The following is a 72,089-nucleotide window of genomic DNA, read 5'->3' as shown; positions in this document are numbered from 1 at the left end:
AACAACCAAAAACTGGCAGCAATTGGCAAAACTGCCAGCACAATGTTTTTGTACCTTACAAGAGAAAGTAAAAACTCCACTTTAAAACAAAAATGTGTCATGAGACGAATACGCAGCATAACGAAGTAACTAACGAATTAACTGACGAATTAACTCCATGACAACAGGGGTTTCCCCTTTATATAAGTGTTGGGAACATGTCCTCACATGACCTCACACCGGCGGGAAAATTACATCATGTGACCTCACACTAGTGGGAAAATTACATCAACCTTCCATCACAAGACCATTATTACATCATGCTCACAAGATACTCAGTTACATCATGGTCATAAGACAGTCACAAGATACCCACGAGGTATGTAACAGCACAAACAGAGATGGAGAACCTTCATTGCTGCACTAAACACCAGGGGCGTGACATGCAAATGTGAGGAGGGAAAGCTATGGGGATTTTGCTTTCTTCTAAAGCTTACTCTGTATGGATTAAGAATTTTTTTTCCTGGATGTTGTGGAATAAGTGCCGTGTTGGCAGTGGGTGGGTGACTCCGTGTAGCTGGCAGAGGCAGCAATTTCTGTTATCGTACTGCAGCATTGGAATATGACTAGTAAGACAAAGTAAATGTGATGTAATGTGGAATACCCAATTTCAGCTGCAATGTCCAAAGGGTCAAGAGGGTAATTCTTGGCTCTCGGAAACCACTCTTTGATCCAGCTCGGTGACTCAGCGATAGATGGGGTAGTAGACTGGTACAAATTAAAAGCGTTGTAAGTACTGACTGGACACTGGCCAGCAATACTATCCAGGATATCTAAACTGTGGCTTCATGCCAGCTGTACATGGAGTGAGAAGCGAGTACAGTCAATGACACCCTGCGCAATCAGTTAGTGCAAAATCCTGAAAAGTTAATTTGTTCCTACTTCCTCACATGGGGGAAAGGGTCAACATAAGAGCAGATGGGGCTCACTTCAAGCAGGAGAGATTCATGAATGTAAACATTAATGGTCACATTTACAGCTAGTTCTGGTCCTGTTCTGTGGCTGCAGCATGTTGTTGCAAGAGGTGTGATACCTCGATCAACATCTTGATGAATTGGTGTTTCCTGAAATGCTCTTTTGTAAGCTGCATTGCGATAAATTCATTGCTTCCTAAGCTCCTGCTGATGAATGGTCCTCCATCACCTTCTGCTCCTCTTACCCTGTTCTGGATATCTCCGCATTTTCCTTTTACATTGTAGTAGTAGGCAGCCATCGATCCCAGGAGATCACGGGTTTGCGCCCCTGGTGGACTGCGTCCTCTCCAGGGCGCAAGCCTGGGCCGGAAGATTTGAAGAACGGGCTGTTGCCCATGCAGCGGGTTCACCGTCTCCACAACATTGATGTAGGGCAAGCACTGATACAGCTTGGCACCTGTGTCGTCACAGAGTGAAGTTGTAAACAACATCAAACTGCCTTAGGGACCCCAGCTCCGGATTTCTTCCTTGGGGTTTTCTCCTGAAGCTTTCCCATGGGAGTGTATGACTGTGAGGCAGCAGAGGTTTAAAATCAGAGTTTTCATTACATTATAATGCTGCAGTAATCATCACCAAAGCACAAATGCGTGGAGACAATCACTTCCATCAGTATTGCACATTTCTTTTTAAAAAAGTGGCCACCCAAGCCACCCCCTGGGGAAAAGGCTAATTCTCAATGTACTCAACTCACTAAAAAAAAACTTGCAGGTAATTGATGGGATGGAGGTTTGGTGTTCTACTTTCCACTAAACACTGGTCTTTCTGTATCAAATGAATGTACACATTGTTTAAGTATAACTTGAATCAAGTCAGCACCATGCACTTATTGTACTAACATGGGTACTTGCCCCTCTGCACAATTCCAGTGTGGAAAGATATTGTATGCAGAAATGCTTGTCCTTATATTATGGAAGGCATGACCCACTCTACAAAACATCTTGCTATGCCACATGGTAAATTGGGGGAAAAATCTGGCACTGAAACATCCAAAGAGTAGGGATTGTCTGCTGGACTTATGGTCCCAAAGTCTTAAATAAAATGATCAAAATGCTAAAGCAACCAAACTGCCTCTTCCTATGGTTTTAAGTGTGCAACCTTGCACATTTGAGTTAACTAAGGAACTCAGCAGATTACAGAGGAGAAGCCATATTTAATGGAATTATTTTGTCCATCGGCTCTCAAGATTCCAGATGATAAGTTTTGTCAAATCTGGATAGATGGTGACCAGCTTGAGTATCATACCTTGAATGACTGCATACTGGGGACACTGATGATTAAGGCTTAAACAAGAATATCTTAGGGGAGTTAACACATCTAATACTGATTTTCATGGTACTTCCAATCACTTAAGTTGAGTATGATGTTCTCCTAAGCGGTTGTCTATAGGTAGGTCTTCAGGTGGCTCCAGAGTCCAGTCTAGGATATACATATTCTGGTGCAGTGTGCGGATGAGTAAGTGGTAGCTGTGGTTAGTGGTTGGGTCTTTTCATTGTTCAGTCTCTCCTTCTGCAGCTGCCGCTTCTTCTCTGTGGGGGAATGGAGGTTGTTCTCATGTAGCAAAGCTCTGTCTTGAACAGAGTCCCCCAGGTGAACCTATTAAGTGCAATGTCTTCCCAGTTTTTAGATGCTATGTTGTACTTCTTCAGGCTGATTTTTATGTAATCTTTGAAGAGTTTCCTTTGCCCACCAGGGGCTCAATGACCTTCCTTCAACTGAGAGTAAAGAATCCCTTTGGGGAGACATGAGTTAGGCATCCAAAAGATGTGAGCTATCCAGCAGAGTTGATATTGCTTTACATTTTGGAGATGTTGCTTATGCTGGCCACTTCCAGTACGCTGGTGTTGTGATGGATATTTACTCTCCAGAGCTGTGATAAGGGCCTTTTCACCAAACTAAGCTTTCTAACACAATAGCTGACATTTCTGGAGATCAAAGTGTTATTTCTGAGGAAGTTAAAATCCCAACCAATATTATTTGTTCAGCTTCTTGTCATAAATGGGAGCTAGTTTTCAGTTCTTAATGTAAATGACAAGCAATAATCAGTCTGAAGTTAAAAGGACAGCTTTGCAAACAGACAGCACTCTCTAAAGAGGACAGACTGCTGGCCCACAGCATGGGGTGTACTGCTAAAGAGATGCACTGAAAGACAATGGGGTTATGTGAATTGTGCCTGAATCAAAACAGACAATACAGGCTAAGCTATCTAGTTCAAGGAAACTTGTAGACCAAAATAATACTATCACTGAGCACATCAAGAGCATAAGATATAGGAGCAGAATTAGGCCATTTGGCCCATTGACTCAGCTCCACCATTTCATCATGACTGATGCAATTTTCCTCTTAGCCCCAATCATTTGCCTTCTCCTCGTATCCCTTCATGCCCTGACCAATCAAGAATCTATCAACCTCTGCCTTAAATATACATAAAGACTTGGCTCCCAGTAAAGAATTCAACAGATTCAGCCAGAGCAGCAGCCTGTAGTAAAGAATTCCACAGATTTACCACTTGCTGGCTAAAGTAATTCAATAGGTTGCACAAAGTCACCCCTCATTCTTCTGAATTCTAGTGAATACAGGCCCAGAGCTATCAAACACTCTTCATATGACAAGACAGTCAATCATTTTCGTGAATCTCCTTTGAAACCTCTCCAGTTTCAGTACATCTGTCATGGTCCCATCTGGCAATCCCCCAATTTGCCATTTGCCTCAAGATTTTAGCCTCCATCACCTCATTTAGATTCCAATCATTCCCAGGTATCACTAACTACACACACCTGCTTCCCATCAAACGGCAGGATTAAAACCCTGTGCCCACAGCAAGAAGCCGCCAGTTTGTTGGTCGACTCTTGTGAGACTCTGGTTTCCTATTCCTGAGAACTGTTAGTTCTAGTTTCGCATCGTCTCCTGGATATCCGCTCCCCGTTCGCGGAGGTGCTACGCCTAACGACGCTGCCTCAGCATCTGCGTCCTGCACTTGGGTTCGTCCCCAGCCACGTCCTTGCAACAGAACGAGCTGGCCAGCATGAACCCAGCGGACACGAGTCCTCTGCAACAAGCCCTCGCCAGCCAGGGCTCCCTATTGGGCTTGCACGATCAGCTGTTCCGGGAAGTCATGGAAAACCTCCGTTGCCTGTCAGTAGACGTAGGAAAGGTCATTGAACAGGTCGACCGGGTATCCACCCATCTTACTCCGTCGACTCCGGGAACACCGTCTGACCAGCCCAGACAGTCTGTGGTGGCGAAGCCCGAGGTGTCAAAAACATGTCCACTAAGGGAGCCGTGCATCCCGGAACCAGAACCCCACGCCGGAGATCTGGGGAAGTGCCGGGTTTTCCTGCTACGATGTTCCCTAGTGTTCAAGCAACAGCCATCCATGTACGCCACGGACAGATCTAAAATAACTTACATTATGGGGTTGTTACGAGGAAATGCCTTAGCGTGGGCCACTGCGGTTTGGGATAGTCAGCCAGAGACCTGCTCTTCCTTCCCCACCTTCATCTCAGAAATAAGGAAGGTTTTTGACCATCCTGTCTGCGGTAAAGATGCCCCTAAACGGCTACTCACCCTCTATCAAGGCTCACGTAGTGTTGCTGAATACGCCGTGGAGTTCCGGACGCTAGCGGCTGACTCGGGCTGGAATGATGAGGCACTCCAGGAGGTATTCCGGCAAGGCCTCTGTGACAAGGTAAAGGACGAGTTGGCGGCTAGGGATGACACTAACAGCCTGGATTCATTGATCTCCCTAGCCACCAGGCTGGACAACCAATGCCAAGAACGACAGAGGGAGAAAACCGGTCGTCCTTTGGCCACCCCATGGCATGCTTTACCATCTACTCCCAGCCCTGACCTCCCTCCTCCTCCCACTCCTAGAATAGCATCCGGCCCGGCCGTTTCCACCACCCTAGGAGAGGAACCAATGCAGCTGGGACGGAGCTGTCTTTCTCCCTCCGAGCGGCTCTGGAGATTAAGAGCCGGGGAGCGCTTCTACTGCGGTCAGTCTGGCCATTTTCCTGACACCTGTTCCCTTCGGCGAAAAGGGGAGGGTCATCAGTAGAAAGGGAGACCCTGGTGAGCCAGACCACATTCCCTTCTGTCCCCCAATCCCGGATGCAAGTCCAAGCCACTGTAAGCTACAACCAACAGTCCCTGTCCTTGTCTGCCTTGATAGACTCCGGTGCTGGGGGGAATCTGTTGGATGAAGATATAGCAACCCAGGCCGGAATTCCTCGAGAGCCGTTGACCACCCCTCTGGAAGCTCGGGCACTGGACGGAAGACCTCTGGCCCGAATCACTCACTGTACCCCACCACTGTCTTTGATTCTCTTGGGGAACCACCAGGAACAGGTACAATTTAACTTGATCTCCTCCCCTCAAGCCCCAATAGTTCTGGGGTACCCATGGTTGAGCCGCCACAACCCTAGCATTGATTGGTCCACCGGGAGGATAGCCAGCTGGAGTCCGTTTTGTCACGCCACCTGTCGGCAGTCAGCCCTTTCCCCTGTGAAAACCACCTCGACCTCACCTGCAGTTGAACCCCCTGACTTGTCCAGGGTTCCAGCGGAGTATCACGACCTGGGACACGTGTTTAGTAAACAACGCGCCCTTTCCCTGCCTCCACACCGACCATACGATTGTGCTATCAACCTTCTCCCCGGAGCTCCTCTGCCCACCAGTCGGCTGTATAACTTGTCCCGGCCAGAGAGGGAAGAGGTTACATCAGTGAATCTCTCGCGGCGGGCATCATCCAACCCTCATCCTCCCCGGTTGGCGCAGGGTTCTTCTTCATGGGAAAGAAGGATGGTTCCCTACGTCCCTGCATCGACTACCGAGGCCTAAATCATGTAACCATAAAGAACAAGTACCCACTGCCTCTGATAAGTTCTGCGTTCGAACCTCTCCACGGAGCCACCATCTTCTCGAAGCTGGACCTATGAAGCGTCTGCCGTCTGGTCCGAATAAGGGAGGGGGACGAGTGGAAGACGGCATTCAATACCCCTTTAGGCCGCTTCGAGTTCTTGGTCATGCCTTTTGGCCTCACCAACGCCTCTGCAGTCTTCCAAGCCTTGATTCACGATGTACTACGAGACTTTATTAACCGCTTTGTGTTTGTCTATCTGGATGACATCCTAATCTTTTCCAGCAGTCCCCAGCAACACGTTCTTCATGTCCGTCAAGTCCTGCAGAGACTGGGGGAGAATAAGTTATTCGTAGAGGCGGAGAAATGCGAATTCCACGTAACCCTCGGTCAGCTTCTTAGGTTATATCATCAAGAGCGGACAGGTGAGAGCTGATCCCGAGAAGATCCAGGCTGTGACGGAGTGGCCCAAACCCAGGGACCGCAAGCAATTCCAACGGTTCCTGGGGTTTGCGAACTTCTATCGCCGGTTCATCAGAAACTGCAGTCAGGTGGCGGCTCCCCTGACCCGACTTACCTCACCTGCCACACCTTTCCTTTGGAACTCCGAGGCGGACTCAGCATTCGCGGAACTAAAGAGGCACTTCACGTCTGCTCCCGTTCTGATTCAACCGGCCCCCTCCTGTCAATTCATTGTGGAGGTTAACGCCTCCGACTTCAGGGTGGGAGCGGTACTATCCCAACATTCGGGCCTGGATCAGAAACTACATCCCTGTGCCTTCTTCTCTCGCCGACTGTCTCCCGCTAAGCGAAATTACGACGTGGGGAACCGGGAGCTACTGGCGGTCAAGCTGGCGTTGGAAGAATGGAGACACTGGTTGGAGGGGCTGAGCACCCGTTCATCATCTGGACAGACCATAAGAACCTTGAATATATCCAGACCACCAAACGCCTGAATTCTCATCAGGCCTGTTGGGCATTATTCTTTGGCCGGTTCAGGTTTACCCTCACGTACCGTCCAGGATCCAAGAACGGGAAGCCGGATGCACTGTCCCGCCAGCATGACTCCAAGGATGACATCTCCAATCCCGAGACTATCCTCCCACCTTCCTGCGTGGTTGCCACCCTCACTTGGGAGATGGAGGCTAAAGTAAAGGAAGCCTAGCGGGACGACCCCGACCCGGGAAATGGACCTGGCGATTGCCTATACGTGCCAGCCTCCGTCAGGTCCCAGGTTCTCCAATGGGGGCACACATCCCGGTTCGCCTGCCACCTCGGGAGTGATTGGACCCTGGCTCTCTTGAGGAAGCACTTTTGGTGGCCGTCCATGGAGGGAGACACCTGTTCTTATGTCTCAGCTTGCTCCATCTGTGCCTGGGGAAAAGTCTCTCATCGACCATCTGTGGGGCTACTTCGTCCTCTACCTGTCCCTGGTCGCACCTGGTCACACATCGCCTTAGACTTCGTCACCGGTCTACCCCCTTCCCGCGGAAACACCACAGTCCTCACCATGGTAGACCGGTTCTCTAAGGCGGTGCACTTTGTGGCCCTCCCTAAACCTCCTTCCTCTCAGAAAACCGCAGATCTTCTCGTCTGCCACGTCTTCCGCCTCCATGGAATCCCCTAGGACATCGTCTCCGATCGAGGTCCCCAGTTTGTCTCGCAAGTATGGAAGGCCTTCTGCCAAGCCTCGGGCACATCGGTCAGCCTGTCTTCTGGCTTCCACCCCCAGGCAAACGGGCAAATCAAGACCTGGAGGCGACGCTACGTTGTGTAACAGCAAACAACCCATCGACCTGGAGCGACCACCTCCTGTGGGTTGAGTATGCCCACAGCTCTCTGGTCAGCTCTGCCATTGGGAGGTCTCCGTTCGAGTGCTCCCTTGGGTACCAACCCCCGCTGTTTCCCGTGCAAGAAGAAGAGATTGCAGTACTGTCAGTTCAGGACCATATTAATCGGTGCCTTAAGATTTGGGAGGAGACGCGCACGGCCCTACCCAAATCAACAAATTGAAATAAGGAGACAGCCGACCGACACCACATCCCGGCACAGGAGTACCACCCTGGGCAGATGGTGTGGCTGGCCTCCAAGGACATCCCTCTCAAGAACGAACATAGAAAACTCGCCCCTTGCTTCCTGGGACCATTCAAGGTTGAGAGGGTAATCAATCCCACAGTGGTCTGCCTAAAGCTGCCTAGATCCATGCACATCCACCCAACCTTTCATGTGTCTTAGTTAAAGCCAGTTTCCATCAGCCCGCTGTGTCCCCCTGCCGGGACTCCCCCACTTGCCCGTATCATCGACAACCATCCGGCATACACCGTCTGATGACCGTCGGGGCAGGGGTCTCCAATATCTGGTGGACTGCGAAGGGTGTGGTCCAGAAGAGCGTTCCTGGGTCCCCTGCTCCTTCATCCTAGACCCTTCCCTCGTCCAGGATTTTCATCGGGACCATCCGGACATACCTGGAGGATCACCTGGAGGCTCCCATTGATGGGGGGGGTGATACTGTCATGGTCCCATCAAGCAATCCCCCACCTTGCCATTTGCCCCAAGATTTGGGCCTCGATCACCTCATTTAGATTCCAATCATTCCCAAGTACCACTAACTACACGCACCTACTTCCCATCAAATGGCAGGATAAAAACCCTGTGACCACAGCAGTAAGCCGCCAGTTCATTGGTTGACTCTTGTGAGAGTAAACCTTCTTTCCTATTCCTGACAACTGTTAGTTCTAGCTTCGCATCGTCTCCTGGATATCGGCTCCCCGTTCGCGGAGGTGCTATGCCTAATGACTCTGCCTCAGCATCTGTGTCCTGCACTTGGGTTCATCCCCAGCCACGTCCTTGCAACAACATCCTTTCTAAAATAAGGGGCCTAAACCTGCTCACAATATTCCAAGTGAAGCCTCACCAGTGCTTTATAAAGTTTCAACAATACATCCTTGCTTTTAGATTCTAATCCTCTTGAAATGAATGCATTTGCCTCACCACAGACACATCCTGCAAATGAAACTTTAGGGAGTTCTGCACAAGAACTCCCAAGTCTCTTTGCACCACATCTTTTTGTATTTTCTCTCCATTTAGAAAATAGTCAACCCTTCCATTTCTTCTAATAAAGTGCATGACCACACACTTCCTGATACAATATTCTATCTGCGATTTCTTTGTCCATTCTCCTAATCAGTCTAAATCCTCTTGTAGGCTTTCTACTTCCTCAAAACTACCTGTCCCTCCATCTATCTGCACATCATCTGCAAACTTTGCACAATACGATCAGTTCCATCATTCAAATCATTGATGTATAATGTAAAAGGAATCGGTCCCAACACAGACCCCTGTTGTACACCACTAGTCACCAGCAGCCAGCCAGAAAGGCTCCATTTATTCCCACTCTGCCTACTGCCAAACAGCCACTGCTTTTTCCTTGCAAAAATCTTTCCTGTAATACCATGGGTTCATAGCAGCTTCATGTGTGTCACCTTGTCAAAGGTCTTCTGAAAATCCTAGTTCACAATGCCAACTGATTCTCCTTTGTCTATCCTGCTTGCTATTTCTTCAAACATTTGCAACAGATTCGTCAGTTAATAACTTCCCTTGAGAAAACCTTGCTGACTATGGCCTATTTTATCATGTGACTTCAAGTACCCTGAGACCTCATTCTTAATAATTGACTCCAAAAGCTTCCCAGCCACTGAGATCAGACCAACTGGCCTATAGCTTCCTTTCTTCTGTCTCTTTCCCCTCTTGAAAAGTGGAGTGACATTTTCAATGTTCCAGTTGTCTGAAACCATTCCAGAATCTAATGATTCTTGAAAGATCATTATTAAAGCCTCCACGATCTCTTCAGTCACCTCTTTCAGAACTCTGAGGTGTACACCATCTGGTCCAGGTGACTTATTTACCTTCAGACCTGTCAGTTTCCCAAGAACCTTCTCTCTAGTTATGGTAAATTCGCACACTTCATGACCTTTTACACCTGGGACTTCCACCATACTGCTAGTGTCTTCCACATTGAAGACTGATGTAAAATATTTATTCGGTTCGACCGCCATTTGGTTGTCCCCAATTACTAGCTCTCCAACATAGCTTTCCAGCAGTCCGATATTCACTCTTGCCTTTCTTTTACACTTTATCTATCAGAAGAAACTTTTGGTATCCTCTTTAATATTATTGGCTTGCTTACTTTTGTATTCCATCTTTACCTTCTTAATGACATTTTTAGTTACCTTTTGATGATATTTGAAAGTTTCCAATCCTCTAATTTATGCTCTATTATATGTCCTCTCTTTGGCTTCTAAGTGGGCTTCGACTTCTCATGTTAGCCATGGTTGTGTCATCTTTCCTTGAGAATTATTCTTCCTCTTTGAGATGTATATATACTGTGCTTTCTGAATTGCTTCCAGAAATTCCAGCCATTGCTACTCTGGATTCATCCCTACCAGTGCCCCTTTCCAATCAATTCTGACCAACTCCTCTCTCATGCCTCTGCAATTCCCTTTACTCCACTGTAATACTGATACATCTGATTTCAGCTTCCCCTTCTCAAATTTCAGGGTGAATTTGATCATATTTGATCATACAAAGAGTTCTTTTACCTTAACCTCTTTCATCAATTCTGGTTCATTGCACAACACCCAATCCAGAATAGCTGATCCTCAAGTGGGTTCAACCATAAGCTGCTCTAAAAAGCCTTCTAGGCACTCCAGAACTTCTCCCTCCTGCAATCCAGCACCAATCTACACACATATTGAAGTTCCCAATGTTACTATTGTAACATTGCCCTTTTGGCATGCATTTTCTATCTGTTGTTGTAATTTGTAGGCAACATCCTTACTACTGTTTGGGGGTCTGTATACAACTTCCATCTGGGTCTTTTTACCCTTCCAGTTCCTTAGCTCTATCCACAATGATTCAACACCTTGCAACTCTATGTCACCTCTCTGTCATGATTTGATTTCATATTTCACCAACAGAGCAACGTCACCCCCTCTGTCTTCCTGCCTGTCCTTTTGATACAATGTGCATCCTTGGACATTAAGTTCCCAGCTGTAATCTTTCAGCCATGATTCAGTGATGCCTACAACATCATACCTGTTAATCTGCAACTGTGCTGCAAGTTCATCTACCTTATTCTGTATACTGCGTGCATTCAGATACAACACCTTTGGTCCTGTATTCACCTTTTTCGATTTGTCCACCTTTTATGTTGCAACTCACCCTGTTGACTGCTATTTTGCCCAATTAATAGCCTCTCCTCGTGATACATGGCCTCTGTAAACCAGCTGCCTCATCTTCAGCACTATCATCGGCCTTTCCTACGATACTTCTTGCATTGAAATATATGCAGCTCAGGACACTAGTCTCTCTGTGCTCAACCTTTTGATTCCTAACTTTGTCTGCGGTCTTATCAACATCTTCCTCCACAATCTCTCTACTAACTGTTCTGGCACTCTGATACCCATCCCCCTGCAACTCCAATTTAAACACCACCATGCAGCATTAGCAAACCTTCCTGCCAGGATCTTAGATGCCCTCCAGTTCAAGTGCAACCTATCCCTTCTGACAGGTCCCACCTTCCCTGGAAGAGAGACAAATGATCCAAAAATTGTATTCCCTCCCTCCTACACCCACTCCTTTGCCATGTATTAAATTGTATAATCTTCCTAGTTCTAGCTTCAGTAGCAATCCTGAGATCATAACCCTGGAGTTCCTGCCCTTTAACTTAGCACCTTGTTCCCTAGTCCCCTGTGCAGGATCTCATCACTTGTCTTACCCCTGTCATTGGTACCAACATGGACTGCGACTTCTGGTTGTTCACCCTCCCACTTAAGAATGCTGAGCACTCAATCCAAGATATTCCCCACCCTGGTACTGAGAGGCAATATACCATCCGGGTGCCTCGTTCTCTCCCACAGAACCTTCTGTCCATTCCCCTAACTAACGAATCCACTATCACCACAGTGTGCTTTTTCTCTCTCCTTTCTTTCTGAATCTCAGAGGCAGACTCAATGCCAGAGACCCGACCACTGTGCAACTTTCCTCTGTCTGATTATCTCCCCTGAAAGCATCCAAAGTAATATAGCTGTTGTTGTGGGGGATTGCCACAGGTGTACTCTACACTGGCTCGTTAACCACTTTCCCCTTCCTGACTGTCACCCAGTTTTCTGTGTCCTGCACCTTGGGTGTAACTACCTCTCCATATGTCCTATCTGTCACCCCTTCAGCCTCCTGATTGATCCGGATTTCAACCAGTTCCAGCTCTAACTCCTTAACATGGAGTGTTGGAAGCTGCAGCTGGATGCACTTCGTGCAGGTGAAGTCATTAGGGACACTGGAGATCTCCTTGCCTTCCCACATCCTGGAATAGGAGCATTCAACTATTCTGCCTGGCATCCCTGCTCCTCTAGTATACAATTATAAAGAAGGAAACAATAGATAAACTGAAAAAATATATACCTATTACTTTTTTCCTTCTCTACTTGCCGAAGCCTCAAAGAGTTAAAGCCTCAAATCCTCACACTAGTGTCCATTCCAACAATGGCCACTCCATTTACAATGCTTTATTTTTATTTGTCCTTGCTGATGAATTCCAATTTCCGACTGACCGCTGTTCAAATGATGAATATCCTGCAATGTGCTGTTTTTCAATACACATTCGCCAACCTGTGTGAGTCACCTATTCTCTCACTCACTATCTCTGAGTGGTCGCTGTTCAAAATTCCTTCTCATCTCTGTTCTAAATAGATGTTCCTCTATTCTGAGGCTGCTCCGAGACTCACCCACTATAGGAAACATCCTCTTCACATCCACTCTATTTCAACCTTTCAGTATTTGATTTCAATGAGATTCTCCCTCATTCTTCTAAACTCCAGTGAATACAGGCCCAGAGAAATCAAATGCTTCTTACATATTTAACCTTTCATTCCCCGATTCATTCTCTAGGACCTCCTTTGGATCCTTTCCAATGTCAGCACAACTTTTCTTAGTTAAGGGGCCCAAAACTGCTCATAATCCAATGCTAACATTGCATTTACCTTCTTTACCACTGACTCAACATGCAAGTTAACCTATAGAGAATCCTGCGCAAGCACTCCCAAATCCCTCTAAGTTTTGAATTTTCACCCCATTTAGAAAATAGTTAATGTTTTAATTTCTTCTACCAGAGTGCACAACCAAACATTTCCCCATACTATATAGCATCTGCCACTTCTTTTGCCCATTCTCCCAATCTCTCAAACTCCTTCTGCAGACACCCTGCTTCCTCAACACTACCTACCCTTCTGTCTGTCTTTGCATCATCTGAAAACTTGGCCACAAAGCTGTCAATTGCGTCATTCAAATCATTGATACATAACACAAAAAGAAGCAATTCCAGTACCAACCCCTGTAGAACCTGCAGCCAAGCAGAATAGGCCCCTTTTATTCTGATTGTTTATCTCCTGCCAATTAGCCAATCTCCTATCCATGCTTGTGTTTTTCCTGTAATACCATGGGCTCTAATCTTGTTAAGCAGCCTCATGTACAGCACCTTGTCAAAGACCTTCTGAAAATCCAAGAAAACAACATCCATGAGGCTGCTTAACAAGATTGTCCATTCTGCCTGTTGTTTCCTCAAATAATTCCAACAGATTTGTAAGGCAAGATTTCCCTTTAAGGGACTCCTGCTGATTTTGGCCTACTTTATCAAGTATCCCAAAACATTATCCTTAGTAATGGAATTCATCAGCTTCCCAACCATTGAAGTCTGGCTAACTAGCCTATGATTTCTTTCCTTCTGCCTCCCTCCATTCTGAAGAGTGGGGCAACATTTGCAATTTTTCATTCTTCTGGAACCATTCCAGTATCTTGTGCATCCATAATTTCTTCAGCTACCTCTTTTAGAACCCTGGGGTCTAGTCTGTCTGGTCCAGGTGGCTTATCCACCTTCAAACCTTTTAGCTTTCCAAGCACCTCCTCCTTAGTAACAGCATATACACGCACCCTTCCCCCTGACACTCTTGAATTTCTGGCATACAGCATTTGGGATCCTCTTTGATATTATCGGCTAGCTTACCTGCATATTTCTCTCTTTCAAGATTTTTTAGTTGCCTTCTGTTGGTTTTTAAAAGCTTCCCAATCCTTTAACTTCCCACTTATTTTTGTTCTTTTATATGCTCTCTCTTTTCCTTTTATGCTTTATTTGTCTTCCCTTGTCAGCGACAGTTGCCTCATCCTCCCTTTATAAAACTTCTTCATCTTTGGGATGTATCTACCCTGCATTTTCTGAATTGCCCAGGAAACTCCAGCCATTGCTGTTCTTCTGCCATCCTTGCTAGTGTCCCATACCAAACAAATTTATCCAGCTTCTCTCTCATGCCTCTGTAATTCACTTTAGTCCACTGTAATACCGATATATCTGACTTTATCTTCTTGCTCTCAAACTGTAGGGTGAGTTCCATCATATTATAGTCTCTGTCTCCGAAGGTTTCCTTTACCTTAAACTCCTTAATCAAATCTACTCTGTTATCTTGAAGTATCTGCTCCTTGGTAGGGAAAGTGGACCCACCATTCAAATAGTGGCTATTGGCAGATAAACTCACCATGGATGATAAACAGGGACGTAATCTAGCCTTTGAATAATAGATGGCTACAGTATAACCTCCCTTTAGTAAGGGTACCCATAACAATCTATATATACCAGATAGGGCTTAGGGTCTTTGTTTGAGTTTAGAACTTCGCAGTCTGCAAACATAATACCATTGCAGTGTTAGTATCAGATGCACTATTGATATGTATCCCAGCGAGAAGCCAGCATCTTCAAAAGAAGGTAGGATGTGACATGGTCGTAATATCCCTTCTCAAATCATGAAGAATATGAATGGAAATAGAGGAAAATAGATAGCAATTGTACATTGTTCCCTCATCATCACAATTTTCTTCCTGCCAATAGTCATTCACAACACATTATTTGCAAATATTGGTAAGTAGTTAGCATTTGGATGATTGCTCTTTTCCTTTGCACTTGTTCTTCAGTCCCTTGGGAAGTCTACTGGTGACCTCTGGGGAAACTGCAGGATGACCTCAAGACCCTTTGACAGGCCACAGTTCATTCTTACTACTAACCTTGAACACTTTCAATGAGTTTTTGTTGAAAAGAGCAAGAAATAGCAGCACTATTTCTAAAACTAAGAGCTTCTAGTGAAAGATTAAATTGCAAACATTCACCTATAAAGTTTTATTGTCCCTGCCTTATTGCTATCCCACCTTATCTCTCAGTGATTAACTCCTCCCAGGACCCCACTGAAAGGCCAATGATTGTACAAGAGATTTGGTCTCCTAAACAATCTTTTTTTTTCGCATGTGTGTGCGTGCGTCTGTGTCTGTGTGTGCGCATCTGTGCGTGTGCATGATGATGTCCTTTAAAAGACAAAACAAGGCGCGGAGCAAGAGAGAGACTGTGTGGCACGCCACTCCTCACACAGACATTTTCGCAGTATTTTCCCCTTTTTAGTTTACGAGGTCGAGTTGTGATCTCGGCACTCAACCTGGCACGGATGAAAAGCGTACTCGGGAGCAGCACCGACTGGATTCGAACCCGGGAACCTCCGTTCCAGGGTCCAGCGCTGATGTCATTGCGCTACCAGCCAGCCCCTCCTAAGCAATCTTCCATAGAATTACTTAATTGTACAGTTCAGATGAAGTGAAGGCTCAGGAAATGATTTTCCTTAAAACCAAAATCTAGGTAATTGGATGAGGTGACTCTATGGATTTTCATGTTATAATCGATCTATCATCTACCTGATGAACAGAGCCTACTCCCATTTGGATAAGCGGGGCAGCACTGTGAGGATCATGGTTTTAGATTTCTCAAGTGCCTTCAATACCACAGAGCTCTCATTGCTGGGGGAAAAGTCCGTTCAATGCAAGTTGGCACTTCTATAGTATCCTGGATAATGGACAACTGGACTTCAGACCACAGTTTGTGTGGCTTCAGAGCTGTGTGTCAAACATGTCTATATGCAGCACTGGGGCCTCACAGGGCTTCCTTCCTGTTTAAACTGTATCCTTCGGGCTTTAGACACAACACTGAGTCATATCATCTGCAGAAATTCTCTGATGACTCAGCAATAGCTGGGCGTATAAAGGAAGGGTGGGAGGATGAATACAGAACCATGCTGGTGACTTTGTCAAATGGTACAAGCTGAATCATCTGCAGCTCAACATCAGTAAGACAAAATTAATAGTGATAGACTTTAGGAAGATTAAGCCTGCACTGCTCCCTGTTACTATTGATGGTGAGGACATGGATGTAGTGAGGATCTATAAATACCTTGGGGTGCACCTGGATGACAGACTTGAATGGAGCACCAACACAGAGGCTGTGTACAAGAAGGGCCAAAATCACCTCTACTTCTTGAGGTGACTGAGGTCCTTTGGAGTATGCAGGCCTCTCATTCACATGTTCTACCAGTCTGTTATTGTCAATATAATTTTCTATACGGTGGTATGCTGAGGCAATGGCATCAACATGGGTGATGCCAACAGGCTCAATAAACTGATTAGAAAGGCTGGCTGTGTTATAGGAATCAACCGGACACACTGGAGGCTGTGGTAGAACATAGGACCTACAGAAAATCCTGGCAATTCTAGACAATGTTTCACACCCTCTACGTGCTGCCACGGCTGAACAGAGGAGCACCTATATGAGGTCATTCTTACCCTCGGCCATTAGGTTCTATAATAAATCAACCCACAGCCGGGGAATTGATGACCCCCTCCTGTTAGACTGTTTGGGGTAACTTACTTTTTATTCTTTCTACTTCTCTTCCAATATTTATATCTGTGCACTTGTAATGCTACTGTGACACTGAAATTTCCTTTGGGATCATAAAGTATCTATCTATCTATGAGGCTTGGCTAGACATTCTCCTCGATCTTGAAACTGTGGTGAATTGTTTGGAAATTTGTTTTATTATAATTGTCTGGAATTAATATGATTTGTATTCACAATAATAGTCAACATCATATCCTTCATTCTAATGTATAAGAATAAATGTCCTTGAAATTCATTATATTGTGCAATAACATCAAAGCTCATGTGAAAGAGCCAAGATAGACAGGAAGGCCATAATAGCAGTTTCCTTTCCATTCAATTTGATCTATTTTCTTCTTTTGCTGAGGAATAATGTTATCTATGCAGTTCATGAAAACTATTCCCATGACTAAATAACTTGGGATGAGAAATACATCTTCTATTTTTCTTCCTAGTAGTAATCACTGCATATAAAGCCAATAAATTAGTTCAAGTGTTGCACTTACACCTTTGTTAATCATACATTATGCACAAAACTATGATTGTTCATCATAGTGTAGCTTTCTGTTCAGATACAGTCACTGAACACATGGACGCATTCTGCAGTAATGCTGGATCTTTGATTAACAGTCCTTCTGATGCTGACAACTTCCATCTGACAGAACATTTTCATCAAATCTCCTCTACCAGTCACTGCTGGTGTCACAGCAGGAGAATGCTCATCCAACTAGAAAACATCAGGGTGAGACAACTTTACATCAAGAACAGCTCAACAGCTACGGAAGGGTGATGGAATAATTTAATTTGCCTGATAACAGGATGGGAATGAGTCAGATGATCTACTATCACATCATTTGCCAGTGTTAAGACAGTAGGGGGTGAGGAAGAAAGCTAAAAACTCATGTACAAGTCTCTCAAAGATACACTATGGCCTTGGAATACAACAGTGTTCTTTTTTCTATCATTAAAGCAGCATTTGTGATCTCTGTGCTAATACTTTAATGTAGTAAAGTAAATAATATGGATAATGTAGATAAAGGAGATGATTATCAACCTCAGGAGAACTCATACCACTTACATTAATGCTAATGAGGAGGTGTTTGAGAAGAAGATTGGTAAACTTGAAGGCATGAAGGCCAGAATTGAACTGGATGAAACCACAACACCAATATTCCATAAAGTGTGTCCAGTGACTTACGCACTATGTCCTAAAGTGGTTGCTGAACTGCAGAGCTTTGAGGCATCTGGAATTCTGTCCAAGACTGAGTGGAGTGATCGGATCACACCCAGTGATCAAGAAAGGAAAGGCCAGAGCCATTTGTATATGTGGGGATTTCAAGGTGAGTATCAACCCGGTGCTGTGTATAGAAGACATTTTTGCATCTTTGGCAGGCAGGGAGAGGTTTTCAAAGATTGACTTGTCACAAGCAAATGGAAATTTAGGGGTCAAGCAGGAAGGTCCGCACAACCAAGACTCACAAGAGACGATTCCGGTATAATTGTCTCGTCTTGGGTGTCACATCAGCTCCAGCAATTTGGCAAAGAGCAATGGACCAAGTGCTCCAACATAACCTGAAAATACAGTGTTATCTTGACGACATCATTGTGAGTGGATAAAATGATGAAGAGCACCTCCAGAACCTTGGTAAATGCTTACCAGGCTGAGTGAGTGTGGTCTGCATGCAAAGGGAGAGAAATGTGAGTTTTTCAGGAATGAAATTTCATATTGTGGACATGTCATTGACAAGCACAGTTTACTTAAGTCAAAAGAGAAGATTGAAGCAGTGCTACAGGCTCCCAAACAGGAAAATGTGTTACAACTCAGGTCATACTTGAGCCTTGTAAACCACTACCACTGGTTTCTTCCAAATGTTACGACAGTGCTGCATTCATTGGGTGAACTGGTACAGGCAGGAGCAAAGTGGGAATGGTCAGAAAGATGTGAAAAAGCATTCAAGAAAACAAAGAGACCAATAACATCCAATGAACTGCTCACCCATTATGACCCATCCCTGCCCATCAGCCTGGTGTGTAATGCATCCCCTTATGGCATTGGAGTCTTTTTGTCACAGATTATGAAATATGAATCTGAATTCCTGAATGAGTTTTCTTCAAGATTACTGACATATGCAAAACGCAACTATGCACAGTCAACTGAGAGGACCTTAGTCAAGTATGCGGAAGAAAGAAGATCCACCCCTACCTCTGTAGACAAAAGTTTACACTAGTGACAGTTCACCAGCCTCTTGTGTCTATTTTCAAACCCAGGAAGGGAATTCCAGTGATGACTGCTACCTGGTTACAACGTTGGGCACTATTCCTAGGATGTATTGGGATATAATGTTGAAATTGTACAAGGCATTGGTAAGGCCAAATTTGGAGTATCGTGTACAGTTCTGGTCACTGAATTATAGGAAAGACGTCAATAAAATTGAGAGAATACAGAGGAGATTTACTAAAATGTTGCCTGGGTTTCACCTCCTAAGTTACAGAGAAAGGTTGAACAAGTTGGGTCTTTATTCTTTGGAACATAGAAGGTTGAGGGGGGACTTGATAGAGGTGTTTAAAATTATGAGGGGCATTGATAGAGTTGGCATGGATAGGCTTTTTCCATTGAGAATGGGAGAGATTCAAACAAGAGGACATGAGTTAAGAGTTAAAGGGCAAAAGTTTAGGGGTAACATGAGGGGGAACTTCTTTACTCAGAGAGTGGTAGCTGTGTGGAACGAGCTTCCAGCAGAAGTGGTTGAGGCAGGTTCGATGTTGTCATTTAAAGTTAAATTGGATAGATATATGGACAGGAAAGGAATGGAGGGTTATGGGCTGAGTGCAGGTTGGTGGGACTAGGTGAGAGTAAGAGTTTGGCACAGACTAGAAGGGCCGAGATGGCCTGTTTCCGTGCTGTAATTGCTATATGGTTATTTGGTTATATAGGAGCCCACTCTTACGACATAGAGTTCAAGGGTACCAAGCAACAGAGCAACGCTGATGTCTTGTCACACCTTTCACTATTGGCAAGTGAAGTAGGAAGTCTTTATACTGTGACCCAGCAGAAGTGTTCCACACTGCATTGGCAGACCATTTGCCGGTAGCAAATTCCAAAATACAAAGGGAAAAAAGGAATAACCCAATATTGTCAAGAGTCTACGAAATCACCATGCAAAGATGGCCAGCACATGCTAATCCTATGTTTGCATATTTCTCAGTGCGCTGAGACCAACTGTTGGTATGACAAAGAATGCTGATATGTGGATCTCGTGTTGTGGTCCTCTCTAAACTGCACAAAGGAACCTGGGTACAGTGAAGATGAAGTTTCTTGTCCGGGCATAGATAAGCAGATTGAAGACTTGGCAAAATGCTGATCAGAATGCCAAAAAATTCAAAATGTACCCCCACAGGCACCGTTACACTGGGAGTGGCCATTATCACCAATGCAAAAAGTACACTTTGACTTTGCTGGGTCATTCATGGACTCCATGTTTCTGATTACTGTGGATGCTTATTCAAAGTGGCTGGAGTTTATACCAATGAGGTCAACCACCTCAGCAAATACTATCTCCACTCTGAGGACTATCTTCACCAGAAATGGCTTACCAGAGCAAATTGTAAGTGACAACGGACCACAATATACATCAGAAGAATTTCGACTGTTCATGAAGAAAATTGGCATCAGACATTTCAAGTCAACTCCTCACTACTCAGCAACAAATAGGTTAGCTGAAAGGTTTGTTCAAACCTTCAGAAGGTCCATTAAAGCAATAGATATCGAGGACTTTTCTCTACAGCACAAGGTGGTCAACTTCCTTTCTGAGTTTCGGAACTCTGTTCATGTGACGACACATCAAACACCTGCAATGCTGTTCATGAACAGGAATCTGAGATCTCACATAGACCTCCTGAAACCAAATCGCTGGAGGGAAGAGCAGAATAAACAGTTCAGCCATTTGCTAAGTGAAGCAGTAAGGAGCTTCGAGATTGGACGGGAAGTCCTAGTGTGTGATTACCAAGAAGACAAATGCATACGCTGCTGGGTTTTCTTGGCTAAAGAGTTGTTGTTGAGGGACCAGGTGAGATTGTCCATTATGTGCACTCCCAGAAATCTAGTGTTCCTAATTCTCTCCACAGAGGAGTTAAGTCCACAATCATTGCTTTAGTCTTGTCCATGTTAGGGCTCAAGTTGTGCTTGCACTGTTCCACCAGCTGCTCTACCTCTTCTCCGTACACAGTCTTGATGAGCCCAACTACTATTATGTCATCAGCAATGTTTTTAAGTTAGCACAATTGAAGTCACCAGCAACACCTCAGGGCATATTCAAAACCCGGACTCCAGCAACGACCATGGACACCTTCAAAGCGATTGCGCAACCAACAACTGCGACTCCAGCCTTGAACTCCAGTCCGGGTCTTTATGTGCTGCTATTGTGACTCCCATCTCCCCTTCCCCCCACCAATACTCTGCAATCCCGTCTCCCTCAGATCCCATCGTCAGCTCCTGGGTCCTCAGAGGCTCCACCTTCCTCTCACCCCAACCCTCCCCTCTCCACTGACACCCCCAGCCTCCCCCCCTTCCCCCTCTGATCCCAGCTCTGATCCGTGCCGGGTCTTTACCATCCCCTCCGACCTTCAACTGTCAGAGACAGAGCGCTCTGTCCTCAGTAAGGGCCTCAGCTTTGTCCCCCTTCGCCCACACCTCAGCGAGTTCCCTGTTCACCATGATGCGGAACTCTTCTTCCTCCGTCTCCGAGCCTACTTCTTCGGCAAGGACTCTTCCACCCACACCGATGACCCCTTCTCCCGTCTTCAACCCTCCTCTTCTTCATGGACACCCCGCTCTGGTCTTCTGCCTGCTCTGGATCTCTTTATCGCTAACTGCCAACGGGACATCAACCGTCTCGACTTCACCGCATCTTGTTCCCATTCCAACATCACTCTTTCCAAATGCTCTGCTCTCCACTCCCTCTGCACTAATCCTAACCTTACTATTAAACCCGCCGATAAGGAGGGTGCTGTTGTAGTCTGGCGTACTGACCTCTACCTTGCCGAGGCACAGCGACAACTCGCGGATACCTCCTCTTATTTACCCCTCGATCGTGACCCCACTAAGGAGCACCAGGCCATTGTCTCCCACACCATCACCGACTTTATCCGCTTAGAGGATCTCCCATCCACTGCTACCAACTTTATAGTTCCCACACCTTCCACTTCCCGTTTCTACCTCCTACCTAAGATCCACAAACCTGCCTGTTCTGGCAGACCTATTGTCTCAGCTCGCTCCTGCCCCACCGAACTCGTTTCTGCATACCTCAACATGGTTTTATCCCCCCTTGTTCAATCCCTTCCTACCCATGTTCGTGACACTTCTCATGCTCTTAAACTTTTCGATGATTTTAAGTTCCCTGACCCCCACCGCTTTATTTTCACCATGGATGTCCAGTCCCTGTATACTTCCATCCCCCATCAGGAAAGTCTCAAAGCTCTCCGCTTCTTTTTGGATTCCAGACCTAATCAGTTCCCCTCTACCACCACTCTGCTCCGTCTAGCGGAATTAGTTCTTACTCTTAATAATTTCTCCTTTGGCTCTTCCCACTTCCTCCAAACTAAGGGTGTAGCTATGGGCACCCATATGGGTCCTAGCTATGTCTGCCTTTTTGTTGGCTTTGTGGAACAATCTATGTTCCAAACCTATTCTGGTACCTGTCCCCCACTTTTCCTTCGCTACATTGACGACTGCATTGGCGCTGCTTCCTGCACGCATGCTGAGCTCGTTGACTTTATTAACTTTGCCTCCAACTTTCACTCTGCCCTCAAGTTTACCTGGTCCATTTCTGACACCTCCCTCCCCTTTCTAGATCTTTCTGTCTCTATCTCTGGAGACAGCTTATCCACTGATGTCTACTGTAAGCTACAGACTCTCACAGCTATCTGGACTATTCCTCTTCTCACCCTGTCTCTTGCAAAAACGCCATCCCCTTCTCACAATTCCTCCGTCTCTGCCGCATCTGCTCTCAGGATGAGGCTTTTCATTCCAGGACGAAGGAGGTGTCCTCCTTTTTTAAAGAAAGGGGCTTCCCTTCCTCCACCATCAACTCTGCTCTTAAACGCATCTCCCCCATTTCACGCACATCTGCTCTCACTCCATCTTCCCGCCACCCCACTAGGAATAGGGTTCCCCTGCTCCTCACCTACCACCCCACCAGCCTCCGGGTCCAACATATTATTCTCCGTAACTTCCACCACCTCCAACGGGATCCCACCACTAAGCACATCTTTCCCTCGTCCCCTCTCTCTGCTTTCCGCAGGGATCGCTCCCTACGCAACTCCCTTGTCCATTCGTCCCCCCCATCCCTCCCCACTGATCTCCCTCCTGGCACTTATCCTTGTAAGTGGAACAAGTGCTACACATGCCCTTACACTTCCTCCCTTACCACCATTCAGGGCCCTAGACAGTCCTTCCACGTGAAGCGACACTTCACCTGTGAGTCGGCTGGGGTGATATACTACGTCCAGTGCTCTCGATGTGGCCTTCTATATATTGGCGAGACCCAGCGCAGACTGGGAGACCGCTTTGCTGAACACCTACGCTCTGTCCGACAGAGAAAGCTGGATCTCCCAGTGGCCACACATTTTAATTCCACATCCCATTCCCATTCTGACATGTCTAACCACGGCCTCCTCTTCTGTAAAGATGAAGCCACACTCAGGTTGGAGGAACAACACCTTATATTCTGTCTGGGTAGCCTCCAACCTGATGGCATGGACATTGACTTCTCTAACTTCCGCTAATGCCCCACCTCCCCCTCGTACCCCATCCGTTATTTATTTTTATACACACATTCTTTCTCTCACTCTACTTTTTCTCCCTCTGTCCCTCTGACTATACCCCTTGCCCATCCTCTGGGTTCCCCCCAACCTTGTCTTTCTCCCTGGGCCTCCTGTCCCATGATCCTCTCATATCCCCTTTGCCAATCACCTGTCCAGCTCTTGGCTCCATCCCTCCCCCTCCTGTCTTCTCCTATCATTTTGGATCTCCCCCTCCCCCTCCCACTTTCAAATCTCTTACTGACTCTTCCTTCAGTTCGTCCTGACGAAGGGTTTCGGCCTGAAACGTCGGCTGTACCTCTTCCTAGGGATGCTGCCTGGCCTGCTGCGTTCACCAGCAACTTTGATGTGTGTTGCTTGAATTTTCAGCATCTGCAGAATTCCTGTTGTTTTAGCAACAATAAAGATACCACTGAGGTATGTGGTTTACGGGTCACTGATTGTAGGTTAAAATATAACAATTGAAAATATTGCAAAATGCATTCCCATCAGTTGCAAAACAGCAGAAATAATATCCCTTGTACAATATTTATTTGAGGAACAACAAGCATCAAGGGTCATATTTAATGTTTTAGCAGCTTCTTTCCTTGTAGCGCTGTCCTCAGAAAAGAGCCCTGTATGGTCTCCTGTGCAACCAGAACAGACTGAACTGCCGGGGAATATTATCAAGGAATGAGGCAATGCTGTAGTGTTGGAGGACAGTGTCAGAGCCCACTCAGAAAGACAGAGGAATCTGTGCAGAGTTCAGGAAAACAGTGTGCATTAGAGGCATCATCTTTAATGGCAGGATTTTTCAGCAGTGTGGAGGACAGAGTCCATGTCCATAGATTGCTCAAGGTGGCTGCACAAGTTGATAGTGGTTAAGAAAATGCATGGTATGCTGGCCATCATTAGTCAGAGGATTGACTTCAAGAGCTGTGAGGTAATGTTACAGCTCTCTAAAATCCTGGTTAGACCACACTTGGAAGATTGTGTTTAGTTCTGGTCGCCTCATCATAGGAAGGATGCAGAAACTTTAGAGAGGGTGCAGAAGTGATTTAACAGGATGCTGCCTGGATTAGGCAGCATACATTATGAGTTGCGATTGAGTGGGCGAGGGCTTTCCCTTTGGAGTGGAGGAGGATGAGGGGTGACTTGATAGAGGTGTATAAGAAGATAAAAGACATAGATTGAGAGGACATAACCTTAAGGTGATTGGAGAAAAGTATGGGGGGAATGTTGTAGGTAGATTTCTAACACAGAGAGCTGACAGGGGTGGTGATAGAGGCAGAGACATTAAGAGACTCTCAGATGAAAGAAAAACAGAGGGCTATGTGGAAGGAAAGGGTTAGATGCAGTAAGTGTGTGCCAGAGGGCCTGCACTGTCCTATGTTCTATGTAATGCACACACAGGTATTTCTTGGCCAATATACGAAGAGTCAGAGCTGCTAGAGACTCAATGAGGACCTGTATTTCAGGGAACTAAAGGTTAGTGTGGCAGTAATAGATTACAGCCATTTGTTACAACATAACCTGGAGCCAGTTCAAATCCTCGAACAGCATTGCCAGTAGCTGTGGAGATCATGATGGCCCTAAGTTTCTACACGACAGGACCATTCTGTTCGCCTATTGGGGACATATGGTGTGATGCATTTAGCAAGCAATTATTATTCCGAGTTGCTCTGGCACAATCGTGTTGATTGCCTCTACTGAGCTGAGTGTTTTAAGAGTAAACCACCTGCCATGGGATTATAAGGAGACTGGACTACCAGGTTTTCTAAAGAGATGACAAATGATCCACCTTACTTCTTTCAAGTCTTCAAAAATGGCAAGGAATATGAGGTTATCATCAGGACCCAATCCATCATTTTATGTGCATCAGTAGTTGAGATCAAAAGGTCAAAGTTCATGGTAAATTTATTATCGAAATTTATATATGTCACCATATACAACCATCGTAGTGTAGTGGTTAGCACAATGCTTTCCAGTACTGGAAACCTAGGATCAAATCCTGCATCTGCCTGTAAGGAGTTTGTGTGTTCTCCCTGTGACCACTTGGGTTTCCTCTGGTTGCCCCAGTTTCCACCCACAGTCCAAAGATGTATTGCTTGGTCAGTTAATTGGTCATTGTAGAATTGTCCCGTGACTAGGCTAAGATTAAATCGGAGGATTGCTGGGTGGTGTGGTTCAAAGGGCTGGAAGGACCTATTGTGCAATGAATCACGAAAAACAAACAAATAAATAAATAGATAAATTTTCTTGCAGGCATACTCAATAAGTCCATAATAGATTAACCATAATGGAATTAATGAAAGATTGCACTAATTTGAGCTTTCAACCAGTATGCAACAACAAAAAGAAAGAGATAATAATAATAATAACAATAACAACAATAATAATAATAATAACAATAATAATAAACAAATAAGCAATAAGTAACAAGAACATGAGATGAAGAGTTCCTGAAGGTGAGTCCATAGGTTGTGGGAACATTTCAGTGATGGGGCAAGTGGAGTTATCCCCCTTTGGTTCAAGAGCCTGATAGCTGAGGGGTTAGTAACTGTTCCTGAACCTGGTGGTATGAGTCCTGAGTCTCCTGTACTTTGTTCCCAAAGGCAGCAGTGAAAAGAGAGCATGGTGGGAGTTGCTGATGATGGATGCTGCAACAACACTTCAGATAGTCGTGATCAGTGGTGGGGAGGTCTTTACGCGTAATGGATTGGGTCGTATCCACTACTTTTGTCGGATTTCCCACTCAGTGTTTCCATACCAGGCTGTGATGCAGCCAGTCAATATACTCTCCACCATACGTCTGTAGAAGTTTGTCAACATTCTATGTGTCATGCTGAATCTTCGCAAACTCCTAAGGAAGTACAGGCACTGGTGTACTTCCTTCATAATTACACTTACATACTGGGCCCAGGACCGCTCCTCCAAGGAATTTCAAGTTGCTGCCCCTCTCCACCTCCGACTCTCTGATGCGGACTGGCTCATGGACCTCTGCTTTCCTCCTCCTGAAGTCAATAATCAGCTCCGTCTTGTTGACATTAAGTAAGAGGTTGTTGTGGCACCATTCAGCCAGATTTTCAATGCTGAAGCATCACCACTTTTGATTCAGCCTAAGACAGCGGTGTCATCAACAAACTTCAAAATGGCATTGGAGCTGTGCTGAGCCTCACAGTCTATGTGAAAAGTGAGTAGAGCAGGGGGCTAAGTACAGAGCCTTGTGGTTCATCTGTGTTGATGGAGATCATGGCGGACATATAGATGGAAATCCAAACTAACTGGGGTCTGCAAGTGAGGAAATCGACGGTCCAATTGCACAAGAAGGAACTGAGGCCAAGATCTTGAAGCTTATTTGTTGGTATTGAGGTGACGATGGTAATGAATGTCAAAGTGTAGTCAATAAAGAGCATCTTGATGAATGCAAATTGCTGTCCGGATGTTCCAGGGTTCAATGAAGAGTCAATGAGATGGCATCTGCAGTGGACCTGTTGCGTCGGTAGGCAAATTGGAGCAGATGCAAGTCACTTCTCAGGCAGGAGTTGAAATGTTTAACACCAGCCTCCCAAAACACTTCGTCACTGTGGATGTAAGTGCTGCTGGACAATAGTCATTGAGGCAGGTTACCATGTTCTTCTTAGGCTCCAGTGTAAGTGAAGTCTGCTTGAGCAGGTAGGTACCTCAGACTGCTCCAGCATTGCTCAGCACAGGGCTTCAGTACCTGGCCAGATACCCTGTCTTGTCTGGTTACTTTTTGTGTGTTTACCCTCCTAAAGGTGCTTGCACATCGGCCTCAGAGACTGAAATCACAGGCTCATCGGGGGCTGTGGGAGTTCAAGATGGTTCCTCCATATTCTGACAGTGAAAGCAAGCATAGAAAGCACTGAGCTCATCTGAAAGTAAAGCCCTATTGTCATCTCTGTTAATTGGTTTAACTTTATAAGAGGTGATGGTATTCAAGTCCTGCCACAACTGTCGAGCATCTTTCATTGATTATTTAGATTGGAATTGGCACTTTGCCCCTACGATGCCTTTCCAGAGATCATCCTGGACCTCTTGTAGCTTTCTTGGTCAACAGACTTGAATGCCTCTGATCTGGTCCTCAGGAGATTGCAAATCTCATGGCTCGTCCAAGGCTTCTGATTGGGGAAGACTGAATGATTTTCTGGGGACAACCTTTTCTGCAACTGCTTTAATAAAGTCCATGACAGCCATGGTGTATTCGTTCAGATCCATAGACTAGCCCTTGAAGATGGCCCAGCCCACCAACTCAAAGCAATCCCATAGCCGTTACTCTGTTTTTTGCAACCACCTCCCTGTTGTCTTAATCTCTGGAGCTTTGCTCTTCAGCCACTGCCTGTATGCAGATAGGAGAAGGACAATCAAGTGATCAGATTTACCGAAATGTGGTCTGGGCATGGATTGGTAAGTGTTCCTTGTCTTAACAGCAGCCTATGTTCAGATAAGGGAGAGTACGTTGGGCCCTCTGGTGCTACAGGTTATATGTTAATTATAATTAGGCAGGGTTTTCTTCCTCACTCCCATTCAACCATGAAGGGCTTCTGCCCTACTGCATCTCTAGAAGATTAAAACTCTCTCCTGTATTGGCTTCTTAAATTGTTGTGGCCCTTCTGACAAGGAGACAGTATTCTATTTATAACCCTCTCACCATGGCTTGTAACAAACCAGGCTCATCAGTTAACCCTGGCTAACAGCCATGTGATTCAGCATTGCATGGGTAGCAGTGAGAAGGTCACCTTCAATAAGCAACTCATGTCTAGGGTCGGTATGATTAGGGTTCAACCAAACAGGAAATTTGGGATGTTCCGATGAGGGAACAGAAACTATGGTGAATGCTGTGTAAATGCTGCCCCGTGCAAAGTTATTGCTTGCCAGGAAATAACATACCTTACACTCACATAAAATAATGTGGAAGTACAGTACGAGGGGTGATTGATAGGTTCATGGCCTAAGGTAGAAGGAGTCAATTTTAGAAAACCTAGCACGTTTATTTTTCAACATAGTCCCCTCCTACACTTACACATTTAGTCCAGCGGTCATGGAGCATACGAATCCCTTCTTTGTAGAAGTCGGCATCTTGGACCTCCAGGAAGTTGTCCACAGCGGGGGAGATTGATAAGTTTGTGGCCTAAGGTAGAAGGAGATGAGTTTTTGACTTCAAACGTTCTGCATAATCACTCAAAGAGTTGAACTCCATGTGCATGTAACGAGAGCTGTATAAATCATCTCCTTCTACCTTAGGCCACAAACTTATCAGTCACCCCTGCTGTGGACGCTTTCTGGAGGTCCAAGATCCATATGCTCCACGACCGCTGGACTAAGTGTGTACATGTAGGAGGGGACTATGTTGAAAAATAAATGTGCTAGGTTTTCTAAAATTGACTCCTTCTACCTTAGGCCACGAACATATCAATCACCCCTCATAAATGCAAATATTCCAAAATCCAAAACTATCTGAAATCCAAAACACTTCTGGTCTTAAACATTTTGGATAAGGGGTGCTCAACCTGTATAAACCTCGTTAGAGACTCAGGACACTGAATGTGAAAATTATATTCATACTAATCAAATTATCCTGCTAATTGGAGGCTGAGTAGGTCCCAATGTAGTTATATCTGTACCTTGGCCTTTCTCCATCTGCTCCTGCTGCCAGCACATTTCATAATCATTTCATGTAACGAGAGCTGTATAACTCATCTCCTTCTACCTTAGACCACAAACTTATCAATCACCCCTGCTGTGGACCACTTTCTGGAGGTCCAAGACGCCGACTTCTACAAAGAAGGGATCTGTATGCTTCACAACTGCTAGACTAAGTGTGTAAATGTAGGAGGGGACTATGTTGAAAAATAAATGTGCTAGGTTTTCTAAAATTGACTTCTTCTACCTTAGGCCATGAACTTATCAATCACCCCTCGTATATTTACAGTTATTTCAACTTTAACAAACAGTTAAAAAGGAAAAGGGCCCCAGTACAATTAAACCAGTCTAAACACAAACGATGGAGCTCATTTCTGGAGCAGTCGGGTGCTTCGCTTTGATTGCTCATGCGCCGAACCCATGTTCTCTGTGAAGGACACCAGCCACAGTTCGAACTTCCTTTGAAGATCATTTTGAATGAATTGGCTAACTCAGGGGTATTGACACTTCCTCCTTGGAACCATTCGTCTGCGCAAAGCGCTTTTTACAACGGGGTCTCTTCTCTGGGAGGGATTCTGCAAGCACCTTCCCTTGTGCTCATCTCTGCACTTCCTTCTTCTTCCAGCCTCTACTAACAAAGAACCAAACCCTCAGAAATCTGATCCCACCCAGCTCTCTTGACTGTTCCATGGCATCCCACTGGACAGAATGTTACCAAGACAAACCCAGCTGGCTGACACCACATTCCTAAGCTGAGCAAATGACTCCTTACCTTAGCAGAAACCAAAATACTGAACTGCGAAACTTAATTAACTGAACACACTGCATTTTGCAGAAAAGTTGCTAAGATAAAATACCTAACAGCCTCGCAGTAGGAATACAATAAAACTTGTTCTTAATCAGGGCATTACATATTTGTGTAGGCTTAGTAACAGTCAATTGGCACCAATATATTTCCAAGTTACATTGATGGATGAATTGACATGGAATTTCCAGATGGTGTTGTTCCAATGCCCGTGATCAAGGTCATGGGCTGGAAAGGTGTGGTTGGAGCTGCCCAGGCAAGTTACCGCAGTGCATTTTGTATATAGTACATTCTGCAGCCATCGTGTGCTAGAAATGGAAGGAGTGTATTTTAAAGTGGAGGCTTTGCCAATCAAACTTGTTGCTTTATCCTGGATGATATCAAATGGAGAGTACTCTATCATATTGCTGACTTCTGCCATGTTTGCAGTAGAAAGACTTTAGGGAGCCAGGAGCTGCATTATTTGCTGGCTTGCTCTTGTATGCTTAATATTAAATTCATTATCAAGGTACATATATGACCCCGCCTACCTTGAGAAAAAAATTATGTGGATATTCACTTGAAATTTTATACCGGTATTATCTGAATGCTGTCTGGGTCTTATAGCATACTTTTAAAGGAAGGCAAATGGAATTGAACTTTTTACAATCCTCAGTGAATGTCCTCATTTCTGAGTGTATAATGAAAAGAATTGAAGCAGCTTAAGATGATTGCACAAGGAGCTATCCTGAAGACCTCCTACAGTGAGGTTATGCGATTGGGACTAATTGACCTCAAAAACCACAACCATCCTCTTCTGTGCTGGTTTTATCTTCTTAATTCTTATTTTCTTCAGATTTATAAAAGGTACCTAGTAATACACTCATGCATTGTTGGCTTGATATTGGGGATAGCTCATCTCATTACACTTCTGGTGTTTGGATCTATGATCCAAAATTGTGATAAGGTCTGAAGCAGAGTGTGCATGGCAAAAGCCAAAGTAAGTCTAAGCAAGCCCAGTGAATAAGTACCATTTAATGGCTGTGTTAATAGCAATCCCCATCAATTTACTACAAAGTTTCTGATGTGTTGGAAATTAGTCTAGATTTTTGTGAACGGAATATATCTGGGCAATCTTCCATATTGTGGGATGAGTGCCAGTGGTATAACTGCATTGAAATAGCTTTGCTAGGAGACAGCAAGTGCTGGAATGCGGGAATTCAGCATTATGGCCTGTTGTTGCCTCTGAGTAATTCTTAAATGGAGAGTGATTGAAAGGTGTTTGTGTTCAGTGGGAGCTTTTTGTTCTTGCACATAAATCATTGAAATTTAAGCAGCAACTGATGCAAGCAATTCAGAAAAGAAATTGCACTTTGGCTTTATTGCAAATCATAGCATCATAGAGTCATGCAGCAAGGAAGTAGGCCCAAGATGTCCCTACTGACTGAGATTCCCATTTTAGCTAGACCCATTTACGTGCATTTGGTCGATATTCCTCTAAACCTTTCCTGTACAATTAACTTTTAAATGTTGTTATTGTATCTATCTCAACCACTTCCACTGGCAGCTCATTCTGTACACTGACCACTCCTGGGTAAAAAAAAGGTTCCCATTAAATCTCATCTCTTTTACCTTAAATCCTTTAGTTCTTTATTGCCCCACCCTTGGAAAAAGACTGTTTTCATTTACCCTCAGGGACAGATGAGTATGTCTCACTCCAATTATATTCAGTCTGGGTGAGTTACCACTTTCTCTCCTCTTGAGCTCATCACCTTTTTAAAGATGATCTGCCTGTGCAGGGACAGTTGGCAGCAGTGAGCATGAGATCATTAGAACATAAGAAATAGAAGGTGTGGAAATGCAGGTCTAATTTCCCAACCTAAGCAGCGATATATAGTACTTGGAATGGAGGGAAATGCAGTGAAGGTTCTCCATATGTTTTTCTGGGATGGCATGAGATGGACCTATAATCTCGAGAACTCAGAGAATGTGAAGTGATCTCATTGAACTGTACAAAATTCCAAAGGATAGTGATGCACCATCAATAACTCCAAAAGACTGGAAGTAGAGTAAATACTGAAGGCTTTTATTAGCAGTAAAATGTGACTTTCATCATGCTGAGTGTCTGCCCCTGGACTGAGGAGGAGGAGCAATGGTGCAATTGCCTTTATTCAGGGGTCTGTAGGAGGAGCCACAGGAGCAGTCAGCAGAGGGGCGTGTCCAGACAGGTAACCCAGTTACAACATATATATATGGTTTACCACAGGTAGGAATGAAAAATTTCTGGCACAAATCTTTGGAGTTCTCTATCTATGAGTGCGTTACAGGCTATCACTGAATATACTGAAGACAAGACTCAATAGAATTTTTAAAAATTAAGGAACTGAAGGAAATGAAGACAGTACATGAAGGTGGGAGTTCAGCCAGGAATGTATTAACTGGTGGAGCAGACATGAGGCGCTGAATTTCCAAACCTTCCATTTCCTATGTTCTTATGATCTCATGTTCACTGCTGCCAACTGTCCCTGCACATGTAGGTTATCTTTAAAAAGGGTGATGAGCTCGAGGAGAGAAAGTAGTGCTTGTTGCTGAAAATGACTGCACATTCTTCAGCTAGATCTTGAGTCCTGCCATCGCTGAGGAGGGGTGTGGTAGGGCTGCAGAGATTCTGTGTTGCTTGGCTGAGCCACTGATGTTCTGTTGAAATTCTAATGAATAAACCCTGGTTGCTGTTTCTACGTTGGAGTCTGACTTTCCTCCACACCTGGGTTCTGACATTTCCAGCGCATATTGTAAGGGAAGGACCCCGCCAAGTAATGAACCCAGTGGAGGTTGAACAATGGCACTTTGATATTGGTCAGCTTTAGGTGAGAAAGGCATCTATTCTCAAGTCCACATTCCAAGTCTACATTTCCAGTTTACGTTCTGAGTTTCTCTAGTCTACGTTCTGAGTTTCTAACATCCACATCCTAAGTCTATGTTCCGAGTGTCTCCGGTCTACATTCTGAGTTTCTCAAATCCACATTCTAAGTCTATGTTCTGAGTGTCTCTAGCCTACGTTCTGATATTCTCAAGTCCATGTTCTGAATGTCTCTAGTCTATATTCAGAGTTTCTTAAGTCCTCATTCTGAACTTTTCTTGTCTACATTCCAAGTTTCTGAAGCCCACATTCTGAGTTTCTATAATCTATTTTCAAGGCTTTTTCCAGGTCTAAGCATCCCATGTTCTCAAGGTTTAAACGGATCTCCAGGTCATCAATGTTCTATAGGCTCTCAAGGTTTCTCATGGCCCTCCAGGTTTCCAAGGACTTCAAGGTTCCTGAGTTATATTCAATGTTTCCAAGGTTTATTCAATATTTGTAGTCAACGACTTCAAATTTTTTTCAATGTTCTCCCTGTATCGAGGTTCTTAAGTCTCTGTCAAGGGTCCTATGTCCCTTTCAAGTTCTCCAGATGCCATTAGGTGCCAGCCAAGATGGGGGGGGTGTGGTTGCAGAAGCTTTTGGGACTATGTGGGGAGTCCGAGAGCATTGGACTCTAAGGTTTTTGGAGCACCTGAGTGGGTTAATTGTTGATTAGTAAGAGTCATTAATCAATTAGAGTTCCTTATGTTTCTTCTCGAGCAATTTGTTTCTTGTAATGGAGTCTCCTGGTGATTTCTGTTTAACCTTGTTAACTTTATTTCGATAATCTCAGGGCTTCAGTGTTGCTTCTATTATTTAAGTAGAAGCCTAATTAGCACTAATGGTGGGGTCCTAGTTTTGAGAATATAAAATCTTGCAGTGTCACTCAGCCAAGCCATTGATGCTCTGTTGAAATTTTAATGAATAAACTCTGTTCACTGTCTCTACATTGGAGTCTGTCTTTCCTCCGCACCTGGGTTCTGACAGTGCCAGTACACATCAAGACAGATTCAATCTGGCTGGTAGGCTGGGAGATCACTTAGCTCTGTCAATTAGTTTGCTGGCATGTACTGCTGTACTGCTACTTTGTTAGATTGCTATCTCATTTATTCTATTTTATTTTTATTTAGAGATACAGTATGGAATAGGCCCCTCTGGCCCTTTGAGCCGTACTGTCCAGCAGCCCGCGACACCCCCAATTTAACGCTAACCTAATCATGAGATAATTCACAACGCCCAATTAACCTTCCCGGTACGACTTTGGACTATGGTAGGAAACAGGAGGACCCGGGGAAAACGCATATATTCCATGAGGAGGAAGTAGAGAGGCTCCCCACAGAGGACGCCGGGACTGAACTCTGAACTACGACGCCCCACCCATGGCGCTAACTGCTACGTTACTATGGCACCCAATGATACTCCCACTATGCCTTCTGCATTCTGCAACCAGATCCTATTTCTTTAGAATAGATTTGGAATTCAAATTCAGCATCACCTCCAGATTCTCCAAGCGACCTCACAAAGAGGCAAAAGGCCAGTCTTTGCCGGTGCAGTAATCCATGATTATGACCATATGAATTATGAATTTTTACATAACTCCATTCATTCTTTGGGATATGTGTTTTTAATTAGTGAAATTATTTTTTGCTATAATAAAAAGTGCACTATTCTCCAGGCTTTAGGAGTATGCTGCATCAAAATGCTCACAATGCACTTTTTCCAGCCTATTCCATTGACAAAAAATTGCTTAAGATATTTTGTGGTAATCCATTCCCTTTATAAGTTGACGAATTACTGTGCAGAGATGATCCATCGACTTTGAATCCTCAAGTTACATGTTTTGTGGAACCACTGATCTGGAATGAAGAGGTTGAAATTTGTCCACCAGTGCTTCCATTGAATGTAGGAGAACAGAAGCCGGAATCTCCCATTCAGTGCCCAGTCCCTCATGTCAGAGCCACTGTTCAGTGTGACCATGGTCAATCCGGCCCAGGTCTCATCTCTTCTGTAACCCCCACTTTATTAAACTTTCTAAAGTATATGTAGGCAATAACATCAATGCTTATAGACAGTGATCCTGTTTTTTGAAATGAAGAGGGGTGTGCAGCTGCAACTACCATTTTCCTTATCTTTTGTGAGTGACTGATGATCAACATCTAAATCCTTAATCTCCAGTGAACCCCAGGTTTGTCCAGCTAGATATATGATGCCAATGAATTCAGCCCTGTCCACATCATCTCCTCTGCACCAGAAATTCCATTTGGTCAATGCCAGTAACTCAGGCTGAATTTAACCTCTGTATCTTAAAACCAATCCATCACAAAAGCTACCTACTTCTATCTCCCTCACAATGATTTTTGACAGATCTATATCTTCTATTCTGCACTGCTGTAGGTAAGGATCAAAACAATATATGGTTCAGAATCAGGTTTAATATTATTGGCATATACTGTGAAATGTATTGTTTTGTGACAGTAGTACTCTGCAATACAAAATATTAAAACATATAAATGATAATAAAAACTACACATATATACATAATTAAATGAGGTAGATTGGGCAAAATGAGAACTAAATAAATAGTGAGGCAGTGTTTATGCATTCATTGTCCATTCAGAAATCTGCTGGCCAGGGGAAGAAGTTTTCCCTGAAACACTGAGTGTGTGTTTTCAGGCTCCTGTACCTCCTCCTTGATGGTAGCAATGAAAAGAGGGCAGGTTATGGGCAATGGGGGTCTTTAATGTTGGATGCATCGTTCTTGAGGAATTGCCTTTTGAAGGTGTCCTTGACTCTGGGGAGGCTAGTGCCCATGATGAAGATGGCTGTGGTTACAACTTCTTGCAGCTTTCTCTGATCTTCTACAGTGGCCCCTCCATACCAAATGGGGATGCAAATACCCTTGACAGCACATCTGTAGAAATTTGTGAGAGACTTTGCTGACATATCAAATCTCCTTAAGATCCTAATGTTAAGAGTTTTGGCACTCTGCTCAGCACTCCTATATAGCCACTGTTGTGCCTTCTTCATAATTGCATCAATATGGAGGACTCAGCATAGGTCTTCAAAAATGTTGACACTCAGGAACTTGAAACTGTTCACTTTTTCTCTTGCTGATCCCTCAATGAGATCTGATGTGTTCCCTCAATTTTCCCTCCATGAAGCCCACAATCAATTCCTTGGTCTTATTGACATTGAGTGGAAGCTTGTTGTTGCAGCACCACTCAACCAGCTGATCTGTCTTGCTCCTGTACGCCTCCTTGTTCAAACAGCACCAGGTGAGAAAAGCATAAATTAAAATTCCGTGTTTATCCTCCTATCTGGGCTACCAAACTTTTAATGAAATAGCATTCTTGCCCGTTCCAAAGCTGTCTCTGTCAGGAAATAAAAGGGGAGCAGCATCACTGTGTATCCAGCTGATGGTGACCTAAATTCACAACAACACAGCCCAGAATTTTATCTTGCTAAATGTTGTAAGCCACTACATGGAGATTTTGTTTGAAGGTACTTTCTTCGTTATCCTCAAAATGTAATATTAATTTGAATTAATTTAATGGGGGACTCGCTGTAAACACATAATTTGCATCGTAGTTTAAATTGTGTAGAGCTGTAAAAATAATTATTATCTGATTCAGATCCATTGTTCAAAGTGATTTTGAACAAACAAGTTTTTGTTACAATGAGCAACTAGAAGCGAACCCAAGTGCCGGACACCGACACTTAGGTAGCATTAACAGAAGTGTGTTTATTAGTAGTTTATTAAATAAGAAAGGCCGGGGAGCAAGGATTAGGCTGAAGGGAGCCAAGGAGACAGCAAAGCTGGACCGGGAATCGAACCCGGGCCACTACAGTAAGACTCTGGCGTTCAGTGGCGGGACTTAGGCAGAACAGGGATGTGGACCAGGGATTAGCATGGCTGGGAAAGAACAGAGGGCGGAATGCCCCGCTCCTATTAACATGGGGGGGGGAGGGCATGGAATTAACACAGGCAACTGGCGCGGGAACAGAACTTAGAATATAGAACACTCAGCGGTCAAGAGACAGAGTAAACCTAGGCAAACAGCGCGGGTGGACAAAGGAGCAGTAGGCAGGCCAAACTTTTCTTGGCCCCGGGCATTGATGAAGCTGGACTCCTAACTGGAGACAGACGGCAGGCAACACTTCTCTTGCCATGGACCATTAACTGGAAAGGCAAATGGCTGGCAATCCTTATCTCGACACAGAGTAGCACAGACAAACAGCAGGCAATTCTTATCTTGACACGAAGCAGCACCTGAAGAGGCAAACAGCCAGCAATACTTAACTGGATACGAAACGACAAAACCAAGCAACGGTAGACAATTCTTACCTTGATAAGGAGTAGCACATGAAGTGGCAAACGGCCGGCAATACTCAGCTGGACACGAAACAACAAAACCAAACAATGACAGACAATTCGTATCTTGACACGGAGTAGCGGCAAATGGCCGGCAATCACTTAGCTGGACACGAAGAGACAGAATTCCTGAGGCAACTCCAGGCACCGAAGCAACTTAGAATCCACCATTCTCGGCGGCTCAGGTGACTGTCCAGCCCTGAGAAGATGTAAACTGGAGTTTTTATGCCATTGGTTCAGATGAGAATCAGGTTGCCTTAATGAAGGAGCCCGGAAAAACACGCGGAAAAGGGAATTAATAGAAAATGAGGAGTCAACGGACTGGACCGTGACAGTTTTAGGTCATTTTTTTCAAAGCTTAGTTTATGAAGTTAAAAGGAATATAAGGAAATGTTTGCATTCCTAACTTTTCAGTGTCGGCTGCAAATTCTTTCCCAAACATTTGCATTTTTGACTGATTTATTTGTTTAACAAGTTATGTCAAATTTTATATGAGGTCATTCACATTTAACTATCCAGGAGCCTCTGTCAGCTTGTTACTGTGCCAGCCCATTTCACATATATTGATTTTCAGCGATTAAATGCAATGTAAAATATGTGTTGACTCATTGCCAAATATCTCAAACCAAAATGAAAAATACAAGACCAACCCAAGTACTTCCTTTGATTTTTTTATCCTGATATGTTCACAAACTCTTATCAGTTGTGTTGCCTACTCTATAACTGCAAATGACCTTCAGGATGACAGGGTTATGTGGTGTACAGTATATGCAATTCCCCTTTCTCTGGATGAAATGGAAAATAGCTTTGGGCACACTTGTGTCAAGCAGCAAAAGTAAGAGAACCTCACACCCGATATAGTTCTTCCCACAGCTGAGAGGGAGAAATGTTCAGTTTAGCTTCTGTTTCCCATTGGTCAGTTCTTGCTGCATGATCTTGTAAGTCATATTCCCAGCACCTACCAGCAGTCAACCTTATGTGCATGTCCTCCATGATGGGTTTGGCAAAAAGTTTGCTTGTACGTTCAGGTGTGACAGAGGGCTGCATTACCCAACTCCATGTTTGATCATTAAACATTAATTTGAACTGTGCTATGAATGTTGGTGTAGTGCATTTGTATCCAATTATGATTCACTCTCCAAATCCCATTTTGGACTGTGCATCCACCTTGTGTGTGTTCCATTTTCTCCTGGTCCATGCTGATTAGGTAACTATCAGCTCTATCCTGCACCTAAGCAAATGTATCCTTGAGTAACACAAGATTGAAAGAGATCTTGCTGGAGCAGATCTAGTCTATAAAATTGAATCTATTGATGATTGACCTGAAACGAAGCTTGTAATCCACATTTAATAGTGGTCGCCGGTTTCTGATCCCTTCCCTTTCTATCTTCTGGTTCTAGATCACAGTAATTATGTTTCTTCCCTCTTGGATTTTGGTATGCTTTCAACTAGATTTCAACCATATATTTCCAGCAAGTCTAGGCCTATAAGGTCCAACACTGCAAAGTAAGCCATCAGTTGTAAAAGCTTTATTCATCTCAAAGGAAAGGCCATGTCAGCTTCTCCAAAAACAATGAGTGGCAGAGACTCTCTGACTTGTTACTGTCCAAGAGAGGGCACACAGAAAGTCCGGATGAAGGCACTCAGCCTGAAAATTCAATGGATTGATTCTCTCCAAAAGTGCAGCCTGACCTACTGAGTTCCTAGAAATTGCAGGAGAGCCTACTATATGTTGGCTTTACAATCTACATTAATGCACCCAAAATGAGATAAGCAACTGTAACACCCATAATACCCATAACGAGTAGGGTATTCTGTGTGGTGCTGAAGTGCCAGCCTGTGTCAGTCATTAGTAAGTTTTAATGTGCAAATTAAGCTTGTGCCAGTCATTAGTAAATTTTAATATGCAAGTTGAGACCTTTTCAAACTATCTGAGAAAGAATTTGAGTAAAGAGAAGTAGACACAACTGGAAGTCCAGTGAAGATGAATTTGAACAAACCTGGCGGGGCCTAGAGGAGCAGTAGTTCTCCAGATCCCATTGGTTGTCAGTGTGTGTTTTTGCTGCTGTAGGGATTTCAGCTTTGTGAATGCAATGCCCCACCCGCAGTGCAGGGACTAGGGTAGGTCAGGGGCTACAGCAGCACAAGTGTGAAACTTCCACTGATGCAGTCAAACAACACTGGCATTATCATCAACATCACCACTTCAATTGTGGCTCCAGTGCCCCCTGAATCCATGACCCGTGACCTGCAGACATTGGTAGATAACTAATATTGGCCTGCCTCAGTCAGCTTCAACTGAGAGTCTTGTCTTGCTGTAACACTTGCCTAGACAATATCAATGGAAATTGGACTTCAAAACCATAGCCAGCTTTTCACAGAACATTTGATAATATTTCAGCCAAAGGTCACCACTGGCCACAATGATTTTCACTCTGTTGAACTTCAAGGCAACTCAGTCAGTTATATTTAAGTATTCCACATAATTATAGAAACTCTGATGACTGTGACACAACATATTTAACATTTGATAGCCATGAAACATTTTCAATGATCAGTACTAGTGAGGAACATTAATCACATCAGCATTTGATGGAGAAAATAGTGCAAACTGAATCACTGTGCTTTATTTGTGAGGCTGACGGTATACAGAACATACATAGAACTGGAACAGTACAGCACTGGACAGGCCATTTGGTCTACAAAGTTGTGCTGATCTTGATGGAAACTTATACTAATATCATCCTTATTTGTATTACCCATATCCCAACATTCCCTTCATATTCATGTATGTCCATCTAAAAGCCCCTTACACTCCATCAAACTATCTGATTCTACAATTACCCTGGTACCCTATGCCAGGCACTTACCATTCTCCACTTAAAAACTTAATCCTCACATTGCCTTTAAACTTCTGCCTTTTACAACATGTCATTTGGTGTTTGACAATTCTACCCCGTGGAAAAGTTTCTGTCAACCATATTGATGTGTTTCATCATTTAAAAAATACCTTTATCAGAGTTTAGCCTCTGATGTTGTAGAGACAGCAAAGTTTGTCTAAACATTTTTCTTAGCTCATACCCTCTATTCCAAATTATTGATATACAAACAACACAAACAACAGAGATCCCAGTGCTGATACTGTACATGCCTCAGGTGGTGGATCTCCAGCCAGAAAAATAGCCTTCCACCCCTATGCTTTGGGGTTCTACTTGAATGTGCTCAGCAAAGACTTTTCATGGCCCCTTTTGGCCATCTTAATCACCTGCTTGAGCCTTACCTGATAGTTTTACATCCACAAGGCCCTGCTTGATTTTAGATTTCTAAATCTTACGTATGCTTCTTCCTCATCCTGATCACATTTAAGACTTCTCAGATCATCCAAGGCTCCATTACCTTACCATCCTTGACTTTGCTCCTTACTGGAGCATGCTGATCCTGAACTCGGATCAGCTGGTTTTCAAACATTTCCCACATGTCACACATGGACTTGACCAAAGCAGCTGCCGCTTAAGCTCCTGTCTTATCCATTCATAAATAGCCCTCCCCCAGTGTAGTACCTTCCCTCAAAATCCAGTTTTATCCTCACTTATAACTATCTTAGCACATAATGAGATGTGAACTGTATTCCCATAATGTTCACTCACTTTCTGTCTGTCACTGGCCTGACTCATTTTCCAAAATTAGGTCCAGTACTTTTCTTTACTAGTTGGGCTTCCACACTACTGTTTCAAGAATCCTCTTGGATGCACTGAAGAAATCCTGCCCCATCCAACCCCCTTGTATGAAGGAATCTATATTCCCCAATTGATACTGGGGAAGTTAAAGTCCCCCCATAATAGCAATCCTGTTCCTGTACTTTTCCATATTCTGTCTACATGTGTTCCTTCACATCTTGCTGGGTGTTAGGGGTCTGTTGTATAACTCTATCAGCGAAATTGCACCTTTCTTAAGTCAGAGCTCCACCCAACTTGCCTCTGTGGATGAGCTCTTCAGGATATCGTTTCTAATTACTGCTGTGACATTCTCCCTTATCAGTAGTGCAATGCTCTAGTTCCATCGGCTGCGGAAGTCTAGGGAAGACAATCTCCGGCCCCAGCAAACACGTGAGAGTGAGGTGTGAGCCCACCCTGAAATCCCCTGTTTGTGTGGATGCTGAGTGATTCGTTACCCTGTTACAATTAAGTACCACGAAAAAACAGATAGTACACCACATACGATTGAAGGATTTAGCTTTATAATTATTATTTTGACTAAAGAGCTCGTAAAGAAAAAGCGAAACAAAGAAACGGGCCCATTTTAATGAAACAGTCTAATGTGCACAAGTGGAGCTCACGGTTTCCCTTCACGGATCCTCCTTCAATATCCTCGAGCTTTGTCGAATCATGGCCCTGCTCTGGATAAAGTCCTACAACCTCTTCTCTCTGGCACCTTCTCCCTTCATTCCCCCGCTGAACAAAAGACCCAGCGCATACCGGTGTCAAAAGCACACTCCCCTCATTGGACGGGTCACATTCCAAAGCACCCGTTATCTCTAACCATAACCCAAACACTGCTTCTACAGAAAGACCAGTATGTTAGCAGTGAAACCTTTCCTAGGGTGTTACACTCTCTGTCCACCAAAATTAGTCATGTCCTCATGACATTGAGATAATTTGCCACCCCTTCATACAAGGCAATAGGTACCACACTCTGTTCCCCCGGTGCTACATTAGCCAGCCTATCTGGGGGGAGGGGTCTCCTGATTCTTTGAGACCTTCTTACTTCTTCAGGTTCAGACACTTCTTGGGGATACTTCTGGTCTACATGGCAAGGCCTCTCCCCAGTCGATCACTCATGCCCATCTTTGCCACTTGGCTTCATCCCCTTCATGGTATCTGTCCACAGATTGTCCCCCCATTTTACGTACTCAGTGTCAGAAGGGTTGGGAATCTCCTCCTCAATCAATGGGGAGTTAGCAAAAGGCAATATAGACCACACCCCCATTTCCTCATACTCCGAGTCCATATCACATTCAGGGACAGGCACCAGTCTAATCTCTCCTGCTGTTGGTCCTTCAGTCGTTCCGTGTCACCTCTTACTAGGTGTAGGTTCCAGGTCGGGCTCTGGGTCAAGCCACACCTCTTGTCCCAGAAGCAGAAGGTAGTTCTGATGGAGAATCTTGACAGGCCCATTCCCATCCTTTGGTTTCACCCGAAAAACTGGTACATTTGGCATCTGACTCTCCACTACATAGGGCATAGCTGCCCAGTGGTTAGTAAAGTTATGCTTCCCAGGTAGCCCCAACTTTCTTATGAGGACTTGGTCTCTCGGCATGAGTTGGGAGAACCTAGCCTTTTGATCATGCCTCCTCTAATTCATAAGCCTTTTTCAGCTCCCTTCCCATATCAGACACATACTTCAGATAAGTCTTTGGTAGTAGGACTTCCTCACCAATCCCAAAACAAAGATCGATGGGCAACCTTGCCTTGTGCCCAAACATCAGATAATATGGCGAGTACCCGGTAGCTTCATTTCGTGTACAGTTGTAGCAGTGGACCAGATGTCCAATATATCAACTCCACTTGTTCTTTTTGTTGACTTCCAAGGTTCTGAGCATGTCTAGCAATATCAGATTAAACCTCTCAGACTGGGGATCACCCTACAGATGACAAGGTGTAGTCCTCGACTGTGTATAAGATGATGAAAGGCATTGATTGTGTGGATAGTCAGAGGCATTTTCCCAGGGATGAAATGACTAACACGAGAGGGCACAGTTTTAAGGGGCTTGGAAGTAGGTACAGAGAAGATGTCAGGGGTAAGTTTTTTATGCAGAGAGTGGTGAGTGCCGGCGGTGGTGGTGGAGGCGGAAATGATGGGGTCTTTTAAGAGACTCTGGTACAGGTACATGGAGCTTAGAAAAATAGAGGGCTATGGGTAACCTTAGGTAATTTCTAAAGTAAGTACATGTTCAGCACAGCATTGTGGGCTGAAGGGCCTGAATTGTGCTATAGGTTTTCAGACATCCCACCCTGCAAAAACTCATTTCAGGGAGGTAGCACCATCAATTTGTGGGAGACTCCAGGAACTTCCGGGAGAGGTGGGATGTCTGCAATAGAGTAGCTCCTTAGCAGCCAGCCAGCTAGTTTAAATAATGTTAGTTACGCTAATGAATGAATGACACCTGTTAAACTCACCTCAACATGTGCTTTACAGTCTTAACCCACCATGGGCAATAGAAAGGTCACTGTTGTAAACAGTGCAGCGAGCAACACTGTCATTATTTTGACCCCTATTAGGCAGGAGTACACTTTAGTGTAGTCTGGGGTGATGTATGTTTTATATTTTCTTTTCTTGGAACACTCTGCAATGGTGCACCCTCTCTCTCCCGTGGTCACTCTCTCTCGTGCTCACTCTCTCTCGCGCTTGCTCTCTCTCCCGTGGTCGCTCTCTCTCTCTCGTGGTCACTCTCGCGCTCGCTCTCTCTCCCGTGGTCACTTGCTCTCTCTCTCGCTCTCGTGGTTGCTCTCCCTTGCGCATGCTCTCGCTCTCAAAAAAATTGGTTTCCGGGACATTGTATATAATTTGCGGGCATCAGGGAGCCACTGTTAATATGTGGGAGACTCCTGGAACTTCTGGGTTTTCTTTGTTTCTATGTTTCTCAATTCCAAGCATGCTCAGTAACTCACGTATGAGTCTACTCTTAAAATCCCCTCCCCGATCACTATGTATCTACCTGGGCAGGCCATAATAAATGAAATACTTCTCCAATAACACTTTGGCCTCCATGGAAACCCTTTGGTCCTGGGTAAGGAAAGCTTGCGCGTATCTGGTGTAGTGATCCATGATGAGTTAGACATTTGCCATGTTGCTGGCATCTGGCTCTGTTGACAGGATATCCATACACACCTGGTCCAGGGACAAAGGGTTCTCTGCAAGTGGGACAACAGAGCAGCCCTCGTAGGTAGTGTCTTCCTCCGTCGAATGCACGACTTGCAATACTCTTCGACTTCCATCTTCATTCAGGGCCAGTAAAACCGATCTCTGAGCAATCCATAGGTCTTCTCAACCTCCAAATGTCCGGAATCATCATGGTGCCAAGTTTGAGGTGAGGACGGACAACAATCCCTTAACTTGTATCCTGACCTCGGCAACACTGGATGCTACAGGGTGCATATTGAGACAAAGCATCAGCTTCGATGTTCCTACTTCCTGGCTAGTACTTCAGGCTGGCAGTGTGGTCTGCCCGTGATTTCAGCCTGAAGTACTGGCCAGGAAGTAGGAACATTGATGCTGATGCTTTGTCCCGATGTGCACCTGAAGGGCTGGACAGGGACGGAGAGTGGGAGAGTGTTCCTGCCCTGGGCGTGAAAGCCAGGTGCCAGTTTTCCATCACGGAGAAGGCAGAGGGAAGGGAAGGGCAGGATTGAGCGGTAGATCAATTGGGACTTCTGATGGTTCCATTCCACAAGTTTACTGTAACCTGACTGCTCCTGAAGACAAACCAGTTACTGGAATTGTGTCCTGGGGAAGTGGCAGCTGTTCTGTGAGATCACCCGGGCATCAGGACCATTTGGTCAGCGGTCGAAAAGGGAGACATGGCCTGAGTGGAGAAGACAGAACATGCTGCAGTGCCTCCATTACTGAGAGGATAGCCCAGATTGGAGTTGAGGAACCAGATCTTACACCGGCTCAACTCACTCAACTTATTCACCACAGCCCATTTCAATGCCAGGAATTCCAACTTGTGCGTGGGATAGTTTTTCTCAGAGGGCGCCAGACTCCAGCTGACAAACACAACAGGTCTCAACCCGGCGCCCTGATCCTGATACAGGACACCCCCTAAGCCCTCTCGGCTGGCATCGTGTGCAGTACATACGGCAATCGGGGATCTGCAAAAGCCAGGACAGCCACCTGTGTCAGCAGCTCCTTCAACAACTGAAATGCCTCTTCACATTCTGCATCCAACCTCACTCCAAAAGGCTCCGAAGGGCTAAGGTACTCTTTACCCTCCTCTCCTTTGTCCTTCTCCCTTTCTTCCCCAAGGGAGGGTAATCACACACAAGCTGATTTAAAGGGTGACCTAGCCCTTCACAAACCTCCGATAATACCCACAGAGCTCAAAGAATGAGTGCAAAGCACTCACAGTCTGAGGCCTTGGCCATGTGGTCACCTCCTCTATCTTAGATGGATCCATAACTACTCCATCCCATGCGACTATGTGCCCAATATAGCTGACAGATGTCTTGCAGAATTGACACTTGTCCAGGGAAACTTTTAACCCTTCAGATTTCAGGTGGCCCAGCACCTTCAGTAGCCTCGTTTCCTGTTCCTTCAAGGTGGACCCAAACACTATGAGGTCGCACAGATATACCAATACCTCAAGCAAGTTCATACCCCCCCACCATTTTCTCCATGATCTGCTGGAAGGTTGCAGGGGCTCTAATTCTTCTTCCTTACCCAGAATACTTGTAATACTGAAATAAACACATTTCAGTCCATCAGTCCCACCATATTCATTTACCTGCCCTTCACCATCCTTCCTTTCAATCTTACTTGTCACACTGTCTTTCTTGCCCTCAACCCTCCACCTGTTCACCTTCCTAGTTTAAATCCTCCGGAGTAGCACGAGCAAACTTTCCAGCTAGGATACTGGTCCCCTGCAGTTCATAAAGAAGAAAGAAAACAGCATGAAGAAACTATCATATTATTATTAAAACTCCATATATACATAACTATTGTTGTTGCTATCTGCAGGTATAGATGTGCAAAAGTTGTATATTCATTTAATTGATTTACAATGTTCAATTTCTGAGAATCGGAGCAGGAGTGCGGCGGGAGCCATTTTGATTTTTTCTTCCTATCATCTTTCTATCGTACAGAGAAGATTTACTAGAACGTTACCTGGGTTTCATCCCCTAAGTTACAGAGAAAGGTTGAATAGGTTGGGTCTTTATTCTTTGGAGCGTAGAAGGTTGAGGGGGGACTTGATAGAGGTATTTAAAATTATGAGGGGGATAGATAGAGTTGACATGGATAGGTTTTTTCCATTGAGAGTGGGGGAGATTCAAACAAGAGGACATGAGTTGAGAGTTAAAGGGCAAAACTTTAGGGGAAACTTCTTTACTCAGAGAGTGGTAGCTGTGTGGAATGAGCTTCCAGCAGAAGTGGTTGAGGCAGGTTCGATGTTGTCATTTAAAGTTATATTGGACATATGGACAGGAAAGGAATGGGCTGAGTGCAGGTCAGTGGGACTAGGTGAGAGTAAGAGTTCAACATGGACTAGAAGGGCCAAGATGGCCTGTTTCCGTGCTGTAATTGCTATATGGTTATATGTTTATGTGGTTATTGCTTTAGTGTTGGAAGATTGACATTTTTAATATATTCCTTACCATACCTTAGATATTTTCATTATTAGTACAGACAGGGTGAAAAGCAACAAGAGATAGGAGATCTTCAGTCCTTGTATTTTGTTTAAATATAAAACCACTTTAGGTGATTGTTTTGTAATCTAGTTATCACAGGAACACATGTCATTTTAAATTAAAATAAGCAGTCCTGTGGAATGTTGCTTTTAGAACATAGAACATAGAATAGACCAGCACAGTAAAGGCCCTTTGGCCCACAATGTTGTGCTGTCCCTCAAACCCTGCCTCCCATATAACCCCCTACCTTAAATTCCTCCATATACCTGTCTAGTAGTCTCTTAAATTTCACTAGTGTATCTGCCTCCACCACTGACTCGGGCAGTGAATTGCATGCACCAACCACTCTCTGAGTATAAAACCTTCCTCTAATATCCCCCTTGAACTTCCCACCCCTTACCTTAAAGCCATGTCCTCTTGTATTGAGCAGTGGTGCCCTGGGGAAGAGGCGCTGGCTATCCACTCTATCTATTCCTCTTAATATCTTGTACACCTCTATCATGTCTTCTCTCATCCTCCTTCTCTCCAAAGAGTAAAGCCCTAGCTCCCTTAATCTCTGATCATAATGCATACTCTGTAAACCAGGCTGCGTCCTGGTAAACCTCCTCTGTATCCTTTCCAATGGTTCCACATCCTTCCTATAGTGAGGTGACCAGAACTGGACACAGTACTCCAAGTGTGGCCTAACCAGAGTTTTATAGAGATGCATCATTACCTCGCGACTCTTAAACTCTATCCCTTGACTTATGAAAGTTAACACCCCATAAGCTTTCTTAACGACCCTATCTAACTGTGAGGCAACGTTCAGGGATCTGTGGACATGTACCCTCAGATCCCTCTGCTCCTCCACACTACCAAGTATCCTGCCATTTACCTTGTAGTCTGTCTTGGAGTTTGTCCTTCCAAAGTGTACCACCTCGCACTTCTCCGGGTTGAACTCCATCTGCCACTTCTCAGCCCACTTAACATTATAACCATATAACAATTACAGCACGGAGACAGGCCATCTCGGCCCTTCTAGTCGGTGCCGAACTCTTACCCTATCCTAGTCCCACTGACCTGCACTCAGCCCATAACCCTCCATTCCTTTCCTGTCCATATATCTATCCAATTTAACTTTAAACGACAACATCGAACCTGCCTCAACCACTTCTGTTGGAAGCTCATTCCACACAGCTACCACTCTGAGTAAAGAAGTTCCCCCTCATGTTACCCCTAAACTTTTGTCCTCTAGTTCTCAACCCATGCCCTCTTGTTGAATCTTCCCCACTCTCAATGGGAAAAGTCTAACCATGTCAACTCTATCAATCCCCCTCATAATTTTAACCACCTCTATCAAGTCCCCCCTCAACCTTCTACGCTCTAAAGAATAAAGACCCAATTTGATCAACCTTTCTCTGTAACTTAGAAGGTGAAACCCAGGCAACATTTTAGTAAACCTTCTCTGTACTCTCTCAATTTTATTGACATCTTTCCTTCAATTCGGTGACCAGAACTGTACACAATACTCCAGATTTGGTCTTACTGATGCCTCATACAAATTCAACATTACATCCCAACTACTATACTCAATGCTCTGATTTATAAAGGCCATCAAACCAAAAGCTTTCTTCACCACCTTATCCACATGAGATTCCATCTTCAGGGAACTGAATTGCAGTCATTATTCCTAGATCCCTCTGTTCTACTGCATTCTTCAATGCCCTACCATTTACCATGTATGTCCTATTTTGATTATTTCTACCAAAATGTAGCACCTCACATTTTTCAGCATTAAACTCCATCTGCCATCTTTCAGCCCACTCTTCTAACTGTCCTAAATCTCTCTGCAAGTTTTGAAAACCTACCTCATCATCCACAACATCACCTATCTTAGTATCATCTGCATACTTATTAATCCAATTTACCACCCCATCATCCAGATCATTAATAAATATTACAAACAACATTGGACCCAGTATAGATCCCTGAGGCACACCGCTACACACTGTCCTCCAATCTGACAAACAGTTATCCACCACTACTCTCTGGCATCTCCCATCCAGCCACTGTTGAATCCATTTTACTACTTCCATATTAATGCCTAATGATTGAACCTTCCTAACTAACCTTCCGTGTGGAACCTTGTCAGAGGCCTTACTGAAGTCCATATAGTCAACATCCACCATTTTACCCTCGTCAACTTTCTTAGTGACCTCATCAAAAAATTCAATAAGATTTGTCAAACATGACCTTCCACGCACAAATCCATGTTGGCTGTTCCTAATCAGACACTGTCTATCCAGAAAATTATAGACACCATCTCTAAGAATACTTTCCATCAATTTACCCACCACTGACGTCAAACTCACAGGCCGATAATTGCCAGGTTTACTCTTAGGACCCTTTTTAAACAATGGAACCACATGAGCAATACGCCAATCCTCCGGCACCATCCCCGTTTCTAATAACATTTGAAATATTTCTGTCAGAGCCCCTGCTATTTCTACACTAACTTCCCTCAAAGTCCTAGGGAATATCTTGTCTGGAACCGGAGACTTATCCATTTTTATATTCCTTAAAAGTGCCAGTACTTCCTCTTCTTTAATTGTCATACTTTCCATAACTACCCTACTTGTTTCCTTTACCTTACACAATTCAATATCCTTCTCCTTAGTGAATACCGAAGATCTTCACTTCTGCATCCTATCAATGTCTCTCTGCAATCATCGACAATCCTCTACACTATCCACAACACCACCAAACTTTGTGTCGTCTGCAAACATGTCAACCCACCCTTCTACCCCTTCATCCAGGTCGTTAATAAGAATCACGAAAAGTAGAGGTCCCAGAACCGATCCTTGTGGGACACCACTAGTCACAATCCTCCAGTCTGAATGTACTTCCTCCACCATGACCCTCTGCTTTCTGCAGGCAAGCCAATTCTGAATCCACCTGGCCAAACTTCCCTGGATCCCATGCCTTCTGACTTTCTGAATAAGCCTACTGTGTGGAACCATGTCAAATGCCTTATTAAAATCCATATAGATCACATCCACTGCACTACCCTCATCTATATGCCTGGTCACCTCCTCAAAGAATTCTATCAGGCTTGTTAGACACGATCTGCCCTTCACAAAGCCGTGCTGACTGTCCCTGATCAGACCATGATTCTCTAAATGCCCATAGATCCTATCTCTAAGAATCATTTCCAACAGCTTTCCCACCACAAACGTAAGGCTTACTGGTCTATAATTACCCGGACTATCCCTACTACCTTTTTTGAACAAGGGGACAACATTCGCCTCCCTCCAATCCTCTGGCACCATTCCTGTGGACAACAAGGGCATAAAGATCCTAGCCAGAGGATCAGCAGTCTCTTCCCTTGCCTAGTGGAGCAGCCTGGGGAATATTCCATCAGACCCTGGGGACTTATCCATCCTAATGTATTTTAACAACTCCAACACCTCCTCTCCCTTAATATCAACATGCTCCAGAACATCAACCTCACTCATATTGTCCTCACCTCATCAAGTTCCCTCTCATTGGTGAATACTGAAGAGAAGTATTCATTGAGGACCTCGCTCACTTCCATAGCTTCCAGGCACATCTTCCCACCTTTATCTCTAATCGGTCCTATCTTCACTCCTGTCATCCTTTTTTTCTTCACATAATTGAAGAAGGCCCTGGGGTTTTCCTTTAGCCTACTCACCAAAGCCTTCTCATGCCCCCTTCTTGCTCTCCTCAGCCCCTTCTTAAGCTACTTTCTTGCTACCCTATATTCCTCAATAGACACATCTGATCCTTGCTTCCTAAATCTTATGTATGCTGCCTTCTTCCACCTGATTAGATTTTGCACCTCACTTGTCACCCATGGTTCCTTCGCCCTAGCATTCTTTATCTTCCCCACTGGGACAAATTTATCCCTAACATCCTGCAAGAGATCCCTAAACATTGACTACATGTCTATAGTACATTTCCCTGCAGAAACATCATCCTAATTCACACTCGCAAGTTCTAGCCTTATAGCCTCGTAATTTGCCCTTCCCCAATTAAAAATTTTTCTGTCCTCTCTGAATCTCTCCTTTTCCATAATAATGTTAAAGGCCAGGGAGCGGTGATCACTGTCCCCCAGATGCTCACCCACTGAGAGATCTGTGACCTGACCCAGTTCATTACCTAATACTAGATCTAGTATGGCATTCCCCCTTGTCGGCCTGTGAACATACTGTGACAGGAATCCATCCTGGACACACTTAACAAACTCTGCCCTGTCTAAACCATTGGAACTAATCAGGTGCCAATCAATATTAGGGAAGTTAAAGTCACCCATGATAACAACTCTGTTATTTTTGCACCTTTCCAAAATCTGCCTCACAATCTGCTCCCCTGTATCTCTGCTGCTACCAGGGGGCCTATAGAATACCCCCAATAGAGTAACTGCTCCCTTCTTGTTCCTGACTTCCACCCATACTGACTCAAAAGAGGATCCTGCTACATTATACACCCTTTCTGTAATTGTAATAGTATCCCTGACCAGTAGTGCCACCCCTCCTCCCCTTTCCCCCCTCTCTATCCCTTTTAAAGCACTGAAATCCAGGAATATTGAGAATCCATTCCTGCCCTGGTGCCAGCCAAGTCTCTGTAATGGCCACTACATCATAATTCCATGTATGTATCCAAGCTCTCAGTTCGTCACCTTTGATTCTGATGCCTCTTGCATTGAAGTACATGCACCTTAGCCCTTCTACCTTACTACCTTTACACCCTTTATTCTGCTTCTCTTTCCTCAATGCCTCTTTATATGTTTGATCTGGCTTTACTCCATGCACTATACTTGCAGTTCTCACATGACCTTTATCTTCCTCCACCTCACTATCTGCTCTAACACTCTGGTTCCCCTCCCACTGAAAATCTAGTTTAAACCCCCCGGAGCAGCACTAGCAAAGCTTCCCGCAAGGATGTTAGTCTCCCTCCAGTTCAGGTGCAACCCGTCCCATCGGAACAGGTCCCACCTTCCCTGGAACAAGGCCCAATTGTCCAGAAACATGAAGCCCTCCCTCCTGCACCAACTCCTTAGCCACGTATTTAACTGCATTATCTTCCTATTTCTAGCGTCACTAGCATGTGGCACAGGGAGCAATCCTGAGATTGCAACCCTGGAGGTCCTGTCCTTCAACTTGCACCTAACTCCCTAAGCTGTCTTTGCAGGACCTCCTCCTTCTTCCTGTACACGTCATTGATCCCTACATGGACCACAACATCTGGCTGCTCACCCTCCCTCTTGAGAATACTGAGAACTCGATCCGAGATGTCGCGGACCCTGGCACCAGGGAGGCAACAGACCATCCGGGATTTTTGATCTCTCCCACAGAACCTCTTATCTGTCCCCCTAACTATCAAATCCCCTATCACTACTGCTCTCCTCTTTTTCCCTCCTTCCCTTCTGAGCTGAGGGTCCCGTCTCGGTGCCAGAGACACAACCACTGCAACTTGTCCCTGGTAGGTCGTCCCCATCAACAGCATCCAAAATGATATACTTATTATTGATGGGAATGGCCACAGGGGTGCTCTGCTCATTCTGTCTATTCCCCTTCCCTCTCCTGACAGTCACCCAGCTACCTGCCTCCTGACTTTTAGGGGTGACTATTTCCCTGAAACTCCTGTCTATTTCTGTCTCTGCCTCACGAATGATCCAAAGTTCATCCAGCTCCAGCTCCAGTTCCCTAACTCGGTTTGTCAGAAGCTGCAGCTGGATGCACTTTTTACAGGTGTAGTCATCAGGGACAATTGTGCCCACCCTGACTTCCCACATACTGCAAATGAAGCACTCAACTGCCCTAACTGCTGCGTCTGTTACCTACTTCTAAGTTAATTAGATTAATTAAAGGAACTTACCTGCCCTTATCTCACTGGGAGCAAGCTCGTCCTCAGCCTCTGCCCGCCGAAGCCTCTCAAGCCAAAGCCTTCCTACTCTGTCTCTCACTGCTCTGTCACCCGCTCCGTTAATCTGCTCACTTTTTAAGCTCTCCCACTGTCTCACAGGCCAACCTTCACGTGTTTGCGCAGTCGTGCCCCATCCAAACTGCCGAAGAAATGACATCAGCAAAAATCTTGGCATATATTTTGATATTAACATTGGAGAACATGAATTAAGAAAGACAATTCATGTTTATTCTCATATAATTGTTTCATAAGCTTTCAAAATGTACCATTTCTGCATTCTTATAAAGTGTGTGTGTGTGTGTGTGTGTGTGTGTGTGTGTGTGTGTTGACGTGTGTGTATGTGCGTGCATGCATAGTGGGACAAGAACAGAGTATTATCATCACATTGCTTACCTGGATGAAAAGCTCTCCTTTAACCACAATGAAGCTGAGACAATGGATCAAAAATAATTGAAAATAATTCAGTCAGGATGAGTACCAGAAGGAAAACTCAGAATCGTCATATCAAATGTAATGTAGAGTCTGCTTTAAATTATAACCTGAGAGTGAGAGAAGAGCCAGCTGTCTGTGGGGCTGGGAAACAGCTGGAAGACAGATGATGGGCAGGGGAGGCAGAATCAGACATTAGTGACTTCACAAATGGACAATGCAGGGATAGTTAGGGGCTTGCATGCACCAAGTGATTTGAAAACATTGGGGAAAATTTCACTCAGACATCGAGAACTGAACAGAGAAGCCGCAGGACTACCTCAATGATTTTTCAAGGCTTAGAAAGTGCTTAGGAGGCAAAAGCATGAGTTAAATTGAAGATAATTTTCCTTAAGCTACTTTTCTGTCTGGTACATTTCATAAAAGAGAATCGGTCATCCATTCTTACTGTACTATTTCAGAGCAGATTCATTGCCTATCTCTTGATCCACTTCTTGAGAGCAGATTAAGATGAACTCCTGTCCCATCAGAGGATGAATAATTGCACTTCCAGATGGTCTGCCTCAAAGAGTGGATCAGTCGCTATATTGCAAACGTGAGTTATAATTAAAAAATACTGCAGAAGCTGAAAATGTGAAACAAAAACAGAAATGATGGGGGCACATAGCACATCAGATAGCATCTGTGGAAGCAAGATCAAAGATGATTCTGTGTCCTTTTTCCACAGGCATTGCAAAGTGCTTTCAACATTTTTTTGGTTATGTCCCAGTAGTGAACTTGACATCAGCCACTGATCTGCACCCAGGAGTAGACTGGCGGACTGCTCCATCCTGCTCACAAGAGTGCATTGGTTACCTGGCCAACGAACTGCCCTTGAGCATGGACTGGTTGCCTGCCAACACAGATAAGCACCTTTCACTTTTCATCGGCAGGCTGGAGGAGGAGCCCAGCAATAAAATCGCTTCCAAGTGAATAATCAGAACTTCATCCTGAAGTTTCTAAGTAAGGGTGTAACCCTGAAAAACTGTACTTCAAACATTTTGCCAAATTAATCTACCTGATTTTTAACAGTCACTTGATCTATAAGGCTGCAGGATCAGAATTGTTTTTAAAGTTTGCTTCCTGTGCAGATACTTGATACTATCACAAGCTTCTCATTTAAAAATAACATTAAATTCTCTTGAAATTATAGTCATTTAAAATTGCTTCAACACTGCAAATAGGATATTTTCAATGTAAATGTGAAGCACTTTATATTTTTTAAAAGTTGTAGCTTTGCATATTTCTGTAATTCCAGCTCTGAGCTTAATTTATTATAAATTTATAAAGCCAATTAAACTGATTTACCAAGATTCCATGACTGAATCAGAAGGTTTATAATTTCTAAGTTGAGTTACTTTTCTCAGGCATCAGAAGATAAAAAAAAAATGTCTGGTTGACTGATCCAAAATTAAATTAACATATCTGCCTCATACCAAATTTACTGGTTTTGCAGATTGCTAATTACCATCCATTTCAGCATAATAAACTATGTGCAATGCAGAATAAAGGCCTCTCACAACTTTAGGTTTTACATACCTCTGTACTGAATGTGTCAAGCGACAATACAACAAAAGAATAAAGACAGATATAGATACTGTTCTAGTTTTGAATGTTGCATTTCTTTTATCTATTTGAGCATTTAATGACCTAGTCTTTAATAAGTAACTAGGTAATATATTTATAATAGAGAACAATGATTATAATGAAAAATGTTTATACAAATGTAACATTAATAACTGAATTCCTTTTAGGAACCCGTTCATGTGCTTGAATTTGAAAACTCGAAGAATTGGATCTGTAACATTCCTGTATCTTCATTATCATAGTTTCCCTGGCTCGAAGAATCAAATCAATCTAGACCGGAGGTTCTCCGGTTTCTCAGTGTTAAACTTGATGTGTTGAGAGGTGACTGTATTGAGCAGCTTTGTGTGATGACATTTCACAAAGTGTGATGTGTCAAAGGAGCAGGCTTTGGAGAACACATGACACACAGAGGTCTTTATCATATCAGTGCACTTTATGGCTTGAAATTGCACAGCTGGGAATATAATATCTTAAAAGGTACCTTGGTACTTGTTGCAATCCAACCTGTATGACAGGATCAGGGCCAGTGAACCTGTGAAATAGTGAAAATTGATTATTTGCTCCGCCCCCCAGGAATCATAGCTCTTGAAAACTGCAAATTGTTTTTGCCCTTTAGGCCAGCCATTTCCAATTCTACTTCTCAGTGAGTGGGAATGCAGCTGGGAAGACTTAAGTAAGGTCAAACTGTTAAAAAAAAACAGGCCATGCTTTCTGTGCAGCAGCCAAGGTTTTAACTCACTCACATATTTAACCACACAGGTAGAATCATACAGGTAAAATCAGTGTCATTGGTTTTTTTCATATCCCGAAACATGCACATCAACTTAGCTCTACTCATAAGTTAATTTTTGTGAGTGGTAAGTTCTGCTGCTCCGGCTTTTATTTTGTGGAATCTTGTGATCAGGAATGAAAAAATAGGGGTGTCAGGAGAAGAGGCACTGGGGCAATGCAACTAAGCTTTCTTTTTGGGATCTTCTCAAGGATCAACTTTATTTGCATATACATTTCAATGTATTAGAAATTTGCTGCGCCATGTTGGCGTGATATGCAACAAAAATAACATTGGACAATTATAAGAATAAACTTCGAAGTTTTAGACAAACATGAGTCCCTGGAGGCAATAAATAAATCTGATCCTGTTACTCATAGTGCGGTATCCTATTTTTATCAGATCTTACATAATAGAGCTCGGGTGAATACTGCAGGTCTTAAACAGGCATGGGAATAGAACTGACAGAGGAGGTCTGGGATGAGTGTTTAAAGAATATACATGATTGTTCGGTCAATGTCAGACACAGTTTAAAACAATACATAGACTCCATTATTCCAAAGAAAAGTTGCACAATTTCTACCCTGATGTTTCACCAGTTTGTAATAGATGTAAATCTGTGAACAGTAACTTGTCACATTCATTCTGGTCATGTTGTAAGCCTTATGCATACTGGAAAAGTACTTTTCACTGTTTCTCTGAGGCTTTTGGGAAGCGGTGGGAACCAGACCCACTTATAGCCATCCTTGGAGCAACAAGCTCCCTATCTTCAGCCAATATGTATGAAAAAATGGCTGTATTGTTTGGAATGATGATTGTTAAGAAGTTAATCCTGCAAATGTGGAAAATGGACTCTGTGCCTACATAGAATCTGTGGCTGAGAGAACTGACAAATACTTTACATTTGGAGAGACTGAAACTATGTAATGAGGACGGAGGGGACATCTTTGAAAGGATATGGGGCCCTGTACTGGACTTTCTTAAGGGGTGAGGACTGAGGTTTTTTGGTGCGGTGCACCTCTGCTGTGTATGTTTACTTTTGCCTTTATATTTTCTCCCTTTTGCTGCTCAATATTTAATTTGATTTTGTTAAGGTCGTGGTTTTAGTCGATGTGCTGTATTTTTTTTTGTTTTTTGTTTGTAAAAGAAGAATATAAAAAAAATAAAGTTAGAGATTAAAGTACAGAAATTGAATAAAATGTGTATGAATACATAAATACCAGCATGTATTTACAAGATAAGTAACATTATAAAAAGTAATTTGAAGTACTTGCAATGCAGTACAGTGACCGAGGTGATGGAAGTGGCTAACTATAATTGTTGCTCAGATTAACTGCCTGGGGGAAGAAACTTTTAAAATAACATGAAGACCTTTTTCCTTTGATTTCCTTCTCTTGGAGATCCTACTCAGGTTAAAATTGCTAAGGGGTCCCAATAATTTGAGTACAATCCAACCAACTTTCTTAAAAATGTATTTTTTATCCTGGGTGCCACATAATTAATAAGTTAAACGAGAGAGAAGTTGAACTGGGGCATAGTTGCATCCATGAGTTTGAAACCTGCTCACACACGATACAATTCCATTCTGAGTTGTGAGTGAAGCAGTAGGAGATGACTGAGCAAGGTAATTTTCTTGACACATAACTGCAGCACAGCATTCATACAACGGAGCAAGATTTAATTATAAAAGTCAAACAGGTGTCAAATTTGATATTGTTTTCAATTATTAAAATTGAGCAAGTTTTGCATTTTGTCTTCAAACTCTGCACAATATTTCACTTGTAAGAAATAAGCAAACACTAATGATAATGTAACTGAATCATGTCCATCCTTTCTTCCGCTTGTATTGATTGTGACAAATGAAGTATTTAATCAAAACTTATTTGCACATATAAGCTTAGTCTTTGGAGAATTATAAACATCCACAGGATGCTTAAGTCTTATGCTTCCTTCTATTAAACTGAAGGGCCAATGCAAAAGCAGTTACACAAGAAGTAACATAGTTTCTGGACCTAGAGGGTTACCTGTACCAACTTTTTTTCCAGCTTTAACACTGTATCAGACATCTCTGAGTCAAAAGGAACAAAAATATGGAATTCATGAGTGGCTGTTTGAAAACACCACCAAAGGGCTTCCACGTACAACATAATTTTACTTTCAGAGCAGTGGGCATCTATGGTTAAATTTCTCAGTTTAGTGGGTCCTTTTCTTTCAGTTCTTACTTGAGACACCAGCTGCCTCTCAGTTAGTTCTTTGGGAGTGTTATCAAAGAATGAATGCATGTTGCAATGCGGGGAAGGATTCCTTTCAGAGGACAGATAACCAAGTCCCTGGAGGATCAGGTGTACAAGAGGCAGTTTCCTTGTGCAAAGGACAATGAAATTGGAATTGAGATGTCTGTAAGTGGACAAGTGGCATCTATCAGCAGAGACAAGCCAAGCGACCCTGTCGCAAGGATTCTGAGAACGAAAATGACACAAACCTTAATTTAACTTTGACAGCAGTGGAGCTGGTTCATTCAGCTTGTACTTTATGTTTTCAGAGGTCACAGACAAACCTGAAGTAGCAAATACAAGTTCAAATTATTAGCATTGCAGATTTTGATATGCAACATTTTAAGAAGGAGTTAAAACAGATGAAGGAAAGAGAGGGAATCTTTGCTCCTCGGCAGTGACTCAAGGATCAGGGAAAACAATTGAAAGTGATGTGCAAAGGATCAGTAAATGTGAGAAGACATTTTACTTTAGAATACAGGGAGTAGCTGTGATCTGAAATTAAGGGTTGTGGAAGCAGAGTTAATAAGAGCTTTCCTAGGGAAATGCATAAACACCTGACAGAAAATTATTTGTAGGTCTATAAGGGAAAAAACAGGAAAATGGAACAATAGATTGCTGTACGAGGAGCTAGTATGAACTCATTGGGCTAAAGGGAATTGTCATGTGCCATCACGCTTTCTTAATTCCACGATTCTTTATTCTTAGAAGTATTAAAGAAGAATTATTGAACATTCAACTCTTTTGTGCTTCAATGATTACAATCTGGAAGAACATATTCCCTCCCTGATGAGGAGAAACAGTTTCTATTTTGAGTTCCTCTCCATTTATTGGATCTCATTGAAATGCAACAGACAGGAGCAGGGCACTCTCACTTAGAGTTGTTAGGTGGATTTTTTCCTTTACTTTTCCATTTCAATTGTTTTTCCATTCTCAGTGTTAGTTCCAAAAATGAATTGCTTTGAGAAAGAAGCATGGAAACAACAAGGAAAGGAATGAGAGCAAGTGAATTCAAGTGAAATCAACCATTAAATAAAAAAAGAAGCAAAGACTAATTTAGAATATGACAAATACAAAATTTAAAAAATGAATCAGCAATTTTATATTTGACTTTTTATAAAACAATTCATTCCATGCAGGAATTTGCAAAGATTAAATTTTTCACTTTCTGGGCTGAAGGTTGACAGGTAATCATTAAATAATTGGTCAAAAAGGTGACAGGGTCATTAATAACCAAACTTATCTTTCTGCAGTGAGTTTAATAGGTAATTAATATATAACTCACTAAATTCTTAGAAAGGGCAGGAGCCTAATGCCCAGATACTATTTATGTGATGTAATTGGGAGAACAGTTAGAGTACCTTAAGGATCAGTGCTTCACCTTTGCTGTTTGTGATATATCTTAATGACAGATGTGAATGTCGGAGACATGATCAATGAGTTTGCAAATTACATGAAAATTGACAATGTTCTGGATAGCAAGGAAGGAAGGCTGCGGAAGGGAATAGATCAGGTGGAAAGTTGGGTGGAGCATTGGCAGATGGAATTTAATCCTGGCGAATGTGAGGTGATGTACCCCAAACAGGGGTAAGTACGACTTATTACTAAATTGCGGGGCATTAAGGAATGTTGATGAACAGAGAGACTCAAGGTCCACGTTCTGCAAATGGTGACAAAGCTTGACAGGGTGATACAGAAGGCACATAGCATACTTGTTTTCATAGTTTGGAGAAGAGATTCTAAGAGATGAGAGTGTTGTGTTGCAGATGTACAAAACACTGGTTAGGTCGCACTTGAAGTATTGTGTATTGTTCTAGTTGTCACACTGGAGGGAGAATGTGATTGTACTGAAGAGAGTGCAGAGGAGATCTACCAATGCGTTGCCTGGATTGGAGGACTTTTGTTATGAGGAGAGACTGGATAGGCTGAGCTTGTTTTTCCCTGGAGTGAAGGAGACTGGGGGATGGCTTAATAGAATTTTGTAAGATTATGAAAGACAAGGATGCCTTGTCAAAAGCCTTTTGCTTTGATAGGGGTATCAAAAACAAGAAGGTATAATTAAGGTGAGAAGAAAAAGTTTTAAAGGGGATCTGAGGAATATGATTGCTCTCTTAAGGGAGTAGTTAATATCTGCCAGAGATTTAGTGGAATCTGATTCAATTACTTCAATTAAGAAGTATTTAGACAGACAGTTAAATAGACAAGGCGAAGATGGATATGGTCCTGATATGAGCAAATGCACTTAGGCAAAAAAATAGGCAAAAAAAGGTTGGCATGATTGAAGTGGGCAAAAGGCATATGTTTGTGCTCTATGGCTCTGACTGGTTAGTAGGCCACAGGTTCCAGAGCTTTACAACTTGGTTGCCTATTTTGCATTGTAAGTTATTCATGATAGGTCACTTGTTGTGTGATTTACAATAATATCTGTGACATACATTGTTTAGAAGTTATTATTTTTCCAGCAGAACAGTGGCACAATATTAATGCATGTAATATGGGTGTCTCACAGTTCTGGCAACCCAGGTTTCATTCTGACCTCTGATCCTTCTATGTGGAGTTTGCATGTTCTCCCTGTGGTTATGTGGGCTTCCCCTAGAGCTCTGGTCTCTTCCCACATCATATTGTCATACTGGTTGTCAGATTGATCCATGAATGCAAATTGTGCCCAGTGCAGGTGGATGGGAAGAGAATTAGAGGTCTGATAACGTGCATATTTGAGAGAATTGAGAACTGCAATTGTTTGATAGTTGAATGGTTTCCTTCTACACAAGGAAAGTATGAAAGTTTGGCCAATGACTGCCCTGCTGTTACAGTGAAAGATGATCTGGGTAATTAATGAAGAAGAAACTGCACAAAGTACTAAAGGTGGACTTTGTTACAAACTATTAGAAATCTGGAACTGGATAAAATGGAATCTTGTTCTCTGATATCTGTCTAGTGTGCAGTGTTGATATCCCAGATCATCATATTCAGTGTTACTTAATTTATATAAATATTTGGATAAAATTAATGCATTGTATAGCATGGAATATTTTTATTAAGCGACTTGTGCAGTAATGTACATCTGTTGAGGAAGCAGCTGCATGTCCTTAAAGTTCAAGGTTATTTTTCTAATACCTCAAGGGTTAATCCTGAGTGCTGACACCTCAACACTGAGATATCAGCTTAGTATTCTCAACCACCAACTACAGATGACATTTACAACAACACACTACAGATGCTAGTAAGAACTATATAACCCTTGTTCCCAGGTCAACAGCCTGCTAGAAAAGTTGATGCTTGACCTATTTCTCCAGAGACAGAATATGAAAAGGTTCAATATCTTTCTGTTATAAATTCTACTGGCTAAATTTGAGTGTAATCTGGTATAATATATTATATCGTTGTTCCATTCATCTTAATAACTACTTACAAATATATAATGCTGTAAAATTCCATAGGATTTCTCAGAAAGCAAAGAAATTTGCTGGCCAAAAGGTGAATAGAGGGGAATTTTAAGCATTGAGTTAAAGTGGATAGGTTTAGGTAGAAAGTTTTAAAATTTACTAAACACAAAATACTCTGCAGATGCTGGGGTCAAAGCAACACTCACAACACGCTGGAGGAACTTTGCAGGTTGGGCAGCATCCGTGGAAATGATCAGTCAACGTTTTGGGCTGGAACCTTTTGTCAGGACTGAAGAGGGAAGGGGCAGAGGCCCTATAAAGAAGGTGGGGGGAGGGTGGGAAGGAGAAGGCTGGTAGGTTCCAGGTGAAAAATCAGTAAGGGGAAAGATAAAGGGGTGGGGGAGGAGATAGGCAGGAAGGGTGAAGAAGGAATAGGGGAAAACACAATGGGTAGTAGAAGGAAGCAGAACCATGAGGGAGGTGATAGGCAGCTGGGGGAGGGGCAGAGTGAAATGGGGATAGGGGAAGGGAAGGGGAAGGAATTACCAGAAGTTGGAGAATTCTATGTTCTTACCAAGGGGCTGGAGACTACCTAGACAGTATATGAGGTGTTGCTTCTCCTAAAATTTACTGTCTGGATATTTGAAAGCACAACTATCAGTGCTCCCCAGCATCCTGGACATCCTCAAGGAGCGATGCCTCAAAAAAGGAGCCTAAAGCCCCACGCTCAGTGATTCAGGAACAGTTTCTTCCCCTCTGCCATCAGATTTCTGAATGGACACTGAACCCATGAACACTACCTCACAACTTTCCTTTTCCCTTTTTGCACTACTTGCTTAAAGTAACTTTTTAATATATGTATACTTACTGTAATTTACAGGTTTTTATTATTATGCATTGCAATGTACTGTTGCTGCATTATCATCAAATTCCTCGACATATATAAACGTGATTCTGATTCTGATTCTGATTTTGAATCTGATTCTGATTCTGATCAATGGTGTGATGCAAATTGGAAATGAGCAAGACACCAGAATAGAGCTGTCGCATCTGCTGTTTTTTTAAAATTCTCATTCATTTTATACAAGGTTCATCAGTCTCTGAAAGTAAACATGCAGGTACAGCAGGTAGTGAAGAAAGCTAATGGCATGTTGGCCTTCATAACAAGGGGAGTTGAGTATAGGAGCAAAGAGGTCCTTCTGCAGCTGTACAGGGCCCTAGTGAGACCACACCTGGAGTATTGTGTGAAGTTTTGGTCTCCAGATTTGAGGAAGGACATTCTTGCTATGGAGCAAGTGCAACGTAGGTTCACTGGGTTAATTCCAGGGATAGCGGGAATGTTGAAAGATTGGAGCGACTGGGCTTGTATACACTGGAAACAACAGGAATACTGCGGATGCTGGAAATTCAAGCAACACACATCAAAGTTGCTGGTGAACGCAGCAGGCCAGGCAGCATCTCTAGGAAGAGGTACAGTCGACATTTCAGGCCGAGACCCTTCGTCAGGACTAACTGAAGGAAGAGTTAGTAAGAGATTTGAAAGTGGGAGGGGGAGGGGGAGATCCAAAATGATAGGGGAAGACAGGAGGGGGAGGGATGGAGCCAAGAGCTGGACAGGTGATAGGCAAAGGGATATGAGAGGATCATGAGACAGGAGGCCCAGGGAGAAAGACAAGGGGTGGGGGAAACCAGAGGATGGGCAAGGGGTATAGTCAGAGGGACAGAGGGAGAAAAAGGAGAGTGCGAGAAAGTACACACATTCTTTCTCTTGTCCCTCCCTCCCCCTCCTGTCTTCTCCTATCATTTTGGATCTCTCCCCCTCCCCCTCCCACTTTCAAATCTCTTACTAACTCTTCCTTCATTTAGTCCTGACGAAGGGTCTCGGCCTGAAACGTCGACTGTACCTCTTCCTAGAGATGCTGCCTGGCCTGCTGCGTTCACCAGCAACTTTGATGTGTGTTGTATACACTGGAATTTAGAAGGATGAGAGGGGATCTGATTGAAACATATAAGATTATTAAGGGATTGTACACGCTAGAAGCAGGAAACATGTTTCCGATGTTGGGGGAGTCCAGAACCAGAGGCCACAGTTTACGAATAAGGGGTAGACCATTTAGAATGGAGTTGAGGAAAGACTTTTTTACACAGAGGGTTGTGGTTCTGTGGAATGCTCTGCCTCAGAAGGCAGTGGAGGCCAATTCTCTGGATTCTTTCAAGAAAGAGTTAGATAGAGCTCTTAAAGATAGCAGAGTCAAGGGATATGGGGAGAAGTCAGGAACAGGGTACTGATTGTGGATGATCATCCACGATCACAGTGAATGGTGGTGCTGGCTCGAAGGACCGAATAGCCTACTCCTGCACCTATTGTCTATTGATATGTCCCAACATAATTATGGCATAACAAAAAAATTGAGTTTTTATGTTACTAATGATTTTTCAATCTAACAATAAACAAAATAGACTCACACTCAAGTTTTCGATTTTTGCCAATATTAGGTGGACCACAACCCATAACCCCGCCCCATTGTTCCTTTATTCTTTATACATCTAAATTTCTCACATGTATCCATGAAACATCAGATGAGATTTTCTGCCAATTTACTGGTTTCTCTAATTGTTTAAGAGATGTGAACTGTTTCCATCCTTTTCTTCACTTCAAATATTATGGACAATTTGTCATAAGTCTGCTGACATGCAAGGTGACCTTTACTCCGTCTTCTTCTCAGACCATGCCTTTTGCACGGACTCTGATCCTGAATACTTTACACAATAGTGTTTCTGTTAAGTCCTTTCTCTTCACCCAAATATTTCCCACCACAGCGGAGGGACCAGTTCCGTTTCTTTATAACACCACCTTCAACAGGCATTTGTTCAATGCAGCAAGTATATTGCAAGAGGCTTCTCAATAGACATATCATGCAAAAAAAATTGACTAATCTACATAAGGTAACTAGCACTGACAGTTAAAAAGCACTCTCCAGTAAGTAGGTTTAAAGGAGTGTCTAAAAGATTCAGATTCATATATTTATCACACTTATATCAAAATATACTGTCAAATGTTTCATTTACATTAACAACCAACACAGCCTAAGGATGTGTTGGGGGAGCTTGCAAGTGTTGCCACACGTTCTGGAGCCTATATAGCATGTCCACAATGCTCAGCAGAACAACACAGAACACAACAAAACAGAACATAATAATTAACAAAACATCAACAGAAAAACAAGCCTCTTTCCTCCCTGCTACCCACACACACACTCATGCACACAGACAGCCCTCCAACAGCAGAACAGTCCTCCGAGCCTCCAGCCTCCTGTGAACTCGTGGCGTCGCAGGCTGTTGTGTATTTAATATCTCAGTAATGTTGTAAATGTATTGTTTGATAAGCATTCTTTGTTTATTAATGTACTTCATTACAGGTTATATGTAAAAGTACATGAATGGCATACATCATTATGCCACCGTGTCATGTGCATGCATCTCACAAGGCTTAAGCTAAGCATACACATTCGCCCAGACTTCTGTGTTTTCCTTTCATAACAGTGTTGAAGAACAAGATTTAAAATGAACCCAAGATGACGACCTACCTGTTGAGGTGCAGTGAGATGGTCGAGTTTTAAAAAAAAGCACTGCTGTGTTTTTCTTTTCATTAACATTTGGAGTTACAAAACTTAACACAGACAATGGGCTCCAACTTCCCCAGCTGACTTCAGATATGTACGCCCAGGGCGACAGCCATTGGGCTTCAACTCCGAGACCTCTGATCGACCTTCAGGTTTCAATGTTTGTTATCAACCCAGGATTTTGATGATACGACCCGAACTCCAGGCCTCAAACTCCAGACTTGCCTACTCACGTATCTTGGGGAACACCAGCCCTCGTGCCTCCTGCTAACATGGACATCTGATGCTGGTAACCACTGACCTGGTGGGACACATTGACCTGGTGAGCCACCAGCCCTTGTTCCTGCTTGTCCACATCCACAGCACTTGACAGCCTGACATCCATGGACGTCCTTTGTTACACGTCCACATCGCTTGTCTTCGAGTGGGAAACAGAGGCCAAGACTCCGAATGTCCACATCACTGGCTTTTGAACACAAAGCGCAGACCAAAGGCCTAAACTCTGGCAGGACCTCTAACTCCTCCATATCTCTGTCCTGAAACACTAATCTGGCCTCTAAGACACCTGCATCCTTGTCCTTAAACCCAAATCTGACTCCCTAACTCCCCTCTATGTCCCCAAAATCATCTCTATAAACTGAAAAACCAACTAAGTTTGAGCCACAACATAGAAACATAGAAACATAGAAAATAGGTGCAGGAGTAGGCCATTCGGCCCTTCGAGCCTGCACCGCCATTCAGTATGATCATGGCTGATCATCCAACTCAGAACCCTGTACCAGCCTTCCCTCCGTACCCCCTGATCCCTTTAGCCACAAGGGCCATATCTAACCCCCTCTTAAATATAACCAATGAACTGGCCTCAACTGTTTCCTGTGGCAGAGAATTCCACAGATTCACCACTCTCTGTGTGAAGAAGTTTTTCCTAATCTCAGTCCTAAAAGGCTTCCCCTTTATCCTCAAACTGTGACCCCTCATTCTGGACTTCCCCAACATCGGGAACAATCTTCCTGCATCTAGCCTGTCCAATCCCTTTTGGATTTTATATGTTTCAATAAGATCCCCCCTCAATCTTCTAAATTCCAACGAGTATAAGCCTAGTTCATCCAGTCTTTCATCATATGAAAGTCCTGCCATCCCAGGAATCAATCTGGTGAACCTTCTTTGTACTCCCTCTATGGCAAGGATGTCTTTCCTCAGATTAGGGGACCAAAACTGTACACAACCTCAATGAGTCTCACATCAGTGGTAGAGAAGTGACTGGAGAGAATGCTCAGTGATAGGATTTATGAGCACTTGGAAAATTATGTCTTAATTTAGGAGAGCCAGCCTGGCTTTGTGCGGGGCAAGTTGGGTCTTATTAACTTGATAGAGTTTTTTGACACGGTGATGAGGGTGACTGATGAAGGTAGAGCTGTGGATGTTGTATACATGGATTTTATTAAGGTGTTTGAAAAGGTCCCTCATGGGAGGCTCATCCAGAAGATTAAGATGCATGGGATCCATGGTGAATTGGCCATTTGCATTCAGAACTGCCTTGCCCTTGCAAATCAGAAGGTTGAATTGAATTGAATTGACTTTATTCTTTACATCCTTCAAATATATGAAGAGTAAAAATATTTATGTTATATCTCCACCTAAATGTGTAATGCGCAGTCATAGTAATTTATATTTTAAAAAAGTCAATGTAACATAGAAATACACTCAAATCAGCGTGAGTTAATCAGTCTGATGGCCTGGTAGAAGAAGCTGTCCCGGAGCCTGTTCGTCCTGGCTGTTATGCTGCGGTACCGTTTCCGGGATAGTAGCAGTTGGAATAGATTGTGGTTGGGGTGACTCAGGTCCCCAATGATCTTTCGTTCCCTTTCCTTACACCTGTCTTTGTAAATGTCCTGAATCATGGGAAGTTCACAACTCCAGATGCGCTGGGCTGTCCGCACCACTCTCTGCAAAATCCTGCAATTAAGGGAGGTACAGTTTCCCTATCAGGCAGTGATGCAGCCAATCAGGATGCATTCAATTGTGCCCCTGTAGAAAGTTCTTAGGATTTGCAAATCCATGGGGTTACTGGTAATGAATGCATGCGTGTTGAGTGGGGTAGACAGAAATTTGTGTTACCTGTGTGTATTGTCATGATGCAAACGTTGCTAGAGAATTTGCAAGTGGGAAAAAGTGGAGTGATATTTTGAAACTTGACTTTTTAAGGCATCATTTAGCAAGCACATCACATAGGGACAGTGTGCAAAAACTCCAGCGAGAAAATCCTTCATTACCTGCTATAGGCTTGCTACATATGTATTGTGAGAGTGTAGATGAACGAGAATGAAAACAATCAAATCCAGAGGAGATCAAAGTTCTTATTGACAGTTATTTTATTTCTTTTAAACAATGAACAACAAACTGGACTTGGTAGTTTATTATCCTTAGAATAGCTTCAAGTTTACTTCCACTTAAACAATCAGTCCGCAATATTGTTGTCACTGGGCAAAAAATTACACAGCACAAGATTTTTGTGCATGCTAGTCATTACAAATTAGAGGGAACATTGTTTCCAACTGATTTTTATTCTGCTCTAACATTTGAAAAACTTTCTCATGATCCCCAACTCAATCTATTCTTATGTTGGCTGCAAACTTGAGAAATATCTTCTTCACATTGTCAGTAAAATTGAGCTGGTCAGAAATGTTAGTGATAATAACAGTAAAATCAGTAAACAAAATACAGCTTCTTGACTTTCTCTAATATTGAAGTAATTTGTCACCATCATCAGTGTATATATTCCGACCCAGGAAGATGGGTTATAAGTTGGCCAAGGAACATATCCACTCTGAATTAAAAACAAAAGAAGGGGGAGGCAAATTGATCCTCCTTGGTGACCTTAGAGCATGGGTGTAATGTAATCCTCTGGTAAATTATTTTCTGCAACAAAAGAACTGGGAAAGCCAATTCCAACAGGTTCTTCTTCCTGAAAAAATAGTCTAGAACACAGCCTCACTCAGTGTCACCAAAGAGAAAAGTACAAATGTCATGCCCCCATTATCGATTCAAGCACTGGAACTTACTAAATTATGCCATTGTTTGAGTGAGTGAAGTTGCCTGCATCATCCATGTCATGTCAGGCAGTAATGCTAGCTGGACTGACTGCTGCTTAATCTGGTCTATGCGTCCATCAACTTGGTTACAAAACATCTGTGTCAACAAAAGTGTCCCCAAAAGAAGGTTAAAATTAAAACTTTCAAGAGTCCTACAAAGGCAGGTCTTCTCACTGTCTCTTGAACAAACTCTTAACTCCAAGCTTAAAAGAGAAACAAAGGACTCTGAAGTCTTCCCTAATTAACACTTAGGAAGAGATTTTTCACTTCTCCAATCAAAATCAGGAATAGCTTGATGATAATGACTAAGCAGAAAAGATAATCGACAATAATATAAGGTATTCTTGGATTAGAAGCTCTGCTTTTCAAACATTCCACAAACAATATGGGCATTGGAAATAAAGATAGAGCCAGAAACCCATAATCTGAAAACAAATAGTTGATGTTACAGATCCCTCAGCACTGTAAAATGCATTTGTGTACCTACACCGCTGCCACATTGTGAGGCAGGAGTAAGAGCAAATGCATCAGATACAGACAGGCAATCAGTGTCCAGTGGAAAGAATACTTTACAATCAGAGTTGTAGTTGAGCAGGTCTTTGATGTCAACACCCCTGACTCCATCTTGCAGCAACTTATTTAGGTTGGACTTACTGCCATTCCTGTCCAAGATGTCAAGGCGGCCACATCCTAACTCTAAATTAACAAAACCTTAGGATCAGATGATTTTCCTGCTAAATCATAAAGTACAACAGTGAAAAGTTTTTCTTCTGTCTTGTTGCTTATTACTGAGAAAAGAAGAATATTCCAAGACACTCAAACATTGTAATTGTTGCCACCTTCAAAAAAGTAAGTTAGTCCAACTATGCTAACTGTGGAGAAGTCTCCTTGTCTGACACAGGCAAAGTCAGTGTCACAACTATGGATTCAGCAGTGTAGCAGATATGGCAATTGCACTCGTGAATATGCACGTTAGCTAATTATTATTTCATTGTGATGGTATTTAACTCCACTCTTTTTGTCATAGTACTTGTCAAGACATGAACAAAGCACAGCGACATTTTGCTGCCTGCTTGCATTCGGCCTTGCCTGAGAAAATTGGACTGTTGAGTCAATTGTCTGTGAAGACAAGCGATATTCATTTTATATTTAGTTATTCCTCTCAGCTGCAGTGTTGGTTTCATTTTTCATTTGAGAGTTTTAGTTAAAGACTGTTTTTGCTTAACATTTATTGTTTTCTTTTCCCTCTAACTCTGTATGCATTAGTCTATGAACTATCAACCTGCTTCAGTGTCTCTTGCTCTGCACTTGGGCCATATCCGAATGTACTGACAGTCAGAGTCCTCCTCAGGAATGACAATTTTTTTCCCCACACTCTTTACATAATGTTGAAATATGTCTTTAAGACAATGTGCAATCTCTTCCATTTAGTTAATTAAATATAATTTTTAAACACTAGGTTTTGAAAACTCTTGACTAAGTCTATCACAAAAGTTCCACTTTTGCAATATGCTTATCCTTCCATTCAAATCAGCCAACCCAATGCCATTAGGTCTACTAAACTGCATGACCATCTCAATCAGGCTTAAATTTAACGAACATGGATTTTCTTTTCTCTGCTCACATTTGCAAGCTCTATAAACATTTCAGTCAGGATTATCTAACTCCCTGAAGTGGTTTGTGACTTCAATTCCTGTTTCCAGTGTTTGACTTGATTCATTACGACAACATAAATCTTTACCAATCTCCATTTAATTAAACTGATGAATATCACTAGGTAGGGAGAGGTCAACCTTGATTAACTGAGCACAGCAAATACAGTAGCTTAAGAGCCAATGATTACATATTCATGAATTCAGGTATTCACATATTTTAAAGATATATTTGCTTTAATAGATGGAGGCAACATAACTGTTTCTTAATGAATCACTGTTTGCTGCTGCAGTTAGACCGTTTGACATGCAATTCATCAACATGATCATAAATACTGTATAGATTGATTTAGTTGCCCATATGTTAGATTCGCAATTGAAAAACATTCACTACAGGGCAATAATGCCCATAGAGAACATCAAAGTGAAGGTGTTGGTTTGGCAAAAGCTATCTTGGGCAATTCACAAAATGGATAGTACTCTCTAGCCAGTTTCTCATGAAAATGTTTTATGCCAATATTTAAATTTTTGAATGTGGCTGTATAAACAAATTATGCTTGAGATGCTCAGAAAGTCAAGTAACATCTGTGGAAAGAGAAATAAAGTTAATATTTAAGGTCAAACTGTCTGACAAAGGGTCAATCCAGAGATACTGTCTGACCTACTGAGAATCTTGGGTCTGAGAACATTTGTCAGATCATTTAAGCTGAATCATTAACTTTGTTCACCTTTCCACAGATGCTGCTTAACCTGCTGAGTGACTCCAGCATTTTCTGTCTTGTTTCAGATTTTGAGGATAGTTTTTTGAAATTTTCATTTCCTATGAACATGCTTATCCTTTTCCTCATGAGTTTGTCCAATTGTCTAAAATGGGTATTAGTAAGTCAGTGACCCATTTTAAAACTTTAGAAACTTTTACCTGCATTAACTTAAGAGAAATCAAAATTAAGAGGTGTAATATAGTTTGCTAGTTCAATAGCAACCATTTCATATATCACACAAAGTCAAGATTGCACCCCAATACATTTACCCATATCAACCAGCAATTTTATTTGTGCTGAGGTAACAAGTCTTAGCTGTGACATTTGACACTTCAGGAAAGGGGAACATCTGGTGACCCTTTCAGGAGCTATCAATCACTCACCTCCAATTACTGCTTCCTGCCCTGATGCGACAATTGACAAAGACATTGCTGAAATTAAGAGAAAATCTTTTTACTCTTTATATGCCTGGGTGTAAAAAAAGTTCCAAAGAGCAAGTAAATTGAATATGGTTCAGATAACTGATCTGCGCTTGGAACAACTCAGGTTATTATAGGTTAAGACTTGGAAAATCTATCTGATTCAATGAATACTAGAGGCAGGAAGAAGATTGCAGCTAGAGAAATCTGTCTTTGCAAGAGCTTCTGTAATGGAGATAAAATTTGGAATTAATGCAATAGAGACAGATTATTGTAAAATCCTTAAATTCATTTCTTTTCTGACACCTCCCTCCCCTTTCTCAATTTCTTTATCTCCATCTCTGGAGATAAACTGCCAATGTATTTTATCAAACTACCAATTCCCATAGTTATCTTGACTATTCCTTTTCCCATCCTATTCCTGTAAAAATGCTCTTCCTTTTTCTCAGTTCCTTCACCTTCTCTGCATCAGCTCTGAGAGATGTCCTTTCTTCAGACAATGGTGTTTCCCTTCCTCCGCCATTGATACTGCCCTCACCTGCATCTCCTTTATTTTCCAAATATTCAAGCTCACCCCATCTTCCTGCCACTTTAATTCCCATTTCTGTTCTGACATGTCGGTCCATGGTCTCCTCTTGTGCCACAAGGAGGCCAACCTCAAGGGGGAGGAGCAACACCGTATATTCCATCTGGGTAACCTCCCACCACTTTGACATGAATATCGATTTCTCTTTCTGGTAAAAAAAAAATTCCCTCCCATTTCCCTCTTCCTTTATTCCTCACTCTAGCCCCTTACCTCTTCTCACTTGCCTATCAACTCCCCCTGCATCCCCTCCTCCTTCCCTTTCTTTTATGGGCCACTCTCCTCTCATATAAACTTTCTTCCTCTCCAGCCCTTTACCTTTCTTATCCACCTAACTTAACCTATGACTCTCTGGCTATACTTCTTCCCCTCTCCCTACCTTTTTATTGTGGAATCTTCCTGCTTCCTTTGCAATCCTGACGAAGGGTCTCAACCTGAAACAGCAACTGTTTCTTTATTTCCATACCTGCTGCCTAACCCACTGAATTCCTTCAAAATTTTGTGTGTGTTGCTGGTGTCTTCCACAGTGAAGGCTGGTGCAAAATACTTATTCAAGTCATTTGCCATTTACTTGTTCCTCCATTACTAACTCTCCAGTGTTATTTTCCAGCCATCCAATACACACTCTCACTTCTCTTTCACTCTTTATATATTTGAAAAAACTTTTGATATTCTCTTTGAAATTACCTTCACGTTTCATCTTATCCCCCCTTATTGCTTTTTCAGTTGCCTTCTGTTGCTTTTTAAAAACTTCCCAATCCTCTAACTTCACACTAATTTTTGCTCTATTATAGAAGAAACCATAGAAAAACTACAACACAGAAACAGGCCTTTTGGCCCTTCTTGGCTGTGCCAAACTATTTTCTGCCTAGTCCTACTGACCTGCACACAGACCATATCCCTCCATACACCTCCCATCCGTGTATCTGTCCAATTTATTCTTAAATGTTAAAAAAGAACCTGC

Source organism: Mobula birostris, chromosome 7, assembly GCF_030028105.1.
Source record: "Mobula birostris isolate sMobBir1 chromosome 7, sMobBir1.hap1, whole genome shotgun sequence".
Taxonomy (NCBI): Eukaryota; Metazoa; Chordata; class Chondrichthyes; order Myliobatiformes; family Myliobatidae; genus Mobula; species Mobula birostris.
This window is presented reverse-complemented; position numbering follows the sequence as displayed.